Source organism: Rutidosis leptorrhynchoides, chromosome 10 (genome assembly GCF_046630445.1).
Source record: "Rutidosis leptorrhynchoides isolate AG116_Rl617_1_P2 chromosome 10, CSIRO_AGI_Rlap_v1, whole genome shotgun sequence".
NCBI classification, from domain to species: Eukaryota; Viridiplantae; Streptophyta; class Magnoliopsida; order Asterales; family Asteraceae; genus Rutidosis; species Rutidosis leptorrhynchoides.
The window spans coordinates 125,518,170-125,590,258 of record NC_092342.1 but is presented as its reverse complement, the minus strand read 5'-3'; positions in this window follow the sequence as shown (position 1 = coordinate 125,590,258).

The window sequence follows — 72,089 nt, the reverse complement described above, 5'->3', positions numbered from 1 at the left end:
TCCATCTGGACAACTTTTAAACAAATGTGGATCTTCCCAGAAATAGTGTTTTATATCACTAAAGAATTTCTTTCATTTTTGGTACGATAATCCTTTTTCAAGGAATCTACATACTAAGTAGTTTGCATAGTCTGCAAACCATGTAATTTCATTATAATCTATCTTCAATAGATATTCATCAGGAAAGTTGTCTTGTATGGCCGATTCATTTAGAACTTCTAATTCAGGATTTTCAAGACGAGAAAGATGATCAGCTGCGAGATTTTCTGCTCCTTTTTTATCTCGGATTTCAATATTGAACTCTTGTAAGAGTAAGATCCAATGGATTAATCGTAGTTTGGCATCTTGTTTCGAAAATAGGTATCTAAGAGCAGAATGGTCGGTATAGACCGCCGTTTTAGCTAGAACGAGATATGAACGAAATTTGTCAAAAGCAAAGACAATAGCAAGGAGTTCTTTTTCAGTAGTTGTATAATTCGTTTATGCTCCTTGTAATGTCTTACTAGCATAATATATAGGTTGAAATCGTTTTTCAATCCTTTGTCCTAAAACGGCTCCCATTGCAAAATCACTTGCATCGCACATTAGTTCAAACGGTAAATTCCAATTTGGTGTTATCATGATCGGCGTATTAGTGAGTTTTTCTTTAAGAATATTAAAAGATTTGATGCATTCATCTGAAAAGATGAATGGAGCATCCTTTTCTAGGAGTTTATTCATAGGAGTGGCAATTTTAGAAAAATCTTTTATGAAACGTCGGTAAAAACCGGCATGCCCTAGAAAACTCCTAACTCCTCTAACATTGGTGGGATGTGGAAGTTTAGCAATTACATCTACTTTAGCTCTATCCACTTCAATTCCTTCCTTTGAGATTTTATGACCAAAAACGATGCCTTCTTTAACCATGAAATGGCATTTCTCCCAATTAAGTACTAGATTTGATTGTTCGCATCTAATAAGCATTCGTTCAAGATTAACTAAACATGATTCAAAAGTATCACCGAAGACTGAAAAGTCATCCATGAAAACTTCCATGCATTCTTCTATCATGTCGTGAAAAATCGCCATCATGCACCTTTGAAAGGTTGCAGGGGTGTTGCAAAGTCCAAATGGCATGCGTTTGTAAGCAAAAGTACCATAAGGGCACATGAATGTAGTTTTCTCTTGATCCTCGGGTGCTATTGGAATTTGAAAATATCCGAAAAAACCATCAAGAAAACAATAGTAACTATTTCCGGCTAATCTTTCCAACATTTGATCAATAAAAGGTAAGGGAAAGTGATCTTTTCTGGTGGCGTCATTTAATTTTCTATAATCAATACAAACACGCCATCCTGTTACAGTCCTAGTAGGAATAAGCTCATTTTTCTTATTTGTAATGACAGTCATGCCACCCTTTTTAGGTACGCATTGAACTGGGCTTACCCATGGACTATCAGAGATTGGATAAATTAAACCTGCATCAAGCAGTTTAATAATTTCTTTCTTAACAACTTCTTGCATATTAGGATTTAGTCTTCTTTGACGTTGCACATATGTTTTATGACCTTCTTCCATAAGGATTTTATGTGTGCAATACGAAGGACTTATTCCTTTAATATCATGAATTTTCCATGCAATAGCTGGTTTATGAGCTTTTAGCACAGAAATGAGTTGAGATTTTTCATTTTCAGTAAGAGAAGACGATATTATTACAGGTAATTCAGATTCACCATGTAAATAAGCATATTCCAAATGGTTTGGAAGTGGCTTTAACTCTAATGTAGGTGGTTCTTCTATCGATGATTTATATCGATATCTGTCTTCTTCTTTTAGCATTTGAATTTCTTCTGTTATTGGTTCATATCCATTGGCCATAAGTGTAGCTAACATTTCAGTTTCATCAATTGGTTCAGTTCCTTCTCGTAAAGAACATTCTCCTGTTCCTTGTAATTCTGGAAATTCTTCTAACAATTCTGCATGTGATTCTATAGTTTGAATATAATAACATGTATCATCTGTAGATTGCAGTTGTTTCATTGCTCTATCAACTGAAAAGGTAACACTCTCGTCCTCTATACTTAGGGTTAGTTTCTTACCAAACACGTCTATCATTGCTTTAGCCGTGTTTAAGAATGGTCTTCCTAATATGAGAGGAACTTGAGAATCTTCTTCCATGTCCAGAACAACAAAATCTACTGGAAATACTAAAGTACCAACTTTAACTAGTATGTTCTCCATTATCCCTCTAGGATATTTTATTGATCTATCGGCTAGTTGTATACTTATTCTTGTTGGTTTCAATTCTCCAAGGTCTAGTTTAGCGTATAGTGAATACGGCATTAGATTTATACTAGCACCTAAGTCTGCCAATGCTTATATTGAACTAAGACTACCCAAAAAACATGGAATTGTGAAACTTTCTGGATCTGATAATTTTTCTGGTATCTTATTCAACAGCACTGCTGAACAATTAGCATTCATAGTAATAGCCGAGAGTTCTTCCATTTTCTTTCTATTTGTGATCAGATCTTTCAGAAATTTAGCATATCTAGGCATTCCTGAAATCACATCAATAAAAGGAAGATTTACATTTATCTGTTTAAACATATCCAAGAATTTGGATTGCTCGACTTCAAGTCTCTCTTTTCTCATTTTACTCGGGTAAGGAAGTGGTGGTTGGTATGGTTTAACATAAGGTTTAGCCTTAACTGTGTTATCTTCATTAACCTTTTCAACTACCGGTTCTTTTTAGGTTGTGGTTCTTGTGGAGTAGGAATAGTTTCATCAGAAATTACAGGTATTTCAGGTGGTTTAAGTGTAATACCACTTCTTGTGGTAATGGCTTTAGCTGTTTCATTCCGGGGGTTAGCATTTGTATCACTAGGTAAACTTTCCGGTTTTCTTTCACCTATTAACCTTGCTAGGTTACTTACTTCTTGTTCCAAATTTTGAATAGAAGCTTGTTGATTTTTAAATGCTTGAGCATTTTGTTCATTGGTTTGTTTCTGAGATGTGAAAAACTGCGTTTAAGATTCAACTAGCTTCGTCATCATATCTTCTAAATTTGGCTTTTTATCATCGGTTTTTGGTGGTTTGTTTTGAAAATTAGGTCTTTGCTGATTGTAAGTATTATTGGATACTTGTTGATTGCTAGGACCTTGTTGGTTGTTGTATGGAACATTTCGATTATAATTCTGGTTTTGATTGTAAATTGGTCTTGGCGGTTGATAATTATTCTGATAATTATTTCCAGGCCTTTGGTTTATATATGAAACATTCTCTCTTTGTTCCATTGTTAGTTCAATACTGAGACAATCTTTTGTCAAATGTGGTCCTCCACACTGCTCACAACTAATTCGTATTGAGTGAATATCTTTAGTCATCTTTTCCATTCGTCTCTCGACAGCATCTATCTTTGCGGAAATGGAATCTAAGTCATGGCTAGAATCGGCTCTAGCTGCTTTAGATGATCTAACGATATCTTTTTCTTGGTGCCACTCATGTGAGTGGGAAGCAGTGTTATCAATAATTTTATAAGCATCAGTTTCTGTTTTCTTCATAATGGAACCACCAGCTGCTATGTCTATGTCTTTCCTTGTAGTGATGTCGCATCCTTGGTAGAATATTTGTACTATTTGACAAGTGTCTAAACCATGTTGCGGACATCCTCTCAATAACTTTCCAAATCTTGTCCACGCCTTATATAGAGTTTCATTTGGCTTCTGTGTGAACGTAACAATTTCTCCTTGAAGTCTTACGGCTTTAGATGCCGGAAAGAATTGTTTAAGAAATTTTTCAACTAAAACGTCCCATGTATCAATCGCCCCTTCAGGTAACGATTATAACCAATCTTTGGCTTCTCCCTTTAAAGTCCAGGGAAATAACATGAGATATATCTATTCATCTTCAACTTCTCTTATTTTAAATAGAGTGCAGATCCTATTAAAGGTACGAAGATGTTCATTTGGATCTTCCTTCGGCGCACCACTAAATTGGCATTGATTAGTCACCATATATAGAATTTGTCCTTTGATTTCATAATCTGGCGCATTAATGTCAGGTTGAGTAATTGCGTGACCTTGGCCAGTGCGTTTAGCTCTCATTCGATCTTCCATACTTAGAGGTTCCAGATTTTCCATGATCGAATTTGTTGAATCTGAATCACTAGAGGATTCTGATTTAATGGTTGGTTCCTCAACAATCTCCGTTTGAATGATTGGTGGTTCTGGAGGAAAGATTAGTGGTTCAGGTTCTATGAATCGTCCCTGAATATTCTCCTGATTCTCAATTATGAGGTCGGGTTCAAAAAATGGATTATCGGAAATTTGAGTTGGAGTACTTGGTCGACTGGATGACGATTCTAAAGAAAAATCTACGGCGAAAATATTTGCTAGGTGTCTTGATCGAGTTACAGGTGGTGAACGTACAAAAGGTGGTGAACGTTTTGCTCGGTGCATTTACTGAATATCCTATTAGTTTTTAAACAGAAAGAAAAATTATATAAGTTATCCAATTAATAGGCTTTTCTGATTTTGCTCACGTTTCGAATAGCCAAAAGATGCAGCAGAGGGGCAGGATTCGTTTGGTCTCAATATAATTGAGTACTGTTTGGCTCCAATAACCCGGTCCACGTATAAATCCAACTATTACTACGAACCAGAAAATTTTGATGTCTATCAATTTAACCACTTAAAATAATTTTTCGTTTGAAATTTAAAGAAATATTAGATAAGAAATAGAGAAAATTCTAAGTCCTAAAAACTAGAATGGCGAGAAATAAGAGAGAAAAAGAGCGCGTTGAAAAACGTCGAAAAATAAAAGGCGAAAAATAATAGGCGTCGAAAAATAAAAATAAGAAAGTAGCGCGTCGAAACTTAAAAAGGAACTAAAAACTAAAAATTAAAAGTTGAGTCTAAAAATATTAAAGCTTAAAAGAAATACTATATCCCAAATGACAATAACTTAAAAAGGAATTAAAAACTAAAAACGGTGTCGCAAAATTCTAAAGCACCTAGATCTTAGTCTAAAGAAAAAGCACTTAAGGGATTTTACGACAAAGCCTAAAAATCTAGAAATAAAAATAACTATTGCAAATACTATATTTAAAACTAAGTACGAACGATAAAAAAAAATTACGCTAAAACAAATAAAAAGATACAAAATATAAAAATAAACTTAAAGTTTATAAAATTATAATTTTTATATAAATATTATTTTTATATTATTTATTTTATAAAAGTATTAATTTATATATTTATTTAAACTAATTAAACTTAAAAATACAAATTAATTAATAAAACTAAACTAAATAATAAAATACTAAAAACCTAATTAGGGTTTAATTATAATAAATAATAATACACCGTAATAAATTTAAAAAACTAGGGTTGATCAGGCGTGTCAGGGTACCTCCGCGAGTGCGGATGAACCCAGTTCAAATACTCCGCGAGTCGCGGAGGGTTCAGTTTCAGCTGAGAAAGGTTCGATTTCTATAGGTTCAGTTTTTTTTTTTTTTTTTTACTTTTTCTGTTTTTCTATTTCATAAAATATAAAAAATATAAATATAACTTAAATAAAAATTTAATTTTAAAACTAAAATAAAAATACTTATTTACTTTATAAATATTATAAACTCTTAAAAATATAAATATATTATTTTTTTTTCTTTTTTTCTTTTTATATTTTTATTATTTTTAAAACTTATATTTTTATAAAAAGAACTTAACAAAAACTTTTATAAAAACTTTTTTTTTTCTTATTTTTAGCGTTGCGCTTTCGGCGTTTAATCTCCCCGGCAGCGGCGCCAAAAATACTTGATGTTATGCGAGGTGTATATGAAATAGCTTATATTTTACTAGGAAAAACTATTAAATACGATACAATTTTACACAAGATATTTATTTATTTATAGAATGGATATACCTAAACCTTGCTACAACACTTATAGGCAGTGTACCTAATCGTACAGTAGTGTAGTTTTTAGTAAGTTTGGTTCGTTCCACAGGGAAAATCTTTTAAACAAAGCTTAACGCTATATTAGTTTTATCTTAAAAAAATACAAATATATATAAGTAATATTATTATTATAAAAAGGGGGTTTTTACCGTTTAATGACCGGTTTGTCGATTTTTAAAACTTTAGTCGTAGTTAAAACCTAATGTAAAATATTAAATAAATAAAAGACTTAATTTAAAGCGTAAAGTAAATAACGATAATGAAATTGTGATGAATAAAAGTGCGATAAAATAAACTTGCGATAATTAAATAGTACGAAAATTAAAAGTGCAATTAAATACAATGACAATAAATAAAAGTGCAATTAAATACAATAACAATAAATAAAAGTGCAATAATTAGAAGTGTAATTAAATATGAAAATAAAGGAATTATGCTTATTTAAACTTCCGTAATCATGATGTTTGACGTGTTGATTTTAGTTTATTCCCATGGATTAATTGTTCTTTGTCCTGGATTATTCAATATGTCCGTCTGGTTTTTGTCCATAACAGTCCATCAGTCATAAATATAAAGTGCGAGTGTCCTCGTCAAATTATCCTTATACCCGAAGTCAAATATTCCAACTAATTGGGGACTTAAACTGTAACAAGGTCTTAATACTTTGTTTAATAATTACACCAGGATATCGACTGCGTGTAACCCAAGGTTTTAATACTTTGTTATCAATTATGCCAAGTGTCCTTGTACATAATTTCACTCATGTTTTAATAATTCCATAGACTATTAATCCATTCCCGTGTCTGGTTAAATGAACGATTATTCGTACATATAAATATCCCGCCCATCGTGTCCGATCGAGTGTATATGGTTATTTATAGGGACGTTCAATTGTAAATCTTTATATTAAAATTAACAAACTATCTTTTAGTTAAACAAATATAAAGCCCATTAATAGCCCATAGTCTAATTTCCACAAGTGTCGTTATTTTGTCCAAACCTCAATTATGGTACAAAGCCCAATTACCTAATTTTAATATTTTTAGTAAAACATCACGATTACTTCGGCATTAAATAAGCATAATAATAACTTAGCTACGAGACATTAATGAAAATAACATAAACATAACTTACAGTGGGTGTTATTAGCGTAGTGGTACACGGACAGAGTTTCGACTTACAAAACCTTAAAACATTCGACTAATCGATCCTTATTATTATCACTAACTTAAAATTAAAATTACAAATTGAGATTACGATTTGGAGTGATACTTGATACATAAAAATGGGGAAAGAAAAATATATATATATATATATATATATATATATATATATATATATATATATATATATATATATAATATAAAAGGTATCTCAAAACCGTCGAATTGCATGGGCTTTTATAGAATTCTATGCTCCGCGAGTGCGGTTGATTTTACTCTTCAGAGCTCCGCGAGGGCGGAGGTCGTGATTCCAGCTCATCCAAGTTTGGATCTTAGTCTGCCGACGGATTTTATTATAAATAGAATATAAATATATAATTTATATAATTAATTATATATTATATTATATTTATATACATAATTAATTTATAATTTCCGATCCGTTGCGTCGTACGTTGAAAGTTGACTCTGGTCCCGGTTCCAGATTTTCGAACGTCCTTGCGTACAATTTAATATCTTGTATTTTGCGTTTCGAATCTTGTACTCTTGTAATTTTGAGACGTTTCTCATCAATAATTGGAACCTCTTTGATTGTACTTTGTACTTTTGTGCTTTTTGGTCGTTTGCGTCTTCATTTCATCGAATCTGTCTTTTGTCTTCACCTTTTATTATTTAAACGAATATCACTTGTAAATAGAACAACTGCAACTAAAAGCTTGTCTTTCTTGAGGGATAATGCTATGAAATATATGTTCGTTTTTAGCATTATCAGCACGCAAGGAAGCATGAATCAGAAATCAAATGGCGTTACGCGTTACTTTAGCAGAAAATACCAAACCCTCGATTGAAGGTCGAGGAGGACCGATCAGATTTCCAGAGATTCAAGGACACTCGTTCGAGTTAAAACATCACATCATCCAGCTCATCCAGAATAGCTGTCAGTTTCATGAATTACCAAATGACGATCCTAATTCTCACCTTGATAAATTCATATCTCTTTTGAACTCCTACAAACAGCCAGGGATAGGATAAGATATAGTCCGGCTATACTTGTTTCCCAATTCTCTCACTCATCATGCTTAAACCTGGTTCAAAGGACTGAAAAAAGATTCCATCACGTCATGGACGGAGATGGCTACTAAATTCCTAACCAAATATTTTCCTCCTTCTAAACAAACCAAACTAAAGAATGACATCATTAACTTAAAAAAAAGTTATGATGAATCTCTTTACACTGCATGGGAGCGATTCAAAACCCTGCTGAAGAAATGCCCCAATCACCAGCAAGAACGGTCAGCACAAATCTGTACATTCTACAATGGTCTTACGGTAAATCATAGGACGACGATCGATGCAGCAGCTTAAGGGAATCTGATGAACCAAACCGCAGACGAAGCATGGGAGTTACTTGATAACATGACAATGCATCATCATGATTGGAACAGTGGTGAAACAACTTCATCATCTGCCCCACTCTCTGCACTTAACAATCAAACGGAGGCCATCAAATCCCTCACGGATAAGATGGAATCTCTCGCTAAACAACTCGGAGAATTGAAGATGCAGCCGCAGCAGGTCAACCAAGCTCAGACTTGTGTTAATTGTACCAACCCGCAACTCACCGAAGAATATCAAGTTGAGTACGAAAACCCTGACGGTTCAGTCTGTTACGTTCAATACCCAGCTCGTCCACCAAATTCCAGATTCAATCAACAACCTAGGGTTAATCAATTTCAACGAAGCATCCAGCCTTTTCACTATCGTTACCCACCTTATCCAGCCCAACAATCTCAATTGACCTACGATCAACCACTTCCACTCACTGGTCCACCAGTCGAGGAAAATTCCCCTACCACCCAGATTACAAAAGTAACTAACCCCACTCTCGGAGCTGATGATCAGTTGACTCAGTTCATTCAAGGACAATAACAGCTAAATCAGAGAACTGCAACCAGATAAGATCAGACGGAGATACTAATGAGAAATCAATTGGCTCTGCTCAAAAGTCTGGAGAAGCAGCTCGGACAGTTATCACAATGCTTTGAAACCCGACCACAGGGAAGGTTATCAAGTAATACTATCCAAAATCCCCGCATAGAGGAAGCTAAGCAAATGGATTCCGTAATCCCAGAGGAAGAACCACGGAGAAGGTCAGCTAGGCTTAAGAACAAATCGACATATACTCAGAAGCTGACCCCTACAACTCTAGTTCGTGTACCCTATCCTGGAAGGCTACAAGAGGAACCATCCAAGCTTGATTCCTTCAAACTTGATGGAAGATTCCTGGACACCATGTCCAAAGTTCCCAACCAGAAGAGGTACATCCGAAGGCTTCTCTTTACAAAGGCGAGGATACCAGATTCTAACAAAATTCCACTGAGTGAAGAATGCTCTGCATTACTCAGAAACTCTCTACCACCAAAGCAAGGAGATTCGGGCCGATTCATTTTCTCATGTTCAATCTACCAATCTGGAACCATTCATGTGCTAGCAGATTTAGGAGCAAGTATCAACCTAATCCCCTACTTTCTCTACAAGAGATTAGAGTTAGGAGACTTGTCAGCAACTAAAACGACAATCCAACTTGCCGAGCACACAATTCAATATCCTAAGGGCATAGTTGAGAATGTCTTGGTGAAAGTTGACAAATTCTTGTATCATACGGATTTCGTAGTAATGGATATTAAGGAAGACCTACACACACCAGTAGTGTTAGGAAGACCTTTCATGAATACGGCTAGGACTGTCATTGATGTGTACAATCAAACCTTGATCTTGCAATCACATGGGGAGAGTGTTACCTTCAAAATTGACCGACCAACCGATCTTTCTGGACAGGCAGAGATGTTTGCTATTTCCATTAGACGGGTCACTTCCAATGATGAGTCTTCACCACCAGCCAATGATATCGAGACGGGTGTCGAATCACAGTCTGTAGACGACCCAGAAATGGAAGAAGAAGATCCTAGCGAAGAAATAGAGGAAGAGGACGAATCTGAAAAGGAAGAGGAAATGGAAGACGTAAAAGAAACTGCGATAGTACCCTCTCTAAGTATTAAGCACCACGAATAATTAATGAGGCTTGAGACGGAAGATCACAGTTTAATCATTCATTTCAAGAAGAAGACTGACAAGGCTGAGGTTAAGGATATAGAAATTGACCCTGCAAGTATCAAAGTGGAGAATCAGAATACTGAAGAAACCCGTTCATCAGACGCATCCTCAGAAGAACACTATACCAATGATGATGAGGAAGAGCAATATGAAGAGATTCTGAATAACTCACACTCTCCAACCGAACCAGATCAAGGGGAGCCGGACTCTTCTTCAGATCGGATTTCGATCATATCTACACACGCAGACATGATAACCTTCATCAATGATACCGATAAATTTGAAGATATTCTCGAAGCCATCCGTAAATCAACAATTGATTTCACGCTACGCTTAACATAACGGATTATGGCTATCCGAGAAGAATACAACCTTTATCTCCATAGAGAAGACAATGATGTCAAAATCCTAGAAGAACGCATTCAATACTTTATCAATACTCTTCACGATCATATCTACAGAGAAGAAAGGCAACGAGAGCACAATTCAGTGGTTCGTACTATTCATGAGACAAGATTCTGTCGAGATCAGAAGATCATTTACTCTAAGGTTTATAACGCCTTAGCCAGATTTGCACTTCCTTTCTCAGCAAACCAACGAGCACTACTGACTCTCATCCGAAAGCACATGGATCTTTCCACTGGATGCCAGACTTATCACTCTGATTTGCAAATGATCGAGGATATTCACAGCTTTTTCGCTCTTTTGGAAAGAGATAATTTTGAAAGCACACCAGACAGACTAGTGATTTACGTAACAATTGATCACCATGCTGATTTGATTATCAAAGAGTTACGAGACGCAGTTACAGAGGAAGTAAGGCGCAACAATCTGTTCTCTCATCTTGAACCAGATCGAGTCAACATTGCCACCTATGTTACGAAGCAGATATCACGTATCTTCTATGAATCCACAGATCCAAGTTTCACATTCAAAGCCAGATGTCGGGAGATATACTCAAAGACGGTGACATTAATGCTCGGGTCAGGATTGCTGTTCACTTCTTTCCAGCTTCGTCTTTTAACAAATCTGTGCAAAGCTACAAACTCTTACTGTGGAGATCACCATTACGAAGACTTCGAGATTCTAAAGATACAGTTTCTAACATTGTTTGGAGACCTCCGAAATGAGCACCCCATCAGAGAAACAATAACCACCAGCACCGCTTCTATGATTGACATTCATGGGTCAACCAGCAGAGCCGTGGATCATATTCTCATCGGACTTCAAGACTTATCACGAGCCAAAACTGCGCACTACTTATCTTTCAGAAAATCTTCAAGAGAAGTACCAGATCTTCTACCACTATTGGTCTGACACTTTCTCAGGATTTACCCACCAAGACTCACATTCCCTCGAGAAGACCAAGATTACAACCATCAGCGAGGAATGTTTGCTTTTTAAGGCATCACTACGGTTGAGCCAACGACCTTAAACAAAAGCGCTTCTCGAGAGGCAACCAGTGCAATAAAGTAGAGTAGAAGAATAAAGGATGACAAATGAGCCGATCAATAAAAGACGCAAGGATTGAAAGCCAGCCACATCTGCTAGGGGTATTTCTTTCTTCCCGATACTAGCTCAAAATTTAAACTATGCCAAATCCTAGCTTATCACTAAGTGTGGGATTACAACCCAATTAAGCACTAGACAAATACTCTCAATTCTTCAACTAAAACTCCTAAGTGTGGGATACACTAGGAACATTGAGGACAATGTGTAACATCCCGCATTTTTTCGTTAAATTATTTTAACGCCTGTCCTTTTATTTTAATAATAGCGTTCGTATCTAGATTCGTATCCTCCATTAGTTAACATTCTTAACATTTATGTTATTGGATTATAACATCTTCCGTTTACTCTCGTGTATTTCAAAATATTCGTTCGGTTAATTCACGCACCCGCCTTTAAACTCGAGGGACTAATGTTGTCAAGTGAGCAAAGTGGTGACTAGTGAACTAGTCAAACCCACCTCCCACCATTCATTCACCACCCACCTTCATTTTCATACTTCCACTTTTTCTCTCAAACCCCAACTACAAAGATTCATCATCCAAATTCGATCTAGGAAGCTCACAACAAATCCGATTGTACTTTTGGAATCCTCTCTTCATCCTCTACGTTTTAATACTAACTGCATCTTGTTTGGGTAACTTTATAAAAACTCTAGATTTCTCAAATCCATTTTATACACTTGAAATGGTGTTAGTTAGTGTCTATGGCTCATTGTGATGTCGTGTATGTGATTTGTTTTGCTCGATTTGTTGTTATGAGTAACTAGCATGAACACTTGAAATGGGTTAGCTTAATCCTTGATTTTAATTGATTAAATGTTGTGTAAATGTTAAATTTCATGTATTAATTGTGTTACTAGCTTCATATGCTTCGTTTTGGTATGTTGGATGACATGAAAACCTTGCATTAACATGATTATTAAATTCTTGATTCTTGGTTAGGGTTTGGTAGCACTTAAAATGAACTTTTGATGCTTGAATGACATGAGATATTGTTAGTAAGTGTTTAATTACAATGTATGTTTAATTACCTTCGAAACGGCATATCGTATGTGTAAATTGGATTCTCGAATCATGAAATGCGTTTTACGAACTTGAAACTTTGATAATGAACTTTTAATAAACATTCGACAGGATTCGGTTATTGTAAATGATTTTTTGTTTAATAAAATGTGTTTAGTTTTGTTCCTCGTCAAAATACCTTTTCAACGATGTAAGATACATGTTCTAAGTATTTTCGGTTCACGAATTGTGTTTGTTTGAGTTTTGGTTCGAGACTTGTGAAATTTCAGCTTCAGCAACTTGTAGTTCATTGGGACACCATCCCATATCTTGGACGCCGTCCAGCCCTTCACTACTGGATGCTGTCCAGCCCTTTTGGACGCAGTCCAGATGAACCACAGAATTCTGTTTTCGTTTGGTCGTTTACCGTTTAATTCTAACTATGCTACGCAACTCCGATTAACATGAAACTTGGCCAACGTGCTCATATATGATTATGTAACTTAGAAAAATTGTCGGATACCCGACCCAACCCCGTTGACTTTGACTTTGACCAAGTTTGACTTTTAGTCAAACTTAACCAAATATTTATGCAATCGTTCTCATATGCTTTCATACTTGTATCTCGCATGAAACTTGACAACGTGATTCACATGCTATATTAATTGAGTCGTAACGAGCCATAGGACTAATTGAACACATTTCACCTGATCTTGTGTCGTAAATGTTAATTGATACAACTTATTTATTTAGGTCAAGACTAAGCAACTTTCATTTGTACAACGTTTAATTTCAAATACTTTGGCGTGCTACTACGGTGAGATCATAGTCCCACTTTTACTCTTTTAAACTTACATTTGGGATGAGAAAATCATAAACGTTTCGATTAACAAAGTGAACACAAGTACGAAAACAAACATTTTACGTACGAGTTAGAACAAAAATACCTCAATTCGATTATCATTAGTTACACTTGCTGGGTGTAAGTGAGAACTTATGTTGTATGGCCATATGGGTTTGACAAACCCTCATTCAGATGGTTCGCTACCATTATGCGGATGAAATATATTTGTGAGAAACAGTTTATGTTCTAACACTATTTGTGATGGGGTAACGTTAGTTAAGCATTGATAATTGAGTGCTCGTGATAACAACTTTTAGAATGTTCTTACTATTACTTCAACATTATAAATCTTGTGGTTCAACTTACTTACGTACTCACTTACTAAACCTATGATTTCACCAACGTTTTCGTTGACAGATTTTCTATGTTTTTCTCAGGTCCTTGATCGATATGTGTTACATGCTTCCGCTCACTATTTTGATACTTGTGATAATGCTAAAAACGAACATATATTTCATAGCATTATTCCTCAAGAAAGACAAGCTTTTAGTTGCAATTGTTCTATTTACAAGTGATATTCGTTTAAATAATAAAAGGTGAAGACAAAAGACAGATTCGACGAATTGAAGACGCAAACGACCAAAAAGCTCAAAAGTACAAAATACAATCAAAGAGGTTCCAATTATTGATAAGAAACGTCTCGAAATTACAAGAGTACAAGATTCAAAACGCAAAGTACAAGATATTAAATTGTACGCAAGGACGTTCGAAAATCCGGAACCAGGACCAGAGTCAACTCTCAACGCTCGACGCAACGGACTAAAAATTACAAGTCAACTATGCACATAAATATAATATAATATTTAAATAATTCTTATAATTATTTATATATTATAATAAATAATAAAAACCGTCGGCAAGAAAGACTCCAAACTGGACTGAGCTGTAATTTCAATCTCCGCGACTCGCGGAGTTTGAAGGCCAAAAATGCCGCGAGTCGCGGAGCCCCAAGTTTTGAAAGTCCCTATAAAAGCAACCGAATTCTGAGCATTTTTCATCATCTTTTTCTTCTTCTCTCATAATACTACGTAAATATTTATATTTATATTTTAATTTTAATTTTAATTTTAATTATAATTCAAATAATAAGGGTATGTTAGCGAATGTTGTAAGGGTGTAAGTCGAAATTCTGTCCGTGTAACGCTACGCTATTTTTAATCATTGTAAGTTATGTTCAACCTTTTTACATTAATGTCTCGTAGCTAAGTTATTATTATGCTTATTTAATCCGAAGTAATCATGATGTTGGGCTAATTACTAAAATTGGGTAATTGGGCTTTGTACCATAATTGGGGTTTGGACAAAAGAACGACACTTGTGGAAATTAGACTATGGGCTATTAATGGGTTTTATATTAACTAAACAATACCTTGTTAATTTAATATACAAACTTATAATTTGACGTATTTTATATAACCACATACGCTTGACTGGGTACGGTGGGCGGGATATCTATAAATACCAATAATTATTCATTTTACCGGACACGGAACTGGATTAATAGTTAATAGACTTGTTGAAACAGGGGTGAATTACATTCAAGGGTAATTGGTGTAATTGTTAACAAAGTAGTAAAACCTTGGTTTACACGCAGTCGATAACCTGGTGTATTCATTAAACAAAGTATTAAAACCTTGTTACAATTCGAATCCCCAATTAGTTGGAATATTTGACTTCGGGAATAAGAATAATTTGACGAAGACTTTCGCTCTTTATATTTATGACTGATGGACTATTATGGACAAAATCCGTATGGACATATTAAATAATCCAGGACAAAGGACAATTAACCGTGACTTTCGCAATTTTTTCCCCAATTTGATTTTGATGCTTTTTAGTGTAATTAGGCTTAAATTGTTTATGTATTATTCTTGTATAACCTAGATTGATGCTATTTAACATGATTAGAAGCCTTAAACTTCAAATTTTGAGTAATCTAGGGTTTGTGTTCTTGAGCAAATTTGGGGCTTTTTGATATAAACAGGTTATGGCCGATTTTTGTCATGAATTGTTGCTAAATTAAGTAGTGTAACATGTTTAGGTAGTTAAATGATCCAAACTTTGAGCCTAAACATGATTTTGAGAATTAAAGTGGACTTTTTCAAGTCTAAAAATTCATGAACTTGATTTTTGAGTGATAATGCCATTTGAAACTTGTTTAATTGCTAGTAATGATTATTTTGACATGTTATTTGAGTTAAATGCTTATGAACTTGGCGAACATTTTTGTATATGCTTATTTGAAAAAGTGTAGATTTGATAAAAATGTGAAAATAAGCTTAAGTTTGATATAAATTGATCATGTCATTGTAATTATTTTGATTGATGATTTTTCTGACACTAATGCATATTTGGATGCACAAAAATTGTGTTTGATGTGTTTTGCAGACTGAAAGGGGTGAATCTTCATCCCAAGCTCGCAATGCTCCTGCTGAGAATGCGGAACAACAGGAGGTGGATAACTACTACAAGCAGGATATACCTCATCCAGTCATGACCTTTTCTGATATGCACTTGGAAGAGTTGCACCCGAACCTGAGATTTGACAGACTTTGGATAGATTATCCAAAATACCAAAGGGGTTTGCATACTCTTCATTCTAAGGTTGTTGAGGTACCGAGGGTCATAGAATGGGGACCCTTAGAAGCTGTAGAATTGGCCGGGCCAATTAGGGAATTACTTGTACAGAGGTATGGTAATTCTACTTTTAATGACTGGGTACGTTTATTCACCATGCGTAGACCTGTATATAAAGTATGGTGTGAAGAATTGTTATGTAGTATAGAATTAAATGATCGGGTAGCTAGTTTAACCGACCGATCATTTATTAGATTTTTGTTAGGAGGTTTGATGCGCCACATGTCTTTACTAGACATGGCTCAGGCTTTACGTATATATACGCCTGAGGAGTTAGCATCTGCCGATTGTAGAAGGTTGATACTAAACGGTAGAAAGATAGATGAAAATTTTGATACACACGGTGTGTGGAGTCAAATGACAAGCCATCACCGTTTCAAAGGGGGAAATTACTCTTATTTGAATATAGATAGAGCCGAATTAAGAGTGATTCATAGGTTTTTAGCTAATTCGATTACACAAAGAGGTAAGAACAAGGAAAAGGTAAATGAACAGGATTTGTTTTACCATATGTGTATTCGAGACCCACAAAGCGCTGTAAGTATACCTTATTGTGTGGGTTATTATTTATCAGCTATGGTTAGGGGGATGAGACCGCATAGCATAATAGGAGGTGGTATTTTTATTACTTTGATTGCTGAATATCTCGGTGTGGATATAAGTCGGGGGGGGGGGATTATTAGTAGAAGAACCAGAACCCCGCGATACTATAGGTTTAAATGTATACCATGGTGCGAAAGTTTTGAAGAGGCGAAATAACGCCGCAGTACAATACCATGGTAGACATCCACAGGTTGAGAGAAACCAACAGCAAGGTAATGTAGGAGGGGGAAATGAGATGCAAGAAATGCAAAGGTTTATAGCTTCACAGGAGTATGAAAATGCTAGACAGAGAGCATTTGAAGATTGGCAAGTTCATCAGAACCAAATCATAGCTCATTGCCAACATATAGGTAGAAACTATATTCCTACACCAAAACCCATATTCCCTCCCTGGTCTATAGAGATGCAGCCACCGTATCCTACGTATAACCCTGCCGAAGCATTTTATAGCACCTATGGTTATGCTTGGAACCCCTATTGGTACCAGTATCATCCCTAGTCTACTTAGTTTTATTTATTTTGTAATTTGTAATATTGATACATTTAATACTTATGTTAATATTGTAATAGTTTTTATAATTTTCTAACTTTTATTCCAAGATTTTAATAATTTTTGAATGTGGGGTAATATACCAAACTTCAAAAATATGTATATATGTTTGCAGTTTATCTTATGTACACAACAGGTAAAACAACGCATTTTCAAAGACTGGCATTAAGTTCAGCAAAATCAACTAATTTTGACGACAAGATGCAAAATATATGTGAAATAACAACAAGACGGAATGAACAAATGATGTGCACCATTTATCATTCAGCAAACAAACGCCAATATATTTGGAAACTTTGGTAAAATTTAATCAATTTCACGCAAATCGCCCTCAATAATTTAAATTGTTACTGATTTCTTGCAAATGTGGGCATTGCAAGATCTTAAGTGTGGGAAGGGGTTAAATTCTTTCGGATTTTAAAATTTTTTATCTTATACACTTGGTTATCATTAGAAATACTAGTAAAGTAGTAGTTGTATTAGAATCTAGTGCTCTCTGATAATAAAGAACAGCCCTAGTCTTATATACTGACTACCCAATTCTAGTAAAATTTTACAAAATTTTCAATTAAATGAACTCAAAATCATGTTTATACATATTTATGAACGATAAAACTAGGTTATAACACCGAAATTATTGTTACCTCGAAAAGGACATAAATTGAGAAACAAACCAAAATGTTAAAATTCATTTAAAATGGAATAGAGGACGATAAAAAAGGAAAATAAAAGCCAAGTGTGGGAAAATTTATCAAGTTATCTTAAACATTTATCACATATTTTTGTACAAATAACTGAAAATACTTTTGCTTTGGACTAAACTAAAAAGTTTTACCTGATTTACTGTAAGAAAGATGGATCTACACGAAGAATCAATTCCATCATTAAAAGGAAGTAAAGTCTTCCGAAAAAGACACGCGCTTCTTGATTTAGGTCAGGAAGTTGTCGTCCAGACCAGCTGTAGGTTGACGAAAAATCTAGAAAAGTCATCACTAAAATCAGCAGGAAATCCACGGACCTCAGCATTAAACAGGGTCGCCAAGTGGTCAGATTTATCCTAACCATGAGAAGGATTTATCTCGTAAAATGGGGGGGCACCATGCAAATTAGCTGGATAAGACTAATAAATCAGATCCCCAGAAAGGATAATCTCCTTAAAAGATTAAAAATCAGCTTTTAAGCCTGATATTACTCAATCCTAGAGATTGACCTTAAAGATTGAGAATTCAAACTCATGAAATTCAATGATATCTAAACTCGAGCTTGAACGAGAAAATATTTTGATCAAAATTACAAACCGATTTGTTTTCTGAAAACCCTATTTTCAATGCCTTCATTACCATTGAACGCAAAATCCTAGGAATTCACCTGAAATTCATTAGGTCACCTGAACTAAATCGGGTGTCAACCGTAAGAACGGTGGTTGCATAGCATGTAGTGACCCGAACTTTTCCATGTTTATATATATTAATTGAGATTGATATTTACATGATTAAATGTTTCCAACATGTTAAGCAATCAAACTTGTTAAGACTTGATTAATTGAAATATGTTTCATATAGACAATTGACCACCCAAGTTGACCGGTGATTCACGAACGTTAAAACTTGTAAAAACTATATGATGACATATATATGGATATATATATATATATATATATATATATATATATATATATATATATATATATATATATATATATATATATATATATAGTTAACATGATACTATGATAAGTAAACATATCATTAAGTATATTAACAATGAACTACATATGTAAAAACAAGACTACTAACTTAATGATTTTTAAAAGAGACATATATGTAACGATGATCGTTGTAAAGACATTTAATGTATATATATATATCATATTAAGAGATATTCATACATAATAATATCATGATAATATAATAATTTAAAATCTCATTTGATATTATAAACATTGGGTTAACAACATTTAACAAGATCGTTAACCTAAAGGTTTCAAAACAACACTTACATGTAACGACTAACGATGACTTAACGACTCAGTTAAAATGTATATACATGTAGTGTTTTAATATGTATTTATACACTTTTGAAAGACTTCAATACACTTATCAAAATACTTCTACTTAACAAAAATGCTTACAATTACATCCTCGTTCAGTTTCATCAACAATTCTTCTCGTATGCACCCGTATTCGTACTCGTACAATACACAGCTTTTAGATGTATGTACTATTGGTATATACACTCCAATGATCAGCTCTTAGCAGCCCATGTGAGTCACCTAACACATGTGGGAACCATCATTTGGCAACTAGCATAAAATATCTCATAAAATTACAAAAATATGAGTAATCATTCATGATTTATTTACATGAAAACAAAATTACATATTCTTTATATCTAATCCATACATCAACGACCAAAAACACCTACAAACACTTTCATTCTTCAATTTTCTTCATCCAATTGATCTCTCTCAAGTTCTATCTTCAAGTTCTAAGTGTTCTTCATATATTCTACAAGTTCTAGTTATATAAAATCAAGAATACTTTCAAGTTTGCTAGCTCACTTCCAATCTTGTAAGGTGATCATCCAACCTCAAGAAATCTTTGTTTCTTACAGTAGGTTATCATTCTAATACAAGGTAATAATCATATTCAAACTTTGGTTCAATTTCTATAACTATAACAATCTTATTTCAAGTGATGATCTTACTTGAACTTGTTTTCGTGTCATGATTCTGCTTCAAGAACTTCGAGCCATCCAAGGATCCGTTGAAGCTAGATCCATTTTTCTCTTTTCCAGTAGGTTTATCCAAGGAACTTAAGGTAGTAACAATGTTCATAACATCATTCAATTCATACATATAAAGCTATCTTATTCGAAGGTTTAAACTTGTAATCACTAGAACATAGTTTAGTTAATTCTAAACTTGTTCGCAAACAAAAGTTAATCCTTCTAACTTGACTTTTAAAATCAACTAAACACATTTTCTATATCTATATGATATGCTAACTTAATGATTTAAAACCTGGAAACACGAAAAACACCGTAAAACCGGATTTACGCCGTCGTAGTAACACCGCGGGCTGTTTTGGGTTAGTTAATTAAAAACTATGATAAACTTTGATTTAAAAGTTGTTATTCTGAGAAAATTATTTTTATTATGAACATGAAACTATATCCAAAAATTATGGTTAAACTCAAAGTGGAAGTATGTTTTCTAAAATGGTCATCTAGACGTCGTTCTTTCAACTGAAATGACTACCTTTACAAAAATGACTTGTAACTTATTTTTCCGACTATAAACCTATACTTTTTCTATTTAGATTCATAAAATAGAGTTCAATATGAAGCCATAACTATTTGATTCACTCAAAACGGATTTAAAATGAAGAAGTTATGGGTAAAACAAGATTGGATAATTTTTCTCATTTTAGCTACGTGAAAATTGGTAACAAATCTATTCCAACCATAACTTAATCAACTTGTATTGTATATTATGTAATCTTGAGATACCATAGACACGTATACAATGTTTCGACCTATCATGTCGACACATCTATATATATATTTCGGAACAACCATAGACACTCTATATGTGAATGTTGGAGTTAGCTATACAGGGTTGAGGTTGATTCCAAAATATATATAGTTTGAGTTGTGATCAATACTGAGATACGTATACACTGGGTCGTGGATTGATTCAAGATAATATTTATAGATTTATTTCTGTACATCTAACTGTGGACAACTAGTTGTAGGTTACTAACGAGGACAGCTGACTTAGTAAACTTAAAACATCAAAATATATTAAAAGTGTTGTAAATATATTTTGAAAATACTTTGATATATATGTATATATTGTTATAGGTTTGTGAATCAACCAGTGGCCAAGTCTTACTTCCCGACGAAGTAAAAATCTGTGAAAGTGAGTTATAGTCCCACTTTTAAAATCTAATATTTTTGGGATGAGAATACATGCAGGTTTTATAAATGATTTACAAAATAGACACAAGTACGTGAAACTAAATTCTATGGTTGAATTATCGAAATCGAATATGCCCCTTTTTATTAAGTCTGGTAATCTAAGAATTAGGGAACAGACACCCTAATTGACGCGAATCCTAAAGATAGATCTATCGGGCCCAACAAGCCCCATCCAAAGTACCGGATGCTTTAGTACTTCGAAATTTATATCATATCCGAAGGGTGTCCCGGAATGATGGGGATATTCTTATATATGCATCTTGTTAATGTCGGTTACCAGGTGTTCACCATATGAATGATTTTTATCTCTATGTATGGGATGTGTATGAAATATGAAATCTTGTGGTCTATTATTATGATTTGATATATATAGGTTAAACCTATAACTCACCAACATTTTTGTTGACGTTTTAAGCATGTTTATTCTCAGGTGATTATTAAGAGCTTCCGCTGTCGCATACTTAAATAAGGACGAGATTTGGAGTCCATGCTTGTATGATATTGTGTAAAAACTGCATTCAAGAAACTTATTTTGTTGTAACACATTTGTATTATAAACCATTATGTAATGGTCGTGTGTAAACAGGATATTTTAGATTATCATTATTTGATAATCTACATAAAGCTTTTTAAACCTTTATTGATGAAATAAAGGTTATGGTTTGTTTTAAAATGAATGCAGTCTTTGAAAAACGTCTCATATAGAGGTCAAAACCTCGCAACGAAATCAATTAATATGGAACGTTTTTAATCAATAAGAACGGGACATTTCAGTTGGTATCCGAGCGTTGGTCTTAGAGAACCAGAATTTTGCATTAGTGTGTCTTATCGAGTTTGTTAGGATGCATTAGTGAGTCTGGACTTCGACCGTGTTTACTTGAAAAATGATTGCTTAACAAATTTTGTTGGAAACTATATATTTTTAACATGTGAATATTATGTGATATATTAATCTCTTAACGCGTTTGATATTATGTGATAGATGTCTACCTCTAGAACAAGTCCCATTGACTCACCTAATAATAATGAAGAGTCAAATGTAAATTGGAATGATTCGTGGACTGATTCACAAGTTCCCGAAGAGGAACCGGAAGAAGAGTCGGAACCGGAAGAAGAATCGGAACCGGAAGAAGAATCGGATTCGGATGAAGAAATAGAACCGGTGGGGGAAATAATAAAACGGTTAAGTAAAAGAAAATCCTCAACCAACCGACCAAGGTTAATTATGGTCAATGGTGTTTCCGCCAAGGAAGCAAAATATTGGGAGGATTACCAATTCTCCGATGAATCGGATTCCGACGAGAATTCCGATCATGTTATAGAAATTACCCCAACTGAATTTAAAAAGGCAAAAGAAAATAATAAGGGAAAGGGCATAAAAATAGAGAAATCTAATTCCAACCCCGATGAACTTTATATGTATCGTCAACCCCCGAAGTCCTTAAGTTGTAACAATGACCCGGGAACCTCTAAACCACCAGGTTTTTCTAAACCAATGTGGATAACGACGGCTCGTATTAGGGGAACATCATATATCCCTAGAAACTTGGCAAAACGAACCAAAACCGAAGAAGAAGAAACAAGCGAGTCGGAATAAGATAGTTGTATTCGTGTGGTGTAATATAAGTAATATAGTGTGCTTATGCTTTATGATATATGTAAAAATTGCTTGTATTAATAAGTATTATTTTTTTTTTTATGAATCTAACTCTTGTCTATTTTACAGTATAAAAACACAAAATGGATAGACAACCCAATATTTTAAGAGACCTACCCGGAGACATGATTGATGAAATCTTGTCTAGAGTCGGTCAGAATTCTTCGGCACAACTATTTAAGGCGAGATCAGTTTGTAAGGCATTCGAAGAACGTTCCAAGAATGCCTTGGTTTATAAAAGGCTTTCGTTCGAAAGATGGGGGATATCACATTGGGAAATCCATAAGTTACGATGTGTTTACTTTGACGCATATATTGCGGGGAACCCAAATGCTATTTTACGCAATGGGTTAAGAAATTATTTTGACTCAATATATCCGAATATTGGACTTCGTGATTTAGAAAAAGCGGCTAACATGTAACATAAAGAAGCATGTTATGCTTACGGATTAGTAATGTTCGCTTCTCACCAAAGTGAGAACAAGAACATCGGGCTACAACTATTAAACAAAACGTTCCCACAAGTGACGGAGTCGGTAATTGGGGTAAGAAATGAGGTTTTTAGATTGTTACGGGACTGTTAGACATTACGTAACCCTCGTCCCTTTGACGACGTTACAACACGATGTCTTATCAACGGCCATAACGGTTATGTTCCACAAGATCAAGGATGGGAAGTAATCCTAGTAAAACCAGAATGCATGACTTGTTTATGGACGTATGAATTACGTGTCTTTATTGCCTTTGCTGAACGACTTGTGTACTAGCTAGAATTATCTTCACAACCATCTTGTATCAAATTTATTGTGTGCTGTATTTCATGCTATATGTAAAATAAGCGGTATTGTAAGTTTGTAAAATATTGTGTAAAAGTTTGAACGCGAAATATTATTATAATCAGTTTTTCATATAGAATTGTAGTAGTTGAATTGTATATTAGCTACTAAGTATGAACTTAACGGGTAGGTACTACCCGAATTTAAACTTATAAAACGCTAATATGAAGAAAAAGCTTTTATAAATGAGTTCATATTAATCTATGAAATACTATTAACTACTCTTAATATTCTGTATGATTAACTTGTTCCATTTGACTATTTTGAAGGAAATGGCACCGACTACTCGACACATCGTGAATATGAATGAAGAGGAATTCCGTACTTTTCTAGCTTCAAACATAGCCGCAGTACAGGCTGCGCTACATACCAACAATAACCTTGGATCTAGCAGTACAGGAAATCGTGTAGGATGCACCTACAAAGAATTCACTGCCTGCAAACCTTTGGAATTTGATGGAACCGAAGGACCGATCGGATTGAAACGGTGGACCGAGAAGGTCGAATCGGTGTTTGCCATAAGTAAGTGTACTGAAGAGGACAAAGTGAAGTACGCTACGCATACCTTCACAGGTTCTGCGTTAACATGGTGGAATACCTATCTAGAGCAAGTGGGACAAGATGATGCGTACGCACTACCGTGGTCAGCATTCAAGCACTTTATGAACGAGAAATACCATTCCAGAACCGAGGTCAATAAGCTCAAGACAGAACTTAGAGGGTTACGAACCCAAGGATTTTATATTACCACGTACGAAAGACGATTCACAGAATTGTGCCTATTGTGTCCGGGAGCATTCGAAGATGAGGAAGAGAAGATCGACGCGTTTGTGAAAGGATTACCGGAAAGAATCCAAGAAGATATAAGTTCACACGAGCCCGCCTCCATACAACAGGCATGTAGAATGGCTCACAAACTAGTGAACCAGATTGAAGAAAGAATTAAAGAACAGACTGCTGAAGAGGTCAATGTGAAGCAAGTCAAAAGAAAATGGGAGGAAAACGGTGATAAGAATCACCAATACAACAACAACAGCAATTACAACAATAATCGCAACAATTATCCCAACAATCGCAACATCAATCGCAACTACAACAAACGGCCCAACAACAACAACAACAACAACAACAACTACAACAATCATCCCAACAACAATAATAATCGCAACAACAACAACAATCAGAAGCAGCTATGCCAAAGGTGTGAAAAGTATCACTCGGGGTTCTGCACCAAATTTTGCAACAAGTGTAAAAGAAATGGTCATAGCGCGGCGAAGTGTGAGGTCTACGGACCAGGGGTTAATAGAACGAAAGGAACAAATGGTGTCGGAATGAGTAATGGCGAAGCAAGTAGTGTCGGAGCAAGTTATGCCAATGTAGTTTGTTATAAATGTGGAAAACCGGGCCACATTATTAGAAATTACCCGAACCAGGAGAACACGAATGGACAAGGCCGCGGAAGAGTTTTCAATATTAAAGCGGCAGAGGCACAGGAAGACCCGGAGCTTGTTACGGGTACGTTTCTTATTGACAATAAATCTGCTTACGTTTTATTTGATTCGGGTGCGGATAGAAGCTATATGAGTAGAGATTTTTGTGCTAAATTAAGTTGTCCATTGACGCCTTTGGATAGTAAATTTTTACTCGAATTAGTAAATGGTAAATTAATTTCAGCAGATAATATATGTCGGAATCGAGAAATTAAACTGGTTAGCGAAACATTTAAGATTGATTTGATACCAGTAGAGTTAGGGAGTTTTGATGTGATAATCGGTATGGACTAGTTGAAAGAAGTGAAAGCAGAGATCGTTTGTTACAAAAATGCAATTCGCATTATACGAGAAAAAGGAAAACCCTTAATGGTGTACGGAGAAAAGGGCAACACGAAGCTACATCTTATTAGTAATTTGAAAGCACAGAAACTAATAAGAAAAGGTTGCTATGCTGTTCTAGCACACATCGAGAAAGTACAAACTGAAGAAAAGAGCATCAATGATGTTCCCGTTGCAAAAGAATTTCCCGATGTATTTCCGAAAGAATTACCGGGATTACCCCCACATCGATCCGTTGAATTTCAAATAGATCTTGTACCAGGAGCTGCACCAATAGCTCGTGCTCCTTACAGACTCGCACCCAGTGAGATGAAAGAACTGCAAAGCCAATTACAAGAACTTTTAGAGCGTGGTTTCATTCGACCAAGCACATCACCGTGGGGAGCTCCTGTTTTGTTTGTCAAGAAGAAAGATGGTACATTCAGGTTGTGTATCGACTACCGAGAGTTGAACAAACTTACCATCAAGAACCGCTACCCACTACCGAGAATCGACGACTTATTTGATCAACTACAAGGCTCGTCTGTTTATTCAAAGATTGACTTACATTCCGGGTATCATCAAATGCGGGTGAAAGAATATGATATTCCAAAGACTGCTTTCAGAACACGTTACGGTCATTACGAGTTTATGGTCATGCCGTTTGGTTTAACTAATGCACCAGCTGTGTTCATGGACCTTATGAACCGAGTGTGTGGACCATACCTTGACAAGTTTGTCATTGTTTTCATTGATGACATACTTATTTACTCAAGGAATGACCAAGAACACGGTGAACATTTGAGAAAGGTGTTAGAAGTATTGAGGAAGGAAGAATTGTACGCTAAGTTTTCAAAGTGTGCATTTTGGTTGGAAGAAGTTCAATTCCTCGGTCACATAGTGAACAAAGAAGGTATTAAGGTGGATCCGGCAAAGATAGAAACTGTTGAATAGTGGGAAACCCCGAAAACTCTGAAACACATACGCCAGTTTTTAGGACTAGCTGGTTATTACAGAAGGTTCATCCAAGACTTTTCCAGAATAGCAAAACCCTTGACTGCATTAACGCATAAAGGGAAGAAATTTAAATGGAATGATGAACAAGAGAAAGCGTTTCAGTTATTGAAGAAAAAGCTAACTACGGCACCTATATTGTCATTGCCGGAAGGGAATGATGATTTTGTGATTTATTGTGACGCATTAAAGCAAGGTCTCGGTTGTGTATTAATGCAACGAACGAAGGTGATTGCTTATGCGTCTAGACAATTGAAGATTCACGAACAAAATTATACGACGCATGATTTGGAATTAGGCGCGGTTGTTTTTGCATTAAAGACTTGGAGGCACTACTTATATGGGGTCAAAAGTATTATATATACCGACCACAAAAGTCTTCAACACATATTTAATCAGAGACAACTGAATATGAGGCAGCGTAGGTGGATTGAATTATTGAATGATTACGACTTTGAGATTCGTTATCACCCAGGGAAGGCAAATGTGGTAGCCGATGCCTTGAGCAGGAAGGACAGAGAACCCATTCGAGTAAAATCTATGAATATAATGATTCATAATAACCTTACTACTCAAATAAAGGAGGCGCAACAAGGAGTTTTAAAAGAGGGAAATTTAAAGGATGAAATACCCAAAGGATCGGAGAAGCATCTTAATATTCGGGAAGACGGAACCCGGTATAGGGCTGAAAGGATTTGGGTACCAAAATTTGGAGATATGAGAGAAATGGTACTTAGAGAAGCTCATAAAACCAGATACTCAATACATCCTGGAACGGGGAAGATGTACAAGGATCTCAAGAAACATTTTTGGTGGCCGGGTATGAAATCCGATGTTGCTAAATACGTAGGAGAATGTTTGACGTGTTCTAAGGTCAAAGATGAGCATCAGAAACCATCAGGTCTACTTCAACAACCCGAAATCCCGGAATGGAAATGGGAAAACATTACCATGGATTTCATCACTAAATTGCCAAGGACTGCAAGTGGTTTTGATACTATTTGGGTAATAGTTGATCGTCTCACCAAATCAGCACGCTTCCTGCCAATAAGAGAAGATGACAAGATGGAGAAGTTAGCGCGACTGTATTTGAAGGAAGTCGTCTCCAGACATGGAATACCAATCTCTATTATCTCTGATAGGGATGGCAGATTTATTTCAAGATTCTGGCAGACATTACAGCAAGCATTAGGAACTCGTCTAGACATGAGTACTGCCTATCATCCACAAACTGATGGGCAGAGCGAAAGGATGATACAAACGCTTGAATACATGCTACGAGCATGTGTTATTGATTTCGGAAACAGTTGGGATCGACATCTACCGTTAGCAGAATTTTCCTACAACAACAGCTACCATTCAAGCATTGAAATGGCGCTGTTTGAAGCACTTTATGGTAGAAAGTGCAGGTCTCTGATTTGTTGGAGTGAAGTGGGGGATAGACAGATTACGGGTTCGGAGATTATACAAGAAACTACCGAGAAGATCATCCAAATTCAACAACGGTTGAAAACCGCCCAAAGTCGACAAAAGAGCTACGCTGACATTAAAAGAAAAGATATAGAATTTGAAATTGGAGAGATGGTCATGCTTAAAGTTGCACCTTGGAAAGGCGTTGTTCGATTTGGTAAACGAGGGAAATTAAATCCAAGGTATATTGGACCATTCAAGATTATTGATCGTGTCGGACTAGTAGCTTACCGACTTGAGTTACCTCAACAACTCGCGGCTGTACATAACACTTTCCACGTCTCGAATTTGAAGAAATGTTTTGCTAAAGAAGATCTCACTATTCCATTAGATGAAATCCAAATCAACGAAAAACTTCAATTCATCGAAGAACCCGTCGAAATAATGGATCGTGAGGTTAAAAGACTTAAGCAAAATAAGATACCAATTGTTAAGGTTTGATGGAATGCTCGTAGAGGACCCGAGTTCACCTGGGAGCGTGAAGATCAGATGAAGAAGAAATACCCGCATCTATTTCCAGAAGATTCGTCAACACCTTCAACAGCTTAAAATTTCGGGACGAAATTTATTTAACGGGTAGGTACTGTAGTGACCCGAACTTTTCCATGTTTATATATATTAATTGAGATTGATATTTACATGATTAAATGTTTCCAACATGTTAAGCAATCAAACTTGTTAAGACTTGATTAATTGAAATATGTTTCATATAGACAATTGACCACCCAAGTTGACCGGTGATTCACGAACGTTAAAACTTGTAAAAACTATATGATGACATATATATGGATATATATATATATATATATATATATATATATATATATATATATATATATATATATATATATATATATATATATATAGTTAACATGATACTATGATAAGTAAACATATCATTAAGTATATTAACAATGAACTACATATGTAAAAACAAGACTACTAACTTAATGATTTTTAAAAGAGACATATATGTAACGATGATCGTTGTAAAGACATTTAATGTATATATATCATATTAAGAGATATTCATACATGATAATATCATGATAATATAATAATTTAAAATCTCATTTGATATTATAAACATTGGGTTAACAACATTTAACAAGATCGTTAACCTAAAGGTTTCAAAACAACACTTACATGTAACGACTAACGATGACTTAACGACTCAGTTAAAATGTATATACATGTAGTGTTTTAATATGTATTTATACACTTTTGAAAGACTTCAATACACTTATCAAAATACTTCTACTTAACAAAAATGCTTACAATTACATCCTCGTTCAGTTTCATCAACAATTCTTCTCGTATGCACCCGTATTCGTACTCGTACAATACACAGCTTTTAGATGTATGTACTATTGGTATATACAATCCAATGATTAGCTCTTAGCAGCCCATGTGAGTCACTTAACACATGTGGGAACCATCATTTGGCAACTAGCATGAAATATCTCATAAAATTACAAAAATATGAGTAATCATTCATGACTTATTTACATGAAAACAAAATTACATATTCTTTATATCTAATCCATACATCAACGACCAAAAACACCTACAAACACTTTCATTCTTCAATTTTCTTCATCTAATTGATCTCTCTCAAGTTCTATCTTCAAGTTCTAAGTGTTCTTCATATATTCTACAAGTTCTAGTTATATAAAATCAAGAATACTTTCAAGTTTGCTAGCTCACTTCCAATCTTGTAAGGTGATCATCCAACCTCAAGAAATCTTTGTTTTTTACAGTAGGTTATCATTCTAATACAAGGTAATAATCATATTCAAACTTTGGTTCAATTTCTATAACTATAACAATCTTATTTCAAGTGATGATCTTACTTGAACTTGTTTTCGTGTCATGATTCTGCTTCAAGAACTTCGAGCCATCCAAGGATCCGTTGAAGCTAGATCCATTTTTTTATTTTCCAGTAGGTTTATCCAAGGAACTTAAGGTAGTAACAATGTTCATAACATCATTCGATTCATACATATAAAGCTATCTTATTCAAAGTTTTAAACTTGTAATCACTAGAACATAGTTTAGTTAATTCTAAACTTGTTCGCAAACAAAAGTTAATCCTTATAACTTGACTTTTAAAATCAACTAAACACATGTTCTATATCTATATGATATGCTAACTTAATGATTTAAAACCTGGAAACACGAAAAACACCGTAAAACCGGATTTACGCCGTCGTAGTAACACCGCGGGCTGTTTTGGGTTAGTTAATTTAAAACTATGATAAACTTTGATTTAAAAGTTGTTATTCTGAGAAAATTATTTTTATTATGAACATGAAACTATATCCAAAAATTATGGTTAAACTCAAAGTGGAAGTATGTTTTCTAAAATGGTCATCTAGACGTCGTTCTTTCGACTGAAATGACTACCTTTACAAAAATGACTTGTAACTTATTTTTCCAACTATAAACCTATACTTTTTCTGTTTAGATTCATAAAATAGAGTTCAATATGAAGCCATAACAATTTGATTCACTCAAAACGGATTTAAAATGAAGAAGTTATGGGTAAAACAAGATTGGATAATTTTTCTCATTTTAGCTACGTGAAAATTGGTAACAAATCTATTCCAACCATAACTTAATCAACTTGTATTGTATATTATGTAATCTTGAGATACCATAGACACGTATACAATGTTTCGACCTATCATGTCGACACATCTATATATATTTCGGAACAACCATAGACACTCTATATGTGAATGTTGGAGTTAGCTATACAGGGTTGAGGTTGATTCCAAAATATATATAGTTTGAGTTGTGATCAATACTGAGATACGTATACACTGGGTCGTGGATTGATTCAAGATAATATTTATAGATTTATTTCTGTACATCTAACTGTGGACAACTAGTTGTAGGTTACTAACGAGGACAGCTGACTTAGTAAACTTAAAACATCAAAATATATTAAAAGTGTTGTAAATATATTTTGAAAATACTTTGATATATATGTATATATTGTTATAGGTTCGTGAATCAACCAGTGGCCAAGTCTTACTTCCCGACGAAGTAAAAATCTGTGAAAGTGAGTTATAGTCCCACTTTTAAAATCTAATATTTTTGGGATGAGAATACATGCAGGTTTTATAAATGATTTACAAAATAGACACAAGTACGTGAAACTAAATTCTATGGTTGAATTATCGAAATCGAATATGCCCCTTTTTATTAAGTCTGGTAATCTAAGAATTAGGGAACAGACACCCTAATTGACGCGAATCCTAAAGATAGATCTATCGGGCCCAACAAGCCCCATCCAAAGTACCGGATGCTTTAGTACTTCGAAATTTATATCATATTCGAAGGGTGTCCCGGAATGATGGGGATATTCTTATATATGCATCTTGTTAATGTCGGTTACTAGGTGTTCACCATATGAATGATTTTTATCTCTATGTATGGGATGTGTATGAAATATGAAATCTTGTGGTCTATTATTATGATTTGATATATATAGGTTAAACCTATAACTCACCAACATTTTTGTTGACGTTTTAAGCATGTTTATTCTCAGGTGATTATTAAGAGCTTCCGCTGTCGCATACTTAAATAAGGACGAGATTTGGAGTCCATGCTTATATTATATTGTGTAAAAACTGCATTCAAGAAACTTATTTTGTTGTAACATATTTGTATTGTAAACCATTATGTAATGGTCGTGTGTAAACAGGATATTTTAAATTATCATTATTTGATAATCTACATAAAGCTTTTTAAAACTTTATTGATGAAATAAAGGTTATGGTTTGTTTTAAAATGAATGCAGTCTTTGAAAAACGTCTCATATAGAGGTCAAAACCTCGCAACGAAATCAATTAATATGGAACGTTTTTAATCAATAAGAACGGGACATTTCATAGCATGGTCAAAGACAAGACCTTGTGCCAGACCAAAAAATTATAAGGGTGAGCTTTACTATTGCTCCTACCAAGGATAGTAATTGCGTCCGACACGTTATAGACCATAATTAAAAGCATGTCAGGGGACATTGCCTTAACAGTTGCTTGTTCAACGCTTTCCTTTACAACCGGACGGTAGTTTACCGAAAGGTAATATACGGGACAAGTAAACTGGACGTGTTGCTTTCCAAATACAAGGTTAGCAAGTGGGTGACACAAAACCATAAGTTTTGAGCTAAAATTTTCAAATCTGAAACCCACCAAACCCACAAAAATATTTTGCAAACACCGGTGAAGGGTTATTCTGGAAAACTTATCTAGGGTAAAAACTAGATTTAATTTTCAAAAGATCAAATGTTTTCATAAAGATCCAATTTCCTTAATGGATCTAAATTTTTATAGTCATGTGGGACTGTAAACCATATCGTTACTACCATTGTTTATACCACCGTATAGAAATCACTGATGTACAAAGTGTGAAGAATAAAGAAGTGATTCTAGTATTTCAAGACGATATTGCTTGAGGACAAGCAACGCTTAAGTGTGGGAATATTTGATAATGCTAAAAACGAACATATATTTCACAGCATTATTCCTCAAGAAAGACAAGCTTTTAGTTGCAATTGTTCTATTTACAAGTGATATTCGTTTAAATAATAAAAGGTGAAGACAAAAGACAGATTCGACGAATTGAAGACGCAAACGACCAAAAAGCTCAAAAGTACAAAATACAATCAAAGAGGTTCCAATTATTGATAAGAAATGTCTCGAAATTACAAGAGTACAAGATTCAAAACGCAAAGTACAAGATATTAAATTGTACGCAAGGACGTTCGAAAATCCGGAACCGGGACCAGAGTCAACTCTCAACGCTCGACGCAACGGACTAAAAATTACAAGTCAACTATGCACATAAATATAATATAATATTTAAATAATTCTTATAATTATTTATATATTATAATAAATAATAAAAACCGTCGGCAAGAAAGACTCCAAACTGGACTGAGCTGTAATTTCAATCTCCGCGACTCGCGGAGTTTGAAGGCCAAAAATGCCGCGAGTCGCGGATCCCCAAGTTTTGAAAGTCCCTATAAAAGCAACCGAATTCTGAGCATTTTTCATCATCTTTTTCTTCTTCTCTCATAATACTACGTAAATATTTATATTTATATTTTAATTTTAATTTTAATTTTAATTATAATTCTAATAATAAGGGTATGTTAGCGAATGTTGTAAGGGTGTAAGTCGAAATTCTGTCCGTGTAACGCCACTCTATTTTTAATCATTGTAAGTTATGTTCAACCTTTTTACATTAATGTCTCGTAGCTAAGTTATTATTATGCTTATTTAATCCGAAGTAATCATGATGTTGGGCTAATTACTAAAACTGGGTAATTGGGCTTTGTACCATAATTGGGGTTTGGATAAAAGAACGACACTTGTGGAAATTAGACTATGGGCTATTAATGGGTTTTATATTAACTAAACAATACCTTGTTAATTTAATATACAAACTTATAATTTGACGTATTTATATATAACCACATACGCTTGACTGGGTACGGTGGGCGGGATATCTATAAATACCAATAATTATTCATTTTACCGGACACGGAACTGGATTAATAGTTAATAGACTTGTTGAAACAGGGGTGAATTACATTCAAGGGTAATTGGTGTAATTGTTAACAAAGTAGTAAAACCTTGGTTTACACGCAATCGATAACCTGGTGTATTCATTAAACAAAGTATTAAAACCTTGTTACAATTCGAATCCCCAATTAGTTGGAATATTTGACTTCGGGAATAAGAATAATTTGACGAAGACTTTCGCTCTTTATATTTATGACTGATGGACTATTATGGACAAAATCTGTATGGACATATTAAATAATCCAGGACAAAGGACAATTAACCCATGGGCATAAAACTAAAATCAACACGTCAAACATCATGATTACGGAAGTTTAAATAAGCATAATTCTTTTATTTCATATTTAATTTCCTTTATTTTATATTTAATTGCACTTCTAATTATCGCATTTTTATTTATTGTTATTGTATTTAATTGCACTTTTAATTATCGTACTTTTTAATTATCGCAAGTTTATTTTATCGCACTTTTATTATTCGCAATTTCATTATCGTTATTTACTTTACGCTTTAATTTAAGTCTTCTATTTATTTTTAATATTTTACATTTAGTTTTAACTGCGACTAAAGTTTTAAAATCGACCAACCGGTCATTAAACGGTAAAAACCCCCATTTATAATAATAATATTACTTATATATATATTTGTACTTTTTATAAAAGTAAACTAATATAGCATTAAGCTTTGTTTAAAAAGATTCCCTGTGGAACGAACCGGACTTACTAAAAACTACACTACTGTACGATTAGGTACACTGCCTATAAGTGTTGTAGCAAGGTTTAAGTATATCCATTCTATAAATAAATAAATATCTTGTGTAAAATTGTATAGTATTTAATAGTATTTCCTGAAAAATTTAATAGCTATTTCGTATACACCTCGCGTAACATCAACTTGCTTGGATGTCGAGTATACATGCATACATGGAGCATCTTTTGACTTTACATTTAAACTGTATTGCATAGGTTTCATTTGTACGTAAAACGTTGTAACGTCACTAGTTGTTGAACTACTTTTGTAAACTTGAAACATCTTTACATTCGAAATGAATGCTACATATTTTGGTCAAACGTCATTTTAAAGATTATGATCACGTAATGGGACCTAAGTAGACGGCGCCGTCAATGACGATTTTGTCGAGTCGCTATAGATGGTATCAGAGCATTGGTTGTAGGGATTTAGAGTTCATTGGTGTCAACCCCGAGTCGTAGGGTACATTAGTGAGTCTAGACTACAACCGGCATATAGACTTGAAGTAGGACTTGCTTGACTACTTGTGCATTTATACTTGAACTCTCCTATTCGTATCTAACTCTTTTTTCATCTTAATCTCACGTTGTTTAATTTGATTGACGCGCCATCTTGACGTTATGAGGTAATGTCGAATGAACATATGAATTAGGGTAATATAATTTCCGGGATTATATTACGGTGACTCATATGGACGTTCCGACATTATAACATAAAGAATTTAGGGCGAGTCAAGGGAAAATAATCTCTCTATCTTTATTCCATATCACGATTAGTATTATTGAGAATACTAATCAACGATATTCTTGGGTTTTCAAGGACCAATGGCTCACCGAGGTCAACACAACACTTCTCCCGAAACTCTCGAATGAGCTCTTCAACAAATGATAGCCACCGCCGTGGATGCGGCCATGGCCGGTCACTCCTCCAACAACAACATCAACAACACTAACCATGGAGCCAATAATTCAAACGAGGGATGCTCCTACAAGAACTTCGTGGGGTGCAAACCTCCCACTTTCGATGGAACCGGGGGACCGGTTGCTCTCACCCGATGGTTTGAGCAAACGGAAACCATCTTTAGCATAAGAAGATGCCGGGACCAAGACAAGGTCAAGTTTTCCACCCTCACTTTTGCCGGTATTGCTCTCTCATGGTAGAACACGTATGTACAATCTGTGGGTACCGATGAAGCCCACACACTCTCTTGGACTGAATTAAGAGAAAGAATGATCACCAAATACTTTCCATGCAACGAGACTTGAAGGCTCGAATAGGGCCTAAGAAATTTAAAAATGGTCCGGAATGACCTCGAAGCTTACAATCAACGGTTTACCGAACTAGCCTTAATGTGTCCAAACCTCATGGCTCCCGAGTCCTTAAGAGTTGAACTTTACATGGATGGCCTCCCTACGAGCATTCAACACGAGGTAATATCATCAAAACCCGCCAACCTACAAGAGGCTTTAACGATGGCCCGCCAATTTATGGAAACGACGGATGTAATTGAAGTGCCGGCACCGAAGGCAGATGAGAAATTGGGTGGCAACAAAAGAAAATGTGAAGCCTCCCCATCAAGCAACTACAAAAACAATTTCACCAAGAAGCCTTTCACCTTCGGCGACAAGAAAGGGTATGCTGGAAACCTACTTTATTGTAACCAGTGCCGCAAACATCATTTGGGTGAATGTGGCAAACCATTTTGCCTCAAGTGTCAACGAAGTGGCCATGTGGCCAACGATTGTAGAAATGTCGCTCCCATCGCTCAAAAGGGGCCCAATGCACCCAAGACGGTCACTTGTTACGAATGTGGCCAAACGGGGCATTATAGAAGTGCATGTCCAAAGAAGAAAGCTAACACTAATGCACATGGTTGAACTTTCAACATTAACGTCAAGGATACCCGAGATGACAATGAACTAGTCACGGGTACGTTTCTCCTCAACAACTCTTATGTTTCTTGTTTATTCAATTCGGGTGCCGATAAAAGTTTTGTATCTGAGGCTTTGGCTCATACTCTTTGCACCCCACCACTCCCCCTAGATACTACTTATGCCATTCGAGTGACCAACAGAAAACTGTTGCGTGCCGACAAATTTTATCGAAAGGTGTACGTTAAAATTTAGTTAAAGAGTTTGAACTTGACTTGATACCTATAGAACTAGGGAGCTCAAAAACCTATTCGTTAAGAAGAAAATGTTTCCTTACAAGTGCATTGATTAACGTGAACTAAATAATTTTCGGATAAGAACCGATATCCTTTTCCTCGTATCAAAGACCTCTTGATCAATTCCAAGGATCCCGTGTGTATTCCAAAATTGACCCCCATTCCCGATTATCATCAATTGAGGGTTAAGGGAGAAGATGTGTCCAAAACCGCCTTCCGAACTCGCTACGATTATTAAGAATTCCTTTTAGCGTTGTTCCGTCTAACTTAGGCTCCGTCCGTATCCATGGATTTTATGAAACACGTATGTAAACTTATCTAGACAAATCCATCATCATATCCATAGGTGATGTTCTAACCTATTCAATTCAAGTAAAGAAGAAAACGAACAACATCTCCGTCTCACGTTCGAACTCTTGAGAAAAGAGCAACTTTATGCCGAATTCTCCAAGTGAGAATTTTGGTTAAACGAAGTCCAATTCCTAAACCATGTTGTTAGTGGTCAAGGTATTAAAGTAGATCTCGCCAAAATCGAAGCCACACGTAATCGAGAAACCCTCACGACTCCGAATTGTATTCGTAAAATCTTGGATCTCGCCGGTTATTACTGAAGATTCATTTCCGACTTTTCCCGTATTGCTCGTCCTTTAGCCTCGTTAACTCACTAAGGGAAAGATTTAAACCTCTCCATGTTCGGACCTTGAACGTGATTATTCACACCCACCTTACTAGCCAAATTTGTGTAGCACAAAATAGAACTCAAATATGGAATTATTTCTACGTGAACGCCTGAAATGCATACTCTCTCGACTCGAAATCAAGGAGACTGAAATTTGTTATTTTACACGAAGAATTTAAATACTTAATTATGGACCCAATCAACCTTCTCATCACCACGTACCATGTTACATAACTCTGTCGTTTCACGGTTACCATCGGATATTATTGGAACCTAAAATAACATACAATCCACGGATACCTCTTTCTTCTTTGACTTATCGTCCTTATGCTTCTGATATACGGCCAACTACTACCCAACTCCGAACTATACAATTACGTGTACTATCTCGTTCCCACCAAGTCTCAACATTTGGCCACAAGATGTGCGATATGGCTACATCAAGATGTAAACTTATTCTATTCTAAACCCTCATTTTACTCCTATCTTTTTTTTCGCTCGTACATCCGTGTAAGGAAACCTTTTATCTAAATTCTCAATGGAGAGAGAGACTCTTCACGTATTACTAGTATTCGCCACGGGGGTGAGTAGCCCTAACGAACGTTTTCAGTAGCCGATAAGAAACTTGTCCCAACAAACGTTTTCGAGCCCTAACTAACTTGTTCAACATATCTTAAAGAATTCTATTCCAACACGGTGATATTTAACATAAAGCATATATCTCTAATCTTATTTTCCTTTGAAATCCTTTGTATTTTTCAAATTTTATGATTTTTATGATTTTTCAAAGATATAAAAATCCTTTATTCCAAATATGAATAAATAATTGACAATCATGACATCCATATGATATTTAGCATAGCACAAATCCATCATGCAAAGTCAATTATATAACACAAAGAATCAGAACAACACTTAGTCAATTTTTAAGCACAATTCAAGCAGATTCGGTAGTTATGAAAACTTAAGATTCTGTAACCAAATAAGCTTGAGTTTTCAGATCAAGAAGATCTAGAATAAACATGTTAAGTGTTTGAAGATAAAAATCAAAAAGCTTTGAGGTACCAAAAGTCAGACTCGGTATCAAGAAAATAACAGATTCGGTATCTTCAAAATTAACATAAAGTCACTCAATCATGCATATTCTATCACATAACATGTAAGATCACAACCATAATCAATTAACCACTCAATGAAAATCAGAATCACATGTTAATCGTATGAACAGACTCGGTACTGTAGATAGAACATATTCGGTAGATATAAAATCTATCAAATAATCAATTAAACATGTAATCAGACTCGGTCAAATGATAGATCAATCACTTTTAACTCAGACTAGACAAGAATTCAAGTTAATTATCCAAATCAATTGAGTTTAATCAGAGTTTAATAGAAGACGACTCAGACTCGGTATAATCAACAAAATTTTTAAAATTAAAAGTCATAATCCAGTTATTTTGATCATTTCTAGTTGATAAACACTTAATTATCTCAGATCTACAAGTATGTATCTTAAGCATGGATTAAAATGAATATTTACCAAAGATTTGAAGAAACAAAAGAACGGACTCGGTAGATTAGGCAGATTTGGTATGTTCAGATTCGGTAGGTAATTAAGAACAGTAAGAGAGTAATTTTGACTTTGACTCTCCTTTTATAGATACCGAAGATAAAATACCGAATGGGCTTTACCGAATGGGCCTATTATACCGAATACAGTCCACTTTGCAAAACTTTATCAATTTAACTTCAAATTCTTGACAAATTGACTTTTCCTCTCAATATTCATTTCAATCTTTTTATAAAAAATATCTCTGAGACAATTATTGAAAACTTTGAACTTACCGAATCTGTACTGTTGGTTGTCAGATTCGGTATAATGCTAAAATAAGCATTTATTCAGCAAATTTCAAATATTTTTGGATTTTATCTTTTCCAATTTTTATAAATTTCCCAAAACAAGATTTATACTTTAAAAGAACTTTGAATTGTGAACAAAGTACAAATCTTCAGTGATACCAATTGTTAAAACGGGTTGCATACAGAAATGTATACAAGCCTTAGTGAATTATTTCAGATAAAAAACAAAAAATTTATGAATTCACTTTTGAAAAAACAATTTTCTGTTTAATTTTCTCCCTTTTCTCCCCCTCAAAATGTGATATACAAGTGAGTAAATCAGCATTTTGATAAAATTCCCAAGAAAATGAATGAACTCCCCCTTGAAACATGATATCAATGAGTTACCTCCCCCTTATGTAACCATTGAACAAGTATATCTAGGAAGTTAACATTAAACCTAAAGGCTCCCCCTTAAAAGATTATATCTAAAGCATATGAAATTAGTTGCTCCCCCTAGAAAGTATCTACTCCCCCTAAACACAAGATCCCAAGAATAAGTCCCAACAGATCTAAGGAATATCAAGCACTATACTCTACCATGCCAATCTCTTTAATCAAGAACTTTAGCCTAAGTTCATCTAAGGGCTTAGTGAACATGTCAGCTAATTGCACTTTGGTAGGCACAAAGTATAGCTCGACATCCCCTTTCTCTACATGGTCCTTAATAAAATGATAATGAATATCAATGTGTTTAGTCTTAGAGTGCTGAACCGGGTTGCTAGTTATTGCAATAGCACTTTGTGAATCACAGTAAATCGGGGTCTTAGAAATCTGAAAGCCATAGTCCAAAAGTTGAGTTTGCATCCACAAAACTTGTGAACAACAGTGCGCTGTAGCAATGTACTCAGACTCAGCTGTTGATAAAGATACACAGTTCTGCTTTTTGGATGACCAACCAACTAGCCTATTCCCTAACATCTGAATTGATCCAGATGTGCTCTTTCTATCAACATGGCAACCGCCATGATCCGCATCAGTATAAGCAGTGAGATTGAAATCGGATCCATAAGGATACCAGATCCCAAGGTTAGGTGTACCTTTAAGATACTGAAAAATCCTAACAACCGCTTTGGAATGAGATTTCTTAGGGTTTGACTGAAATCGGGCACAGACAGTTACAACAAGTGTAATGTCTGGTCGACTTGCAGTCAGATACATTAAAGAACCAACCATGCTTTGATAAAGCGTAATGTCAAAGGGTTCCCCATTAGTATCAGCATCCAGTAAAGTCCTCATTGCGGTTGTCATTGGTTTTAAAGCAGTCATTTTAAAACGTTTTAGCATATCATTGATATACTTTGTTTGACTAATAAAAATCCCGTTTGGTAATTGCTTTACTTGTAACCCCAAAAAGAAATTTAACTGGTCAAGCTTGCTCATTTCGAATTTCTTGGCCATAAGGTCACCAAATTCTTTGCATAAGGCCGGGGACGTGGAACCGAAAATAATGTTATCAACGTAAATTTAAACCAAGAGAATGTGACCGTGGTTTTTACGGATGAATAGCGTTGTATCAATCGTTCCACGAGAGAAGCCATTGTCCAGCAAATAATTTGTTAAGGTCTCGTACCATGCACGCGGTGCTTGCTTTAGACCATACAAAGCTTTTTCCAAGTAGTATACGTGGTTTGGATGAATGGGATCGACAAAGCCTTCGGGTTGATCAACATAGACTTCCCCTTGAAGATGACCGTTCAGAAAAGCAGTTTTGACATCCATTTGAAACACCGTAAACTTCATATGAGAAGCAAATGCAAGAAAAAGAAGAATAGCCTCAATCCTAGCAACCGGAGCAAATGTCTCGTCATAATCAATACCCTCTTGTTGTTGATATCCCTTGGCCATAAGACGTGCCTTATTTCGAACCATAATTCCATCAGAATCCTTCTTGTTCTTAAAAATCCACTTAACTCCTATTGGTCGTTGACCCGTTGGTCTTGGAACTAATCGCCATACTTTCAACCGTTCAAATTGATTGATCTCTTCTTGCATTGCAACCACCCAGTTCGGATCCAGTAAAGCTTGAGCAACCATGGTTGGTTCAATCTTACTAAGAAAGGCAGTGTATAGACACATGTTCCGAGTATCCCTTCGAGTTGAGACTGGAGCAGATGCATCACCAATAATAAGATCTATTGGATGACTTTTAGTCCATCAGTTGTGTGGAAGAGGTTGTACATCAGTGGTATCCATTGGAACATCAACCATTGTTGACGTTGAGCCTTGATCCGCTTGATCTGATGTAACATTGTCTAATGGATGCAAGTAAGAATTTGGAGAAACAGCTGGAGTTGTATCAACTGATGAATCTTGAATTGGTTCAAGATTAGCAGTAACAGGAGGTGAGAGGGAGGGTGAAGAAGTAACAGGTGAATCAGTTGGTGTTGTATCTTCATCAAAAGGACTTTGTTGAGTCTCCACGGTAGTTGACTGTGATGGTGTAACCAGTACGGCTTGAACATTTGAATTCCGTTGAGGAGCATAAAGACTATCAAACAAGATATCCAGTTCCTCTGTTGTAACTGTAGGAACACTCTCCTTCAAGAAAATTGAGTTTTGTTCGGAAGAAGTAGTAGTCAGGTTAGGATCGAGTTTTGAACTGAGTTGTTCAAAAGCCATTCCCGAAAACTCATCGAACTTGACATTTATGCTCTCTTTAATAGTCTTTGTCTGTTTGTGATATACACGATAAGCAACTTTGTTCGAAGAATAACCAAGAAATATGGCCTGATCACCATGAGGATCAAACTTTCCAAGGCTGTCAAAATCGTTAAGCACATAGCATATACAACCAAAAATACGGAAATATTTGACATTCGGGCGTCTACCATATAGTAACTCATATGGAGTTTTTTCAAAATGTTTATTAACAATACAATGATTTTGGGTATAGCATGCAGTTGAGATGGCCTCCCCCCACATTTTTGGAGGTAGTTTGGAGTAAGCAAGCATCGTTCGAGCTGCTTCGCACAACGTACGATTACGTCGTTCGACTACTCCATTTTGTTGGGGGGTTCGAGCAGCAGAGAACTGATGTTCAATGCCTTGGTCTTTCAAATAACTATCAAGCGGGTCATTCTTAAATTTCGTCCCATTATCAGTTCGAATGCTCTTAACATGTTTGTTAAAAGAGCGTTGAGTCTTTTTAATGAACTCAATGATAATGGCGGGGGTTTCTGATTTAGTTCGTATAAGAAAAATCCATGTAAACCGGGTATAGTCATCGACAATGACAAGCACATGTTTCTTGCCACCAAGGCTAGAAATACGCATGGGTCCACATAAGTCCATATGCAATAATTGCAAAGACGATGAAGTACTCGGGTTTTGCTTAAGCGGATGATTAGTCCGTTTCAGCTTACCCATCGCACATGATGGACACACATGATGCTTATCATATTGAAAGGTTGGAATACCATCAACTAAGTCTTTAGAGACTAGTCGATTGATTCCCTTGTAATTCAGAAGTGACATCCGATAATGCCATAACCAGGAATTTTCTTTTGTAGAACGAGTAGTCAAACACATGGTTGCATGTGATGGTGCATCATTGAGGTCAATAGTATATAGTGAAGCACAACGTTTTCCAACAAGAAGATCAGTTCCTTCGGTGGATTGCACCGAGCATTGTCGACGTTCAAACAGAACTTTGAGATCTCCATCGCAGAATTGACTCACACTAAATAAACTGCACCCCAAACCCTCAACATATGAAACCCGTTTGATTGTTATACCATTTTGCACATAATCTCCGTAACCCGTTATCGCTGCAATCTCATCATTTCCAAAAGTAACCGTTCTTAGGAATTTGTCAATGAAGTTGACAAGCAAGGATTTATCGCCCGTCATGTGTCGAGAACAACCGGAATCGATATACCAAACACAGACGTCGAAACCCTGTAAATGTGAATTTCCTAGAGTTTAGGTACCCAAAGTTTCTTGGGTCCTCTACGGTTAGTACCAACAATAAACTTTGGATCAACAACAAGATAATCACGTAAAGCAACATGCAATTTAGACAACAAAGCATCATTTAAAACCACATTACATGAAGCATCATATGCAATATCAAGTTTTACATCATTATCAGAAGTCTTAACACACAAATTATTCCAAGTAGATGTTTTGTTCACAGACGAAAATCGAAAAACATGTGATGATTTCCTAGGCCGACTAGCAGATTGCGTTGTTTTGGTTGCTACATTCTTAGTCATGGACTTAGGAACCCATACCGATTTGTAATTCAAGTTTGGATTATAACCTGTGACATGAAAAACACCTCTGTTAGTTAGACGTCCAAACTTTTTAGTTGACACATGAGATGATTGATTTTGCAAAATTTCCAATTTGATTTTACGTTCTTTTGAATCATACTCACTTAAATCAGGTTTAGGACTTGTGTGTTGTGTGGACTTAACTGATGTCGTTAAAAGACTCGCTTTTGAAGTTTTTGACATTGGAATCAAAGGAATCTTTTCAGTTGACATAGAACCATCGGAAGAATGAACCTGTTTGACAACATATTGAGTTGTAGAAACAACTTTTGAACCACGATTGCCAAATTGAGAAAATAGAGGATTTTTAAGAATAGTAATGGGTTTTACATCCTTAGATGTTGTTGTTCCCTTCCCCTTCTTAGTAATCCCTCCAATACATTCAAGCACATTGGTTGCAACATTAGACGATTGCTTAAGTGTGTTAGCCCATTTTAGTTGAATTATCTTTTGTTTTAAGCTTTTAATCTCAAGACATAATTCTTCAGCAGAAACTATCACTTCACCCTCCTTAAAAGCATAAGTACATTCTTTCTTAGGCAGTGAAGGCAATTTATTACACAAAGCAAACATTTGTTCTAATGATTGGCACCTAAGTTGCAAGTCAATATTCTCCTGTTCTAGTTGAGCTACTATACGATTCAAATTACGTACAGCAGGTAAATGCAAATAATAATCGTGCAAAGGATCAAGTTGACTTTCTAAATCTATCAAAGGTTCAATGATCGGTTCATTATGAGGTTCTACTTTTTCATCTAAAGAATTTTGACCTAGAGATTCTGTCTCAAAGAAGACAGTTAGTTCATGTGCTAGGTCTTCACGAAAAACATTATCAGAACATGCAGGTAAAACAGGTAGAATTGGTTTCACATCAAAAGTGGGTTCATCAAACACCTCATCTATGTTAACAATGCTAGAACTAGGTTTGTTAAACACTTCATTCTCAAGCATTAAAATGTATTTTCCAAGCATGAGTGTAGGAATGTAAACCAATCTACGTGTAGGTACATAATTAGCACTGTGCACATTCTTTTTAGTTTCAACAAGTTCCTTCAAGAAATCAGGATTTGATTTACCCATTTTAGCATTAATTTTCTCATACATTAAGCTAATTTGATGGTATTTTCTAGATTTGCGATTAACAATAATATCATCAAAATCAGCATCAGAAGCATGCACAAAATGTGATAGTAAACCAGCTTAAAAGTAATCAGAATGATATAATCCTGGAATCTTTTTGGAAGCATCGTCTAAAACTTTAGGATATTCATAACCCAACCCCCAATTTTCACCATAAATCGTTTTTGGTCTATTCATGAAAATCGTTTGTTTTGAAAGTTCCATATCCATGATAGCTTTGGATTGCTCTGTTCGATAGAGTTTCTCCTCATATCGAGCAAGTTGTGCTTTCATTTGAAAAGACTCTTTTGACAACGAAGAAATTTCAGTGTTCTTTTCAATTATGGTGTTTTCCAATTGAATGATTTTCTTGTTTAGTTTTGAAAGTGTGGGTTCATGTTGGTTTTCCAAATCCGAAAGATTTTTTTCTAAAAATTGAACTTTTTCTGCAAGTCGTTCTGATTTTAGACGATAATCTGTCCTTTCGACTTTAATCGGATGAAATGATTTTTTAAGATCTTCCAACTCAGTTTCAGTGGAGCTGAGTTGGATGGTCAACTTTTGCAATTCCGATTGTAATTTGGATGAAGATGGTTTGGTCTCAGAAAGTTTGATTTTATCTTTTAAAACCTTGTTTTCAGATTTTAAGCCTTTGACTTCTTTTGACATTGAGACCAGATTCTTCATCAAGTCATATTGCATTTTTATAAAATCAGGTGAGATTTCAGTTGATTGTACCTCATCATCGTCAGATGTTGAATCAGAATTCTCCAACGCTTCTTTAGCCTTTATGAGCTTAGTCACTTTGCAAACATTTGCATAATCCACCTCTGAATCTGATTCAGCAGTCCAGTTAAACCAAGTATTATCAACCGGTTTCAGCTCTCCTCCAGTTTCCACAATCTTTCCCATCAACATTTTCTTCTTGTAGTAAGCAGCATCCTTTTTCTTAGGCATCTTGCATTCCCGAGAGTAATGCCCAGCTTTACCATAATTGAAACAGATTGAATCTTCCTTCTTGGAATCATCAGCACGTTCTTGTTTGGATTAATCAGGTTTCTTGTAGTAAGAGGAGGAGATGAGTTTTTGCGTTGACTGCTTGATTTGCCTTTGAACTTGTGTTTGTTCAAGGATTTCGTGAACATGGCAGCCATTTTGACTAAGTCAAGATGAGAATCATCAATATCAGAAAGATTCAAGTCATCAGAATCAAAATATTCTTCAACAAGAACTTTCTTGGATAAACTTTTAGAAGAAGTAGATGATTTGCTCTTCCTTTTGGCAATTAAAGTAAGAGGATCACTTGGAGACACCTCTTTCCTTCCTTCTTGAAGTTTAGACACTTCAGGTTGATAATACATAAGAACTCCAACAAGCTCATGAATTTTCATCTTGTCAATCTCTTTGGTTGATCGAACAATGGTTCCATAGGGAAGCCAATCAACATTGAGCTTTTTGAGGAATTTCATGTTGACTTATGCATTCATCTTTACAATCTTACACCTTTTCAACTCATTGAGAACACCATTGAAACAACGGTAGGTATCCTTGAGTAGTTCTTCTGGTTCCTGCTTGAAATCTTCATACAATCCCAGAGCCTTATTCAATTTAGTAACGTCTGACATGTCATAACCTTCTTGTTGTCGTTTGATCTCATCCCATATATCTTTTACAGTAGTGTTGCTATCAACATTTTCAAATAGCTCATATGGGATAGCTTGCATGACAATATTCTTAGCCTCTATGTCACCCTGAGCTCTTTCACGTTTATCACCAGAAAGTTCATAGACTGGAATTGGCATACCAGTATCCGGATGAAACTCTGTAACTGGACCATCTCTCAAAGAAGCACATATGTGTTTAGCTTTCTCACCCTTATAGTCTATGTACTGAGTGATACGATGAAGCCACTGAGTGTACTTGCCATCAAACAACACTGGAGGTCGGGAACCTGATCAAATGATAAGAGTATCTTGAGTAGACATCTTAAATTGAGGTAGATTCGGTATGGATTCGGTATTAAACACAATCTTGGATCAAGGTTCAATACAAAATCTAACAAGAATGACAGATTCAGTAAAGATTCGGTACTGTAGCAAACTCGGTAAGTGGTTCGGTACTGTAGCAGATTCGGTATAGATTCGGTAAACTAGATTCTGTATCATAAACTGATAAGAATCACAAGTAATACACCCAGATTCGGTATGAATTCGGTAACCACACAACTTGAAGCCTCAGAACACTTAAAACCAAAGAATTAAATGAAATAGAGATTCGGGTTCGGTAAATGACTCGGTAGTCAAATTCTGTAAGCTATTATGTTTAAACACAATCCAATTCCTTTGAATTAGATTCGGTAACCTTGCTGTACAAGAAAACAAGTTAGTAACAAACTGAATATTAATGATACCGAAGATTCAAGATACCGAATGTCAACTGTAGCAGTTGACAATACCGAGTCTAAGTTTAAAACTTAGAAATGTAACAGAATCCTTTTTTCTAACCACACCAATTAGCTGCGTATAATCAAACCGAATGTGAAAGAATCACAAACACACAACAACCTGCAACACTTAAGATGAATTTCCAGTAATGAAGCAGACTCGGTATGACAGTTACGATACCGAGTGTTGATCAAATCTTCAAAACTTGAAGAAATGAAAAAATTGAACCGTCAGAAATATGATTTAACACCTCACGAACACAACTGAATCTTTAAATCTTCACAAAAATCCAGAATCAAGCTTGAATTAAGCAATACCGAGAGTTTTGGCCACGAACTCTAAAAATCAACTTGATTCTCCATAATTGAAGTTAAAAAGCTGTAATGATGATCGAAACTCTTTCTAATAGACCTAATACACCTTCGCTGAACTTATCACAAGAATCTGAACGTCTGATTATCAAATTCGATAATACCGAATCTGATTCAATTCTATCGAGAGTATTCAGATTCTGTAATCTACAATCTCTGGATCGATATAGTGATGGAGAATCACTCCCTGGAAGCTCTGATACCAAATGATAGGTCAGATCATGTTGAGATTGAGAGAAATGATAAGATAGAATGAGATTCGGTAAGTAAGAAGGAGATTCTGTATAAGAGAGAATCGGTACAATTTATATTCCACAGCTTCTAGAACTCAGTTACGATACAATGGCTATCTAATTAGGACTATTTAGGTTCCTTATATAGCCCTCTTCTAAGAAACCTTCATTTAAGCATGTTTCACATTAACACTATACAACTTCGGGGTCCTAACAGAAACTGTATACTATTAAATTGAGACGGAGTGGATTTTATATATATCAACTGAAAAGTATATTGTTATTATTATATTAAATGAAGATTATTATTATTATTATTATTATTATTATTATTATTATTATTATTATTATTATTATTATTATTATTATTATTATTATTATTATTATTATTATTATAAGTATTATATTATATTATATTATATTATATTATATTATATTATATTATATTATATTATATTATTATTAGTGAAAACAACTTATCTCATATCTTGTAATTAGTTAGTCGACTATCGCATGACATAGTTGACCATAAATGTTGTGTAAACCAAAAAAACTGGACTACGACGTTTTGATGTGAACGACAAATTCTAAAGTGTGAAACGACTAAAAATATCGTGTGTTTTAGTATATAAAAAATAATATAATATAATAATATATAAGATAATATGTACAAGTGTGTTTAAGTATATATGTACAATGTACGATGTACAATATATAGATACACTTGTTTTTGTAATGGAGTATCACCCAAAACCCAAACGGCATATCTCATATACTTTTATTAACCAAAACATAACAGAAGCTCATTCAATAATTTTGTGGTTCAAAGGTCGGTTAAGTCATGTATATTTAATTAAATCATAGTTAATTAAAAAAACTATAGGTTATTATTATATATCAACAATATATAATAATTGGTGATTATAAATATGTATATACATATACACATAGTCGGATATCTAAGTGCCTATTGTGTGTGACCCCATAAGCTTGTATATATGCGGTAGTATAGATTTGTGTTATGACGTGCACACTAAATCAACATCATCTAAGCTCGCTTTTAGTGGTGGTATTTACCCGCAACTTCTTAATTATGTTCGTGGGAACCAGTTTTCACACGTGATTCAAGACGTTATTACTTTGATTTATTTGAGAAACTTAGGGCTCAATACATTCAATAGCAATTGCTTCAACATAACATGTTGTCTGATTCTCACTTTAATGAACCCATGCTTATCAAAATTCAGTTCGAAATCTCGTAAGTCAACAACGGTTGACTGATAAAAGCGGTCAAGATCTTGACCACTTTTTGCACTTCAGTTGCAACAACAGCATGAACAACACAATCAGAGGCAGATTCAGCTTCAGCTCCAACATCAAATGCATCTCAAGGAGTCAAGGAGCAGCAAGCGGGGTAACAAATGCTACTTGAAAAATTGGTACAAAATCATATGCAAGATGGACGTATGAGGTCACGTAACGATGCTCTAAGATCCAATAACGCGTTTGATCAACTTCTTTTAAAGCATCACATTTTAAGTGAAAAGCAACCACGTTCACCGCATCAGCAAAGACAATTTGATCCCTCAATAGAACATTTAATTCAAGCAAAGTATGGTCAAAAAGACAATCTATTGGAGATGATGGTGCGCGCTAAGCATGGACAGACGTCATCTTTGGAACATATCACGGGTGGCAGACTTTTATAGTGGGTCTTATATACTACCAATTAGGATTCCAAATCTCATAGTTTTAACATACGTTGTAAGGTATACCGACTTCTTTCAAACCACCAAACTTTCACGTGAAAGTTTTATACATGCTCTATGCACATTAACTAAAACTGATTACGGAACGAATACAGATAAGTGTTTTTTTAATATGTGTATTCATTATTTGCGAGGGATCTCGAGTGAGATTGAATAGTTCTTCAAAGGATATAATCATATATTGTTAGGAAATGAAAAATGGATGCCTGAATGGGTACAAAAATGGAAAATATATTCGGCTTATAAATGAGAGTATCTGAAGCGATCGGATTGTCGAGCATATGACCCACCAACAACAATTGATTTAAAAAAATTGCATGATGTTGATTCTCAGCGCAACCTTAGGAACGTATATCATGAAATGTCCCGTTCTTATTGATTAAAAACGTTCCATATTAATTGATTTCGTTGCGAGGTTTTGACCTCTATATGAGACGTTTTTCAAAGACTGCATTCATTTTTAAAACAAACCATAACCTTTATTTCATAAATAAAGGTTTAAAAAGCTTTACGTAGATTATCAAATAATGATAATCTAAAATATCCTGTTTACACACGACCATTACATAATGGTTTACAATACAAATATGTTAAATCGAAATCAGTTTCTTGAATGCAGTTTTTACACAATATCATACAAACATGGACTCCAAATCTTGTCCTTATTTTAGTATGCAACAGCGGAAGCTCTTAGTATTCACCTGAGAATAAACATGCTTTAAACGTCAACAAAAATGTTGGTGAGTTATAGGTTTAACCTATATATATCAAATCGTAACAACAGACCACAAGATTTCATATTTCAATACACATCCCATACATAGAGATAAAAATCATTCATATGGTGAACACCTGGTAACCGACATTAACAAGATGCATATATATAAGAATATCCCCATCATTCCAGGACACCCTTCGGATATGATATAAATTTCGAAGTACTAAAGCATCCGGTACTTTGGATGGGGTTTGTTAGGCCCAATAGATCTATCTTTAGGATTCGCGTCAATTAGGGTGTCTGTTCCCTAATTCTTAGATTACCAGACTTAATAAAAAGGGGCATATTCGATTTTGATAATTCAACCATAGAATGTAGTTTCATGTACTTGTGTCTATTTTGTAAATCATTTATAAAACCTGCATGTATTCTCATCCCAAAAATATTAGATTTTAAAAGTGGGACTATAACTCACTTTCACAGATTTTTACTTCGTCGAGAAGTAAGACTTGGCCACTGTTGATTCACGAACCTATAACAATATATACATATATATTAAAGTATGTTCAAAATATATTTACAACACTTTTAATATATTTTGATGTTTTAAGTTTATTAAGTCAGCTGTCCTCGTTAGTAACCTACAACTAGTTGTCCACAGTTAGATGTATAGAAATAAATCGATAAATATTATCTTGAATCAATCCACGACCCAGTGTATACGTATCTCAGTATTGATCACAACTCAAACTATATATATTTTGGAATCAACCTCAACCCTGTATAGCTAACTCCAACATTCACATATAGAGTGTCTATGGTTGTTCCGAAATATATATAGATGTGTCGACATGATAGGTCGAAACATTGTATACGTGTCTATGGTATCTCAAGATTACATAATATACAATACAAGTTGATTAAGTTATGGTTGGAATAGATTTGTTACCAATTTTCACGTAGCTAAAATGAGAAAAATTATCCAATCTTGTTTTACCCATAACTTCTTCATTTTAAATCCGTTTTGAGTGAATCAAATTGCTATGGTTTCATATTGAACTCTATTTTATGAATCTAAACAGAAAAAGTATAGGTTTATAGTCGGAAAAATAAGTTACAAGTCGTTTTTGTAAATGTAGTCATTTCAGTCGAAAGAACGACGTCTAGATGACCATTTTAGAAAACATACTTCCACTTTGAGTTTAACCATAATTTTTGGATATAGTTTCATGTTCATAATAAAAATCATTTTCTCAGAATAACAACTTTTAAATCAAAGTTTATCATAGTTTTTAATTAACTAACCCAAAACAGCCTGCGGTGTTACTACGACGGCGTAAATCCGGTTTTACGGTGTTTTTCGTGTTTCCAGGTTTTAAATCATTAAGTTAGCATATCATATAGATATAGAACATGTGTGTAGTTAATTTTAAAAGTCAAGTTAGAAGGATTAACTTTTGTTTGCGAACAAGTTTAGAATTAACTAAACTATGTTCTAGTGATTACGAGTTTAAACCTTCGAATAAGATAGTTTTATATATATGAATCGAATGATGTTATGAACATCATTACTACCTCAAGTTTAGTAGGTAAACCTACTGGAAGTGACAAGAAATGATCTAGCTTCAAAGGATCTTGGATGGCTTGAAAGTTCTTGAAGTAGGATCATGACACAAAAACAAGTTCAAGTAAGATTTTTACTCGAATTAAGATAGTTTATAGTTATAGAAATTGAATCAAAGTTTGAATATGAATATTACCTTGAATAAGAAAGATAACCTACTGTATATAACAAAGGTTTCTTGATCTTATATGATTACTTGGAATGGATTAGAAAGCTTGGAAGTAATTTAGTAAACTTGAAAGGATTTTTGAAGTGTTCTTGAAGTGTTCTTCCTATGATGATTATAGCTTGATTCTTGAAGTGATTTTTGATGAAGATGATGATTAACTACTGGAAAAATACGTTCATAATAGTGTGTGTGTGTTGAGAGAGAATTAGAAAGAGAATTGGAAGTGAAATGAAGTGAATGATGAGTGGTAATTGGTGAGTGGGGTTAAAAGGAGTTCTAGTTAGTTGACTAGCTCATGGTAGAAGTTAAAATTGATTAGTCATACATGACATAATCAAGAGTGGAATCCCATGCTAGTTCCTATTGGTATATACTCATAGTAAGTACGTTTTGAAGCTGTGTATAATACGGGTAAGAATACGACTAGAATTCTTGATGAAAGAAAAGAATGGAAAAGTAACTGTAACCATTTTCGTTAAGTATGAGTGTTTTGATATATGTCTTGAAGTCTTCCAAAAGTATTTTAATACATCTAAATACACTACATGTATATACATTTTAACTGAGTCGTTAAGTCATCGTTAGTCGTTACATGTAAGTGTTGTTTTGAAACCTTTAAGTTAACGATCTCAATTAATGTTGTTAACCCATTGTTTATTATATCTAATGAGATGTTAAATTATTATATTATCATGACATTATGATATATTAATATATCTTAATATGATATATATACATTTAAATGTCGTTACAACGATAATCGTTACATATATGTCTCGTTTTGAAATCCTTAAGTTAGTAGTCTTGTTTATATGTATATAACTCATTGTTAATATACTTATGGAGATACTTACTTATCATAATCTCATGTTAACCATATGTATATCCATATATATATCGTCATGTCATTTTTACAAGTTTTAACGTTCGTGAATCGCCGGTCAACTTGGGTGGTCAATTGTCTATATGAAACATATTTCAATTAATCAAGTCTTAACAAGTTTGATTGCTTAACATGTTGGAAACATTTAATCATGTAAATATCAATCTCAATTAAAATATATAAACATGGAAAAGTTTGGGTCACTACAGTACCTACCCGTTAAATAAATTTCGTCCCGAAATTTTAAGCTGTTGAAGGTGTTGACGAATCTTCTGGAAATAGATGCGGGTATTTTTTCTTCATCTGATCTTTACGCTCCCAGGTGAACTCGGGTCCTCTACGAGCATTCCATTGAACCTTAACAATTGGTATCTTGTTTTGCTTAAGTCTTTTAACCTCACGATCCATTATTTCGACGGGTTCTTAGATGAATTGGAGTTTTTCGTTGATTTGGATTTCATCTAACGGAATAGTGAGATCTTCTTTAGCAAAACATTTCTTCAAATTCGAGACGTGGAAAGTGTTATGTACAGCCGCGAGTTGTTGAGGTAACTCAAGTCGGTAAACTACTGGTCCGACACGATCAATAATCTTGAATGGTCCAATATACCTTGGATTTAATTTCCCTCGTTTACCAAATCGAACAACGCCTTTCCAAGGTGCAACTTTAAGCATGACCATCTCTCCAATTTCAAATTCTATATCTTTTCTTTTAATGTCAGCGTAGCTCTTTTGTCGACTTTGGGCGGTTTTCAACCGTTGTTGAATTTGGATGATCTTCTCGGTAGTTTCTTGTATAATCTCTGGACCCATAATCTGTCTATCCCCCACTTCACTCCAACAAATCGGAGACCTGCACTTTCTACCATAAAGTGCTTCAAACGGCGCCATCTCAATGCTTGAATGGTAGCTGTTGTTGTAGGAAAATTCTGCTAACGGTAGATGTCGATCCCAACTGTTTCCGAAATTAATAACACATGCTCGTAGCATGTATTCAAGCGTTTGTATCGTCCTTTCGCTCTGCCCATCAGTTTGTGGATGATAGGCAGTACTCATGTCTAGACGAGTTCCTAATGCTTGCTGTAATGTCTGCCAGAATCTTGAAATAAATCTGCCATCCCTATCAGAGATAATAGAGATTGGTATTCCATGTCTGGAGATGACTTCCTTCAAATACAGTCGTGCTAACTTCTCCATCTTGTCATCTTCTCTTATTGGCAGGAAGTGTGCTGATTTGGTGAGACGATCAACTATTACCCAAATAGTATCAAAACCACTTGCAGTCCTTGGCAATTTAGTGATGAAATCCATGGTAATGTTTTCCCATTTCCATTCCGGGATTTCGGGTTGTTGAAGTAGACCTGATGGTTTCTGATGCTCAGCTTTGACCTTAGAACACGTCAAACATTCTCCTACGTATTTAGCAACATCGGCTTTCATACCCGGCCACCAAAAATGTTTCTTGAGATCCTTGTACATCTTCCCCGTTCCAGGATGTATTGAGTATCTGGTTTTATGAGCTTCTCTAAGTACCATTTCTCTCATATCTCCAAATTTTGGTACCCAAATCCTTTCAGCCCTATACCGGATTCCGTCTTCCCGAATATTAAGATGCTGCTCCGATCCTTTGGGTATTTCATCCTTTAAATTTCCTTCTTTTAAAACTCCTTGTTGCGCCTCCTTTATTTGAGTAGTAAGGTTATTATGAATCATTATATTCATAGATTTTACTCGAATGGGTTCTCTGTCCTTCCTGCTCAAGGCATCGGCTACCACATTTGCCTTCCCCGGGTGGTAACAAATCTCAAAGTCGTAATCATTCAACAATTCAATCCACCTACGCTGCCTCATATTCAGTTGTTTCTGATTAAATATGTGTTGAAGACTTTTGTGGTCGGTATATATAATACTTTTGACCCCATATAAGTAGTGCCTCCAAGTCTTTAATGCAAAAACAACCGCGCCTAATTCCAAATCATGCGTCATATAATTTTGCTCGTGAATCTTCAATTGTCTAGACGCATAAGCAATCACCTTCGTTCGTTGCATTAATACACAACCGAGACCTTGCTTTGATGCGTCACAATAAATCACAAAATCATCATTCCCTTCAGGCAATGACAATATAGGTGCCGTAGTTAGCTTTTTCTTCAATAACTGAAACGCTTTCTCTTGTTCATCCTTCCATTCAAATTTCTTCCCTTTATGCGTTAATGCAGTCAAGGGTTTTGCTATTCTGGAAAAGTCTTGGATGAACCTTCTGTAGTAACCAGCTAGTCCTAAAAATTGACGTATATGCTTCAGAGTTCTTGGGGTTTCCCACTTTTCAACAGTTTCTATCTTTGCCGGATCCACCTTAATACCTTCTTTGTTCACTATGTGACCGAGGAATTGAACTTCTTCCAACCAAAATGCACACTTTGAAAACTTAGCGTACAATTCTTCCTTCCTCAATACTTCTAACACCTTTCTCAAATGTTCACCGTGTTCTTGGTCATTCTTTGAGTAAATAAGTATGTCATCAATGAAAACAATGACAAACTTGTCAAGGTATGGTCCACACACTCTGTTCATAAGGTCCATGAACACAGCTGGTGCATTAGTTAAACCAAACGGCATGACCATAAACTCGTAATGACCGTAACGTGTTCTGAAAGCAGTCTTTGGAATATCATCTTCTTTCACCCGCATTTGATGATACCCGGAACGTAAGTCAATCTTTGAATAAACAGACGAGCCTTGTAGTTGATCAAATAAGTCGTCGATTCTCGGTAGTGGGTAGCGGTTCTTGATGGTAAGTTTGTTCAACTCTCGGTAGTCGATACACAACCTGAATGTACCATCTTTCTTCTTGACAAACAAAACAGGAGCTCCCCACGGTGATGTGCTTGGTCGAACGAAACCACGCTCTAAAATTTCTTGTAATTGGCTTTGCAGTTCTTTCATCTTGCTGGGTGCGAGTCTGTAAGGAGCACGAGCTATTGGTGCAGCTCCTGGTACAAGATCTATTTGAAATTCAACGGATCGATGTGGGGGTAATCCCGGTAATTCTTTCGGAAATACATCGGGAAATTCTTTTGCAATGGGAACATCATTGATGCTCTTTTCTTCAGTTTGTACTTTCTCGACGTGTGCTAGAACAGCATAGCAACCTTTTCTTATTAGTTTTTGTGCCTTCAAATTACTAATAAGATGTAGCTTCGTGTTGCCCTTTTCTCCGTACACCATTAAGGGTTTTCCTTTTTCTCGTATAATGCGAATTGCATTTTTATAACAAACGATCTCTGCTTTCACTTCTTTCAACCAGTCCATACCGATTATCACATCAAAACTCCCTAACTCTACTGGTATCAAGTCAATCTTAAATGTTTCGTTAACCAGTTTAATTTCTCGATTCCGACATATATTATCTGCTGAAATTAATTTACCATTTGCTAATTCGAGTAAAAATTTACTATCCAAAGGTGTCAATGGACAACTTAATTTAGCACAAAAATCTCTACTCATATAGCTTCTATCCGCACCCGAATCAAATAAAACGTAAGCAGATTTATTGTCAATAAGAAACGTACCCGTAACAAGCTCCGGGTCTTCCTGTGCCTCTGCCGCATTAATATTGAAAACTCTTCCGCGGCCTTGTCCATTCGTGTTCTCCTGGTTCGGGCAATTTCTAATAATGTGGCCCGGTTTTCCACATTTATAACAAGCTACATTGGCATAACTTGCTCCGACACTACTTCCTCCGCCATTACTCGTTCCGACACCATTTGTTCCTTTTGTTCTATTAACCCCAGGTCCGTAGACCTCACACTTCACCGAGCTATGACCATTTCTTTTACACTTGTTGCAAAATTTGGTGCAGAACCCCGAGTGATACTTTTCACACCTTTGGCATAGCTGCTTCTGATTGTTGTTGTTGTTGCGGTTATTATTGTTGTTGGGATGATTGTTGTAGTTGTTGTTGTTGTTATTGTTGTTGTTGTTGTTGGGCCGTTTGTTGTAGTTGCAATTGATGTTGCGATTGTTGGGATAATTGTTGCGATTATTGTTGTAATTGCTGTTGTTGTTGTATTGATGATTCTTATCACCGTTTTCCTCCCACTTTCTTTTAACTTGCTTCACATTGGCCTCTTCAGCAGTCTGTTCTTTAATTCTTTCTTCAATCTGGTTCACTAGTTTGTGAGCCATTCTACATGCCTGTTGTATGGAGGCGGGCTCATGTGAACTTATATCTTCTTGGATTCTTTCCGGTAATCCTTTCACAAACGCGTCGATCTTCTCTTCCTCATCTTCGAACGCTCCCGGACATAATAGGCACAATTCTGTGAATCGTCTTTCGTACGTGGTAATATCAAATCCTTGGGTTCGTAACCCTCTAAGTTCTGTCTTGAGCTTATTGACCTAGGTTCTGGGACGGTACTTCTCGTTCATCAAGTGCTTGAATGCTGACCACAGTAGTGCGTACGCATCGTCTTGTCCCACTTGCTCTAGATAGGTATTCCACCATGTTAACGCAGAACCTGTGAAGGTATGCGTAGCGTACTTCACTTTTTCCTCTTCAGTACACTTACTTATGGCAAACACCGATTCGACCTTCTCGGTCCACCGTTTCAATCCGATCGGTCCTTCGGTTCCATCAAATTCCAAAGGTTTGCAGGCAGTGAATTCTTTGTAGGTGCATCCTACACGATTTCCTGTACTTCTAGATCCAAGGTTATTGTTGGTATGTAGCGCAGCCTGTACTGCGGCTATGTTTGAAGCTAGAAAAGTACGGAATTCCTCTTCATTCATATTCACGGTGTGTCGAGTAGTCGGTGCCATTTCCTTCAAAATAGTCAAATGGAACAAGTTAATCATACAGAATATTAAGAGTAGTTGATAGTATTTCGTAGCATAATATGAACTCATTTATATAAGATTTTTCTTCATATTAGCGTTTTATAAGTTTAAATTCGGGTAGTACCTACCCGTTAAGTTCATACTTAGTAGCTAATATACAATTCAACTACTACAATTCTATATGAAAAACTGATTATAATAATATTTCGCGTTCAAACTTTTACACAATATTTTACAAACTTACAATACCGCTTATTTTACATATAGCATGAAATATAGTACACAATAAATTTGATACAAGATGGTTGTGAAGATAATTCTAGCTAGTACACAAGTCGTTCAGCAAAGGCAATAAAGACACGTAATTCATACGTCCAGAAACAAGTCATGCATTCTGGTTTTACTAGGATTACTTCCCATCCTTGGTCTTGTGGAACATAACCGTTATGGCCGTTGATAAGACAGTGTGTTGTAACGTCGTCAAAGGGACGAGGGTTACGTAATGTCCAACAGTCCCGTAACAATCTAAAAACCTCATTTCTTACCCCAATTACCGACTCCGTCACTTGTGGGAACGTTTTGTTTAATAGTTGTAGCCCGATGTTCTTGTTCTCACTTTGGTGAGAAGCGAACATTACTAATCCGAAAGCATAACATGCTTCTTTATGTTGCATGTTAGCCGCTTTTTCTAAATCACGAAGTCCAATATTCGGATATATTGAGTCAAAATAATTTCTTAACCCATTGCGTAAAATAGCATTTGGGTTCCCCGCAATATATGCGTCAAAGTAAACACATCGTAACTTATGGATTTCCCAATGTGATATCCCCCATCTTTTGAACGAAAGCCTTTTATAAACCAAGGCATTCTTGGAACGTTCTTCGAATGTCTTACAAACTGATCTCGCCTTAAATAGTTGTGCCGAAGAATTCTGACCAACTCTAGACAAGATTTCATCAATCATGTCTCCGGGTAGGTCTCTTAAAATATTGGGTTGTCTATCCATTTTGTGTTTTTATACTGTAAAATAGACAAGAGTTAGATTCATAAAAAAAATACTTATTAATACAAGCAATTTTTACATATATCATAAAGCATAAGCACACTATATTACTTATATTACACCACACGAATACAACTATCTTATTCCGACTCGCTTGTTTCTTCTTCTTTGATTTTGGTTCGTTTTGCCAAGTTTCTAGGGATATATGATGTTCCCCTAATACGAGCCGTCATTATCCACATTGGTTTAGAAAAACCTGGTGGTTTAGAGGTTCCCGGGTCATTGTTACAACTTAAGGACTTCGGGGGTTGACGATACATATAAAGTTCATCGGGGTTGGAATTAGATTTCTCTATTTTTATGCCCTTTCCCTTATTATTTTCTTTTGCCTTTTTAAATTCAGTTGGGGTAATTTCTATAACATCATCGGAATTCTCGTCGGAATTCGATTCATCGGAGAATTGGTAATCCTCCCAATATTTTGCTTCCTTGGCGGAAACACCATTGACCATAATTAACCTTGGTCGGTTGGTTGAGGATTTTCTTTTACTTAACCGTTTTATTATTTCCCCCACCGGTTCTATTTCTTCATCCGGTTCCGATTCTTCTTCCGGTTCCGATTCTTCTTCCGGTTCCGACTCTTCTTCCGGTTCCTCTTCGGGAACTTGTGAATCAGTCCACGAATCATTCTAATTTACATTTGACTCTTCATTATTATTAGGTGAGTCAATGGGACTTGTTCTAGAGGTAGACATCTATCACATAATATCAAACGCGTTAAGAGATTAATATATCACATAATATTTACATGTTAAAAATATATAGTTTCCAACAAAATTTGTTAAGCAATCATTTTTCAAGTAAACACGGTCGAAGTCCAGACTCACTAATGCATCCTAACAAACTAGATAAGACACACTAATGCAAAATTCTGGTCTCTAAGACCAACGCTCTGATACCAACTGAAATGTCCCATTCTTATTGATTAAAAACGTTCCATATTAATTGATTTCGTTGTGAGGTTTTGACCTCTATATGAGACGTTTTTCAAAGACCGCATTCATTTTTAAAACAAACCATAACCTTTATTTCATAAATAAAGGTTTAAAAAGCTTTACGTAGATTATCAAATAATGATAATCTAAAATATCCTGTTTACACACGACCATTACATAATGGTTTACAATACAAATATGTTACATCGAAATCAGTTTCTTGAATGCAGTTTTTACACAATATCATACAAACATGGACTCCAAATCTTGTCCTTATTTTAGTATGCAACAGCGGAAGCTCTTAGTATTCACCTGAGAATAAACATGCTTTAAACGTCAACAAAAATGTTGGTGAGTTATAGGTTTAACCTATATATATCAAATCGTAACAATAGACCACAAGATTTCATATTTCAATACACATCCCATACATAGAGATAAAAATAATTCATATGGTGAACACCTGGTAACCGACATTAACAAGATGCATATATATAAGAATATCCCCATCATTCCGGGACACCCTTCGGATATGATATAAATTTCGAAGTACTAAAGCATCCGGTACTTTGGATGGGGTTTGTTAGGCCCAATAGATCTATCTTTAGGATTCGCGTCAATTAGGGTGTCTGTTCCCTAATTCTTAGATTACCAGACTTAATAAAAAGGGGCATATTCGATTTCGATAATTCAACCATAGAATGTAGTTTCATGTACTTGTGTCTATTTTGTAAATCATTTATAAAACCTGCATGTATTCTCATCCCAAAAATATTAGATTTTAAAAGTGGGACTATAACTCACTTTCACATATTTTTACTTCGTCGAGAAGTAAGACTTGGCCACTGTTGATTCACGAACCTATAACAATATATACATATATATTAAAGTATGTTCAAAATATATTTACAACACTTTTAATATATTTTGATGTTTTAAGTTTATTAAGTCAGCTGTCCTCGTTAGTAACCTACAACTAGTTGTCCACAGTTAGATGTATAGAAATAAATCGATAAATATTATCTTGAATCAATCCACGACCCAGTGTATACGTATCTCAGTATTGATCACAACTCAAGCTATATATATTTTGGAATCAACCTCAACCCTGTATAGCTAACTCCAACATTCACATATAGAGTGTCTATGGTTGTTCCGAAATATATATAGATGTGTCGACATGATAGGTCGAAACATTGTATACGTGTCTATGGTATCTCAAGATTACATAATATACAATACAAGTTGATTAAGTTATGGTTGGAATAGATTTGTTACCAATTTTCACGTAGCTAAAATGAGAAAAATTATCCAATCTTGTTTTACCCATAACTTCTTCATTTTAAATCCGTTTTAAGTGAATCAAATTGCTATGGTTTCATATTGAACTCTATTTTATGAATCTAAACAGAAAAAGTATAGGTTTATAGTCGGAAAAATAAGTTACAAGTCGTTTTTGTAAAGGTAGTCATTTCAGTCGAAAGAACGACGTCTAGATGACCATTTTAGAAAACATACTTCCACTTTGAGTTTAACCATAATTTTTGGATATAGTTTCATGTTCATAATAAAAATCATTTTCTCAGAATAACAACTTTTAAATCAAAGTTTATCATAGGTTTTAATTAACTAACCCAAAACAGCCCGCGGTGTTACTACGACGGCGTAAATCCGGTTTTACGGTGTTTTTCGTGTTTCCAGGTTTTAAATCATTAAGTTAGCATATCATATAGATATAGAACATGTGTGTAGTTAATTTTAAAAGTCAAGTTAGAAGGATTAACTTTTTTTTGCGAACAAGTTTAGAATTAACTAAACTATGTTCTAGTGATTACGAGTTTAAACCTTCGAATAAGATAGTTTTATATATATGAATCGAATGATGTTATGAACATCATTACTACCTCAAGTTTAGTAGGTAAACCTACTGGAAGTGACAAGAAATGATCTAGCTTCAAAGGATCTTGGATGGCTTGAAAGTTCTTGAAGTAGGATCATGACACAAAAACAAGTTCAAGTAAGATTTTTACTCGAATTAAGATAGTTTATAGTTATAGAAATTGAATCAAAGTTTGAATATGAATATTACCTTGAATAAGAAAGATAACCTACTGTATATAACAAAGGTTTCTTGATCTTAGATGATTACTTGGAATGGATTAGAAAGCTTGGAAGTAATTTAGTAAACTTGAAGGGATTTTTGAAGTGTTCTTGAAGTGTTCTTCCTATGATGATTATAGCTTGATTCTTGAAGTGATTTTTGATGAAGATGATGATTAACTACTGGAAAAATACGTTCATAATAGTGTGTGTGTGTTGAGAGAGAATTAGAAAGAGAATTGGAAGTGAAATGAAGTGAATGATGAGTGGTAATTGGTGAGTGGGGTTAAAAGGAGTTCTAGTTAGTTGACTAGCTCATGGTAGAAGTTAAAATTGATTAGTCATACATGACATAATCAAGAGTGGAATCTCATGCTAGTTCCTATTGGTATATACTCATAGTAAGTACGTTTTGAAGCTGTGTATAATACGGGTAAGAATACGACTAGAATTCTTGATGAAAGAAAAGAATGGAAAAGTAACTGTAACCATTTTCGTTAAGTATGAGTGTTTTGATATATTTCTTGAAGTCTTCCAAAAGTATTTTAATACATCTAAATACACTACATGTATATACATTTTAACTGAGTCGTTAAGTCATCGTTAGTCGTTACATGTAAGTGTTGTTTTGAAACCTTTAAGTTAACGATCTCAATTAATGTTGTTAACCCATTGTTTATTATATCTAATGAGATGTTAAATTATTATATTATCATGACATTATGATATATTAATATATCTTAATATGATATATATATACATTTAAATGTCGTTACAACGATAATCGTTACATATATGTCTCGTTTTGAAATCCTTAAGTTAGTAGTCTTGTTTATATGTATATAACTAATTGTTAATATACTTATGGAGATACTTACTTATCATAATCTCATGTTAACCATATGTATATCCATATATATATCGTCATGTAGTTTTTACAAGTTTTAACGTTCGTGAATCGCCGGTCAACTTGGGTGGTCAATTGTCTATATGAAACATATTTCAATTAATCAAGTCTTAATAAGTTTGATTGCTTAACATGTTGGAAACATTTAATCATGTAAATATCAATCTCAATTAATATATATAAACATGGAAAAGTTCGGGTCACTACATATCACATAGCTTCGGTGGGTGTTCCACTTGAACATATTATGCGTCCTGATTAAGGTTAAAAAAAGGTAGCATGAGATAATTAATTTATCAAGCCTTCACTGAATCCTAATCATGATGTGGAATTTGTTTAAGTAAAATACCAACTGAAGCTATGCAATATACTTTCCGAAGTTTGCGCAACAAAATAAATATCATGCAGTTTTTCATAATCATTTACTTTTGGTGTGTCAGATGGTCGACAATCTGGTCATTTCGAAAACTTTTGTTTATAAGTCGAATATATCTTCAATTTTTTACCCATTCAGGTATCCATTACGCATCTCATTGTTATGATTAATTGTAATTGGATCTTTCATATTATTCAAACTACTGTCTAAATATTACATCGTACATGAATATATAGGATCACAAGAGTATTCTAGATAATGGCACAAGGCCTTACAATAAGTGGGCCTAATATCAATAAGTCTAGTAGGCTAACATCCCCCCGTAGTTGGAGCGGGAGTGCTGCAGACGCTTAAACTGGATCTGAATTCGTCAAAAAGAGCGTGCGGAAGACCTTTAGTGAAGATATCCGCAAACTGGTATCTAGATGGGACATGAAGCACGCGAACATGTCCTTGAGCAACCAAGTCTCCGACAAAATGAATATCGATTTCAATGTGCTTAGTACGCTGATGTTGAACAGAATTAGACGAAAGGTAGACAGAGCTGATGTTGTCGCAGTAAACGAGAGTAGCAGAAGTAAGAGGGCAGTGCAGTTCGCGAAGAAGGTTACGAATCCAGCAAGTCTCTGCCACGGCGTTTGCGACGCCACGATATTCTGCTTCGGCACTAGACCGTGATGGTGTGAGTTGCCGTTTGGACGACCATGAGAGAAGATTGTTGCCTAGAAAAACACAATAGTCGGATGTAGAACGTCGGGTGGTAGGGCAGCCAGCCCAGTCTGCGTCAGAGTATGCAACCAAGGAGGTAGGTGAGGATGTGTAGAGTTGCAAGCCGAGGTGAGTAGTGCCCTGAATGTATCGAAGAATCCTTTTGAGCGCATGAAGGTGCTGCTCGCAAGGATCATGCATGAAAAGACAAATCTATTGCACAACATAGGAAATATCTGGTCGTGTGAACGTCAAATACTGCAGTGCGCCGGCAAGACAGCGATATAATGTCGGATCCTTCACAGGAGGACCATGAGTAGTGAGCTTGGCCCCTGGCTCAACCAGGGTCCGACATGGATGACATGTGGTCATATCTACACGATCAAGGATCTCAATAGCATACTATTTCTGTGATAAGAATAACCCTGTGCTGGTACGAGTAGCGGAGATACCCAGAAAATAGTTCAGTGGCCCAAGATCTGTCATGGAGAATTCTCTGTGAAGGGATGTAATGATCTGCTGAAATAAACATGTAGATGAAGCAGTGAGAATGATGTCGTCAACATATAAAAGTAGATAGGTGATGTGCGTAGGGGTGTATACGAAATAGCTTATATTTTACTAGGAAATACTATTAAATACGATACATTTTTACACAAGTTATTTATTTATTTATAGAGTGGATATACCTAAACCTTGCTACAACACTTATAGGCAGTGTACCTAATCGTACAGTAGTATAGTTTTTAGTAAGTCCAGTTCGTTCCACAGGGATCTAGCCAAGTTTAACGCTATATTTTTAAAACTATATTTGTAAATATATAAATATATATAAAAGTAGTATTATTATTATTATAAAAGGGGGTTTTTACCGTTTAATGACCGGTTTGTCGATTTTAAAACTTTAGTCGCAGTTAAAACCTAATGTAAAATATTAAAAATAAATATAACTTAATTTAAAGCGTAAAGTAAATGACAATAATTAAAGTACGATAAATTAAAATGCGATAAATAAAATGACAATAAATAAAATTGCGATAATTAAAAAGCACGATAATTAAAAGTGCAATTAAATAAAATGACAGTAACTAAAAGTGCGATGAAATATGAAATAAAGGAATTATGCTTATTTAAACTTCCGTAATCATGATGTTTGACGTATTGATTTTAGTTTATTACCATGGGTTAATTGTCCTTTGTCCTGGATTATTCAATATGTCTATCTGGTTTTTGTCCATAACAGTCCATCAGTCATAAATATAAAGTGCGAGTGTCCTCGTCAAATTATCCTTATATCTGAAGTCAAATATTCCAACTAATTGGGGACTTAAACTATAATTACACCAATTTTCCTTGTATGTAATTCACCCCTGTTTTAATAAGTCCATTGACTATTAATCCATTCCCGTGTCCGGTTAAATGAATGATTATTAGTACTTATAAATATTCCGCCCATCGTGTCCGATCGAGTGTATATGGTTATTTATAGGTATGTCCAATTGTAAATCTTTATATTAAATTCATGAACTATCATTCAATTAAACAAATATAAAGCCCATTAATAGCCTATAGTCTAATTTCTACAAGTGTCGTTCTTTTGTCCAAACCCCAATTATGGTACAAAGCCCAATTACCCCGTCTTTAATATTTTAGCCCAACATCACGATTACTTCGGCTTAAATAAGCATAATAATAACTTAGCTACGAGACATTAATTTAAAAAGGTTGAACATAACTTACAATGATTAATAATAGCGTAGCGTTACACGGACAGAATTTCGACTTACACGCTTACAACATTCGTTAACATACCCTTATTATTATTAAATTAAAATTAAAATTAAAATTAAAATTATAATATATATATATATATATATATATATATATATATATATATATATATATATATATATATATATATATATATATATATATATATATATATATATATATATATAACGTGAGAGATAGAGAGAAATAAGTGTGTAAATTTCGGCCAAAACACGCGAACTTTATAGGACCTGAGCTGATACTGTTCACCATGCGAACGCATGGTTTTTGGTCTTCCTGGCCATGCGATCGCATGGCCTTCTTTTACAGCTCACATGCTTTTGTTTTTTATTTGCCGACAGTTTTTATTAAATAATATATATATATATATATATATATATATAATTTTAAGAATTAATTATATATTATATTATATTCATGTGCATAGTTGACTTGTAATTTTTAGTCCGTTGCGTCGAGCGTTGAGAGTTGACTCTGGTCCCGGTTTCGGATTTTCGAACGTCCTTTCGTACTATTTAATATCTTGTACTTTGCGTTTTACGTCTTGTACTCTTGTAATTTTGAGATGTTTCTCATCAATAATTTGAACCACTTTGATTGTACTTTGTACTTTTTAGCTTTTTGGTCGTTTGCGTCTTCAAATCGTCGAATCTGTCTTTTGTCTTCACCTTTTATTATTTAAACGAATATCACTTGTAAATAGAACAATTGCAACTAAAAGCTTGTCTTTTTTGAGGGATAATGTTATGAAATATATGTTAGTTTTTAGCATTATCAAATATTCCCACACTTGAGCGTTGCTTGTCCTCAAGCAATATAGTCTTGAAATAAAAATACTATAATCACTTCTTTATTCTTCACACTTTGTACATCAGTGATTTCTATTTGGCGGTATGAACAATGATAGTAACGTTGTGGTTTACAGTCCCACATGACTATGAAAATTTAGATCCTTAAGGAAATTGGATCTTTATGAAAACATTTGATCTTTTAAAAATTCAATCTAGCTTTTACCCTAGATAAGTTTTTCGGAATAACCCTTTACCGGTGTTTGCGAAATTGTTTTTGTGGTTTTTGTGGGTTTCAGATTTGAAAATTTTAGCTCAAAACTTATGGTTTTGTGTCACCCACTTGCTAACCTTGTATTGGGAAAGCAACACATCCAGTAAACTTGCTCCGTATATTACCTTTCGGTAAACTACCATCCGGTTGTAAAGGAAAGCGTTGAACAAGCAACTGTTAAGGCAATGTCCCGTGACATGCTATTGATTATGGTCTATAATGTATCGGATGCAATTACTATCCTTTGTAGGAGCAATAGTAAAGATCACCCTATAATTTTTAGGTCTGGCACAAGGTCCTGTCTTTGACCATGCTATGCAACCACCGTTCTTAAGGTTGACACCCGATTTGGTTCAGGTGACCTAATGAATTCCAGGTGAATTCCTAGGATTTTACGTTCAATGGTAATGAACGCATTGAAACTAGGGTTTTTAGAAAACAAATCGGTTTGTAATTTGATCAAAATATTTTCTCGTTCAAGCTCGAGTTTAGATATCATCGAATTCCATGAGTTTGTAATTCTCAATCTTTAATGTCAATCTCAAGGATTGAGTAATATCAGGCTTAAAAGCTAATTTTTGATCTTTAAGGAGATTATCCTTTCTGGGGATCTGATTCATTAGTCTTATAAGCTAATTTTCACGGTGCCCCTCATTGTACGAGACAGATCCTCTCATGGTTAGGATAAGTCTGACCACTTGGCGACCCTGTTTGATGCTGAGGTCCGTAGATTTCCAGCTGATTTTCGAGAAAACTTTTCAAGGTTTTTCGTAGACTCTACAACTGGTCTGGACGACAACTTCCTGACCTAAATCAAGAAACGCGTGTCTGTTTCGGAAGACTTTACTTCCTTTTAATGATGGAATTGATTCATCGTGTAGATCCATCTTTCTTTCAAATATATTATAAGAAATTGGGTAAAACTGATAAAATTGTCCAAAACAAAAGTATCTTCAATTATTTGTACAAAAATATGTGATATATGTTCTAAATAACTTGGTAAATTTTTCCTACACTTGGCTTTTATTTTTCCTTTATTTTTCTTTTTATTTTCCTCTATTCCATTTTAAATGAATTCTAACATTTTAGGTTGTTTCTCAATTTATGTCCTTTCCGAGGTAACAATAATTTCGGTGTTAACACCTAGTTTTATAGTTCATAAATATGTATAAACATGATTTTGAGTTCATTTAGTTGAAAATTTTGAAAATTTTTTACTAGAAGTGGGTAGTCAGTATATAAGACTAGGGATATTCTTTATTATCAGAGAGCACTAGATTCTAATACAACTACTGCGTTACTAGTATTTTTAATGGTAACCAAGTGTTTAAATTAAAATTTTTAAAAATCCGAAAGAATTTAACCCCTTCTCACACTTAAGATCTTGCAATGCCCTCATTTGCAAGAAATCAGTAGCAATTTAAATTATTGAGGGTGAGTAGCGTAGAAAAATGATTAAATTTTACCAAAGTTTCCAAACATATTGGCCTTTTTTTTTAAATGTTTTTGGCATACTTTAGATCAATAAGATTAAAAATAATGATAATAAAATTTCTCGTCCCGCCCTCGGGTAAAGCAATTTCGGTTCAATGACCTAGTCTTCAACTCACGACGAATTTTAAAAATCATATTTTTAGCTTAGTGAAATAAAGTAAATTTTTGTTTTTAAAATCACACCAAACTTAAATTTAAAATTCATAATATTAAAAATTCATATTAATATTATTAATATTTTTATACATTAATTTTACAAACTTATATTAAAAATATTAATTTTTAAAATATTTAAAAAACTTAAATATATTGGTTCTAAAAATTTACAATATTAATTTAATATTTATATATTAATTTTAAAAACAAGGTAAAAATTAAAATTAAAAATCTTTTTGGTCTTTTATCCCACTTTAAACAATCAAATATTATCAAAAATATGCGCCCCTCTTTTCGATAAAGTAATTTCGGTTCCATAACCTAGTTTTACTCCTAATGAATTTTTGAAATATTTTGGGTTGATTGATTAAAGATATTTATACCTTAAGAATAAACGGTAAATTTCGCAGTGATGTAATAAATTTTTGTGTAAGATATCAATAATTTCGGTTTTGCATACCTAATTTTATTGAATACCAATTTAATACTTTATAGCGAACGATTCAGCGTTTATTATAAAAAGGTTAAAAGCAATAAAATAAAAAATAAAAACTGTACATACTTACCCGTGAGATAGAATTCTCAGAGACCTGCTTTAGCCAACTCATAGGAGAGTCGTGTGATTTGGTTCTCCATAGCTACATAAGCGTAACCTCGATTCTTCAATATCTTTTCTTCTAAACATATGAACGGTCCTTCTCTGCATAGAGTAACAAATTCGGTATTTGAATATATTTGATTATTTGAACATTTACCTTCGTGTGACCATTTTCCGCATTTATAACATATTTGAAGGTGTCGTGCTCTTCTTTTTGTTGCGGATTTTGATTTTCCTTTACCAAAATGTATCTTATGATGATCTTTCCTGAGTTCTTTTCTTACTCCGTCCATTTTGCCTCTTATGAATGATACCAATTCACTCGGAAGGGTGTCATTATTACGTTTAGTAATCATAGCATGTAGCATTAGACCATGGTTTAGTTCAAAGGAATTCTTCATCTCGTAAAACCTAAAAAAAAAAAAAAAATTCAGAATGGAGGGAGAAGGCTAGTTCTTTAGGGTCTGCTAGGGAAAGACCATTCGGATTCCATTTTCGGAAACTACACGAAAACAGAATATCTAACTCTAACAAAAATAACTATTATCCTAAAAAGATTCGAACCTTACCACACTTAGTTAGCTGTGGTGTCAAAATTGTGATTAGCTTCATCTTCAACTTCCATTAGATTATCTATGTAATGTTTAACTCTGTGACCATTCACTTTAAATTCAATCCCATTTGAATTTATTAATTCTACTGTTCCGTACGGGAAAACTCTTTTGACTATGAATGGTCCAGACCATCTTGGTTTAAATTTTCCAGGAAATAGCTTGAATCGTGAATTGAAAAGAAGAACTCTGTCTCCTTCTTTAAATTCTTTTGAACTTCTGATTCTTTTATCATGCCATTTCTTCGTTCTTTCTTTATAGATTAATGAATTTTTGTATGCTTCATGTCTTAATTCTTCTAATTCGTTTAGTTGACTTAACCGTAGACGTCCGGCTTCATGTAAATCAAGATTACATGTCTTCAAAGCCCAAAATGCTTTATGTTCAATTTCTACTGGAAGATGACATGCTTTTTCATAAACGAGTCTAAAAGGTGTGGTTCCAATTGGAGTTTTGTAGGCTGTTCTAAAAGCCCAGAGTGCATCCTCCAATTTCATGGACCATTCCTTCGGATTTGATCCTACGGTTTTCTCTAGAATACGTTTTAAAGATCGGTTGGTATTTTCAACTTGTCCACTTGTTTGTGGATGATAAGCGGTTGAGATTTTATGAGTTACTCCATATCTTTTGAGAACTTTCTCAAGTTGATTATTACAGAAATGAGTACCCCGATCACTTATTAAAGCTTTTGGTGTTCCAAACCTTGCAAAAAGACATTTTAAAAAGTTTACTACAACTCGTGCATCGTTAGTTGGGAGAGTTTGTGCTTCCGCCCATTTAGATACATAATCAATAGCAACGAGAATGTAGAGATTATTATGAGATTTTGGAAATGGACCCATAAAGTCAATACCCCAAATGTCAAATACTTCACATAGTTGAATGACATTTTGTGGCATTTCATCACGTTGACTTATTTTTCCGGCCCTTTGTCATGCATCACAGGATTTGCAAAGAAGGTGTACGTCTTTGAAAATTGTAGGCCAATAGAATCCAGCATCGTAAAATTTTCTTGTTGTTAGTTGAGGCCCATAATGCCCTCCTGTTGGTCCTGTGTGACAATGGTTTAAGATTTGTCTAGCTTCATCTCCGAATACACATCGGCGTATTATTTCATCAGGACAACTTTTAAACAAATGTGGATCTTCCCAGAAATAGTGTTTTATATCACTAAAGAATTTCTTTCGTTTTTGGTACGACAACCCTTTTTCAAGGAATCCACATACTAAGTAATTTGCGAGGTGTACTAGGAAATAGTATTATTTTTACAACGAAATACTATTAAATACGATACAATTTTACACAAGTTATTTATTTATTTATAGAGTGGATATACCTAAACCTTGCTACAACACTTATAGGCAGTGTACCTAATCGTACAGTAGTGTAGTTTTTAGTAAGTCCGATTCGTCCACAGGGAACTAGCCAAGTTTAACGCTATATTTTTAAAAACTATATTTGTATATATATATATATATATATATATATATATATATATATATATATATATATATATATATATATATATATATATATATATATATATATATATATATATAAGTAGTATTATTATTATTATAAAAGGGGGTTTTTACCGTTTAAAGATGTGATGACCCAGAAATTTCTGATCAAATTTAAACTTTAATCTCTATATATTCCCGACACGATAAGCAAAATCTGTAATGTTGAGTCTCGAAAAGTTTGAAACTATATTCATGTAATCAATTACCCATTGACCATCCATTTTTCCGATGATTCATGAACGTCATAACTTGTATTAATATGGATATATATGGATTATATATAACTTGAATATATGATAATTAAGTATCTCATTAAATATATTAACAATGGATTATATATACATAAAATGAGACTACTAACTTAAGGACTTTGAAACGATATATATATATATATATATATATATATATATATATATATATATATATATATATATATATATATATATATATATATATATATATATATATATATATATATATATATATATATATATATATAAATAACGCTTAACGACGTTAAAACTTCTAAGTTAAAATAAATATATATATATATATATATATTGTATTAAGATGTATTAATACACAGTTTCTGGATGTATTTACTATTGGAATATACTAATAGGAAAACATCATTTTCAACCTTTTATCATGGAAAAATACATCTTTGTTATTACATATGACTCATGAGACATCTTTAGACATCAAGACAAGGACATTTTATACCCGTATTATACCCGTATAATACACAGCTTCTAGATGTATTTACTATTCGTATATATAAATAGTAAAACATCATTTTCAACTTTTTTTAATTATGGAGGAACATGTTTAGACAAAGTTTAACCTTTAGTGTCAAGTAGTTTAGCTAAATTACAACTTGAAAATCTATTTTTGATTCCATTCCAAAATTGTGATATTACATATACATGTATATTTATTTTATTTTTCCATCATTACTTCATAAATTCTCTTAAAAATCTATCCTCTTTAAACACCTACTCAAGAACACTCTAAATTCCAGCAAATTAATCTT